This window comes from Delphinus delphis, chromosome 6 (genome assembly GCF_949987515.2).
Source record: "Delphinus delphis chromosome 6, mDelDel1.2, whole genome shotgun sequence".
NCBI lineage: Eukaryota > Metazoa > Chordata > Mammalia > Artiodactyla > Delphinidae > Delphinus > Delphinus delphis.
In genome coordinates this window covers 31,235,054-31,307,142 of record NC_082688.1, presented here as the reverse complement: position 1 = coordinate 31,307,142, position 72,089 = coordinate 31,235,054, and positions in this window count along the sequence as shown.

The following is a 72,089-nucleotide window of genomic DNA, read 5'->3' as shown; positions in this document are numbered from 1 at the left end:
CACCAGTTCATCTGTACCATATTTCTAGGTTTCACATATATGCGTTAATATACGATATTTGTTTTTCTCTTTCTGACTTACTTCTCTCTGTATGACAGTCTCCAGATCCATCCACGTCTCAACAAATGACCCAATTTCGTTCCTTTTATGGCTGAGTAATATTCCATTGTATAGATGTACCACATCTTCTTTATCCATTCGTCTGTCAATGGGCATTTAGGTTGCTTCCATGACTTGGCTATTGTAAATAGTGCTGCAGTGAACATTGGGGTGCGTGTGTCTTTTTCAATTATGGTTTTCTCTGGGTATATGCCCAGTAATGAGATTGCTGGATCATATGGTTATTCTATTTTTAGTTTTTTAAGGAACCTCCATACAGTTCTCCATAGTGGCTGGATCAATTTAAATTCCCACCAACAGTGCAAGAGGGTTCCCTTTTCTCCACACCCTCTCCAGCATTGGTTGTTCGTAGATTTTCTGATGATGCCCATTCTAACTGGTGTGAGGTGATAACCTCATTGTAGTTTTGATTTGCATTCCTCTAATAATTAGTGATGCTGAGCAGCTTTTCATGTGCTTCTTGGCCATCTGTATGTCTTCTTTGGAGAAATGTCTATTTAGGTCTTCTGCCCATTTTTGGATTGGGTTGTTTGATTTTTCTAATATTGAGCTGCATGAGCTGTTTACATATTTAGGAGATTAATCCTTTGTCAGTTGCCTCATTTGAAAATATTGTCTCCCATTCTGAGGGTTGTCATTTCGTCTCATTTATGGTTTCCTTTGCTGTGCAAAAGCTTTTAAGTTTCATTAGGTCCCATTTTTTAGTTTTTTTTTTTTTTTAATATTTTTGCGGTACGTGGGCCTCTCACTGTTGTGGCCTCTCCCGTTGCGGAGCACAGGCTCCAGACGTGCAGGCTCAGTGGCCATGGCTCACGGGCCTAGCCACTCCGCGGCATGTGAGATCTTCCCGGACTGGGGCACGAACCCGTGTCCCCTGCATTGGCAGGTGGACTCTCAACCACTGCGCCACCAGGGAAGCCCCCATTTGTTTATTATTATTTTTATTTCCATTACTCTAGGAGGTGGATCAAAAAAGATCTTGCTGTGATTTATGTCAAAGAGTCTTCTGCCTATGTTTTCCTCTAAGAATTTTATAGTGTCCGGCCTTACATTTAGGTCTCTAATCCATTTTGAGTTTATTTTTGTGTATGGTGTTAGGGAGTGTTTTAATTTCATTCTTTTACATGTAGCTATCCAATTTTCCCAGAACCACTTATTGAAAAGACTGTCTTTTCTCCATTGTATATCCTTGTATATCAGATTAGCTGACCATAGGTGCATGGGTTTATCTCTGGGCTTTCTATCTTGTTCCATTAATCTATATTTATGCTTTTGTGCCAGTACCATATTGTCTTGATTACTGTAGCTTTGTAGTATGGTCTGAAGTCAGGGAGTCTGATTCCTCCAGCTCCGCTTTTTTCCCTCAAGACTGCTTTGGCTATTCATGATCATTTGTGTCTCTGTACAATTTTTAAGATTTTTTGTTCTACTTATGTAAAAAATGCCATTGGTAATTTGATAGGGATTACATTGAATCTGTAGATTGCTTTGGGTAGTATAGTCATTTTCACAGTATTGATTCTTCCAATCCAAGAACATGATATATCTTCCATCTGTTGGTATCATCTTTAATTTCATTCATCAGTGTCTTATAGTTTTTTGCATACAGGTCTTTGTCTCCCTAGGTAGGTTTTTTTTTTTCCCTTAGGTAGGTTTATTCCTAGGTATTTTATTCTTTTGTTGCAGTGGTAAATGGGAGTGTTTCCTTAATTTCTCTTTCAGATTTTTCATCATTAGTATATAGGAATGCAAGAGATTTATGTGCATTAATTTTGTATCCTGCAACTTTACCAAATTAATTGATTAGCTCTAGTAGTTTTCTGGTAGCATCTTTAGGATTCTCTATGTATAGTATCATGTCATCTGCAAACAGTGACAGTTTTACTTCTTCTTCTCTAATTTGTATTCCTTTTATTTCTTTTTCTTCTCCGATTGCAGTGGCTAGGACTTCCAAAACTATGTTGAATGATAGTGGTGAGAGTGGACATCCTTCTCTTGTTCCTGATCTTAGAGGAAATGCTTTCAGTTTTTCACCATTGAGAATGATGTTGGCTGTGGGTTTGTCATATATGGCCTTTATTATGTTGAGGTAGGTTCCCTCTATGCCCACTTTCTGGAGCGTTTTTATCATAAATGGGTGTTGAATTTTGTCAGAAGCTTTTTCTGTAACTATTGAGATGATCATATGGTTTTTCTTTTTCAGCATGTTAATATGGTATATCACTTGATTGATTTGCATATATTGAAGAATCCTTGTATCCCTGGGATAAATCCCGCTTGATCATGGTGTATGATCCTTTTAATGTGTTGTTGGATTCTGTTTGCTATTATTTTCTTGAGGATTTTTGCATCTATATTCATCAGTGATATTGGTCTGTAATTTTCTTTTTTTGTAGCATCTTTGTCTGTTTTGGTATCAGCGTGGTGGTGGCCTCATAGAATGAGTTTGGGAGTGTTCCTTCCTCTGCAATTTTTTGGAAGAGTTTGAGAAGGATGGGTGTTAGCTCTTCTCTAAATGTTTGATAGAATTCGCCTGTGAAGCCATCTGGTCCTGGGCTTTTGTTTGTTGGAAGATTTTTAGTGACAGTTTCAATTTCATTATTTGTGATTGGTCTGTTGATATTTTCTATTTCTTCTTGGTTCAGTCTTAGAAGGTTATACCTTTCTGAAATTTGGCCATTTCTTCCAGGTTGTCCATTTTATTGGCATAGAGTTGCTTGTAGTAGTCTCTTAGGATGCTTTGTATTTCTGCAGTGTCTGTTGTAACTTCTCTTTTTTCATTTCTTATTTTATTGATTTGAGTCCTCTCCCTCTTTTTCTTGATGAGTCTGGCTTATGGTTTATCAATTTTCTTTATCTTGTCAAAGAACCAGCTTTTAGTTTTATTGTCTTTGCTATTGTTTTCTTTGTTTCTATTTCATTTATTTGTGCTCTGATCTTTATGATTTCTTTCCTTCTACTAACTTTGGGTTTTGTTCTTCTTTCTCTAGTTTCTTTAGGTGTAAGGTTAGATTTTTTTATTTGAGAGTTTTCTTGTTTCTTGAGGTAGGCTTGTATAGCTATAAACTTCCCTCTTAGAACTGCTTTTGCTGCATCCTATAGGTTTTGGATCATTGTGTTTTCATTGTCATTTATCTCTAGGTATTTTTTGATTTCCTCTTTGATTTCTTCAGTGATCTCTTGGTTACTTAGTAATGTATTGTTTAGCCTCCATGTGTTTGTGTTTTTTACGTTTTCTTCCCTGTAATTCATTTCTAATCTCACAGCGTTGTGGTCAGAAAAGATGCTTGATATGATTTCAATTTTCTTAAATTTACCGTGGCTTGATTTGTGACCCAAGATGTGATCTATCCAGGAGAATGTTCCATGCGCACTTGAGAAGAAAGTGTAATCTGCTGTTTTTGGATGGAAAGTCCTATAAATATCAATTAAATCTATCTGGTCTATTGTGTCATTTAAAGCTTCTGTTTCCTTATTTATTTTCATTTTGGATGATCTGTCCACTGGTGTAAGTGAGGTGTTAACGTCCCCAACTATTATTTTCTTACTGTTGATTTCCTCTTTTATAGCTGTTAGCAGTTGCCTTATGTATTGAGGTGCTCCTATGTTGGGTGCATATATATTTATAATTGTCATATCTTCTTCTTTGGTTGATCATTTGATCATTATGTAGTGTCTTTCCTTGTCTCTTGTAACATTCTTTATTTTAAAGTGTATTTTATCTGTTATGTGTATTGCTATTCCAGCTTTCTTTTGATTTCCATTTGCATGGAATATCTTTTTCCACCCCCTCACTTTCAGTCTGTATGTGTTCCTAGGTCTGAAGTGGGTCTCTTGTAGACAGCATATATATGGGTCTTGTTTTTGTATCCATTCAGCAAGCCTCTGTCTTTTGGTTGGAGCATTTAATCCATTCATGTTTAAGGTAATTATCAATATGTATGTTCATATTACCATTTTCTTAATTGTTTTGGGTTTGTTTTTGCAGGTCCTTTTCTTCTCTTGTGTTTCCTGCTTAGAGACGTTCCTTTAGCATTTGTTGTAAAGCTGATTTTGGTGGTGCTGAATTCTCTTAGCTTTTGCTTGTCTGTAAAGCTTTTGATTTCTCCATCGAATCTGAATGAGATCCTTGCTGGGTAGAGTAATCTTGGTTGTAGTTTCTTCCCTTTCATCACTTTAAGTATATCATGCCACTCCCTTCTGGTTTGTAGAGTTTCTGCTGAGAAATCAGCTGTTAACCTTATGAGAGTTCCCTTGTATGTTGTTTGTTGTTTTTCCCTTATTGCTTTCAATAATTTTTGTTTGTGTTTAATTTTTGCCAATTTGATTATTATGTGTCTTGGAGTATTTCTCCTTGGGTTTATCCTGTATGGGACTCTCTGTGCTTCCTGGACTTGGGTGGTTATTTCCTTTCCCATATTAGGGAAATTTTTGACTGTAATCTCTTCAAATATTTCCTCGGGTTCTTTCTCTCTCTCTTCTCCTTCTGGGACACCTATTATGCGAATGTTGTTGTGTTTAATGTTTTCCCAGAGGCCTCTTAGGCTGTCTTCATTTCTTTTCATTCCTTTTTCTTTATTCTGTTCCGCAGCAGTGAATTCCACCATTCTGTCTTCCAGGTCACTTATCCATTCTTCTGTCTCAGTTATTATGCTGTTGATTCCTTCTAGTGTATTTTTCATTTCAGTTATTATATTGTTCATCTCTGTTTGTTTGTTCTTTAATTCTTCTAGGTTTTTGTTAAACATTTCTTGCATCTTCTTGATCTTTGCCTCCATTGTTTTTCCGAAGTGCTGGATCATCTTCACTATCATTATTCTGAGGTCTTTTTCTGGAAGATTGCCTATCTCCATTTAATTTAGTTGTTTTTCTGGGGTTTTATCTTGTTTCTTCATCTGGGACGTAGCCCTCTGCCTTTTCATCTTGTCTATCTTTCTGTGAATGTGGTTTTTGTTCCACAGGCTGCAGGATTGTAGTTCTTCTTGCTTCTGCTGTCTGCCCTCTGGTGGATGAGGCTATCTAAGAGGCTTGTGCAAGTTTCCTGATGGGTGGGACTGGAGCTGGCTGTTACTCTGGTGGGCAGAGCTCAGTAAAACTTTAATCTGCTTGTCTGCTGATGAGTGGAGCTGGGTTCCCTCCATTTTGATTGTTTGGCCTGAGGTGACCCAACACTGGAGCCTGCAGGCTCTTTGGTGGGGCTATTGGCGGAGTCTTGGAGGGCTCACACCGAGGAGTGCTTCCCAGAACTTCTGCTGCCAGTGTCCTTGTCCTCATGGTGAGCCACAGCTGCTCCCCGCCTCTGCAGGAGACGCTCCAACACTAGCAGATAGGTCTGGTTCAGTCTCCCCTCAGGTCACTGCTCCTTCCCCTGGGTCCCAATGCGCACACTACTTTGTGTGTGCCCTCCAAGAGTGGAGTCTCTGTTTCCCCCAGTCCTGTCAGAGTCCTGCAATCAAATCCTGCTAGCCTTCAAAGTCTGATTCTCTAGGAATTCCTCCTCCCATTGCCGGACCCCTAAATTTGGAAGCCTGACGTGGGGCTGAGAACCTTCACTCCAGTGGGTGGACTTCTGTGGTATAAGTGTTCTCCAGTTTGTGAGTCACCCACCCAGCAGTTATGGGATTTGATTTTATTGTGGTTATGCCCCTCCTACCATCTCCTTGTGGCTTCTCCTTTGTCTTTGCATGTGGGGTATCTTTTTTGGTGAGTTCCAGTGTCTTCCTGTCAATGATTGTTCAGCAGTTGTGATTCTGTTGTTCTCGCAAGAAGGAGAGAGAGCATGTCCTTCTACTTCGCCATCTTGGTTCAGGCTCACCCAAATCTTCTCTTATTTCTTTGTCTTCATCTCACTTATCCACTACCATCTCATTTATCCTCAGTTGCTTAAGTTAGGAACCTCAGTGTTTCTCTTCCTCCATGTAAAATAGGTTATTAAGTTGTGTTGATTCTGCCCCTCAAAGACTCCTGAAGCTGTCTTTTCCTCTCCCTCCCCATAACCACTGCCCTGCTTTAGCCACTCATCATCTGCATGGATTGTCATAACTGACCTTTGATGAACCTGGTCTCTGTGCTGTGGTTCTCTCCTTCCAATCCATCCTTTGCATTCTTTTTTTTATGTTTTAGTATTTCTTTCTTTATTTGGCTGCGTCAGGTCTTAGTTGCGGCATGTGGGATCTTCGTTGCAGCATTCAGCCTCTTCGTTGTGGTGCATGGGCTTCTCTCTCTAGTTGTGGCATGTGGGCTACAGAGCGTGTGGACTGCAGAGTGTGCAGGCTCAGTAGTTGTGGCGTGCAGGCTTAGTTGCCTTGCCGCATGTGGGATCTTAGTTCCCTGACCAGGGATCAAACTCACGTCCCCTGCATTGGAAGGCAGACTCCCAACCACTGGACCACCAGGGAAGTCCCCATCCTTTGCATTCTTATCACTGATTTTACAAAACTGTTTGTGCCTCTCTGCTTGATTAAAATCTTTAAATGGGTTTCCTTAAGGTCAAGTTCAGTTCCCTAAGGGTTATAGTCAAAGACCTTCACAATCTAAAGTTTAACAACAACTGTATATGTGTATGAGTGTGAGTGTGTGTGTGTATGTGTGTATTGCTATTTCCTACCATGTTGCCTATATGCTAATCACACTGGACAACCCACAAGTCCTAAAGTACAATGTATATTTTTAAGCCTCCTTGCCTTTGTTTTGCTGTAATGCCTGCTTGGAATGCCTTTCTTCCTATATGGTCAGTAATCAAGCTCAAATGTCATCTCTTTTCTGTTGACTTTTCCTTCTCAATTCCGTGTGCAGCCTTCTGCTCCCAGGTGGAACTAATCTCTGAGCATACCCCTCCCCCATATAATGGACTTGAGTGTTGCATCTAGAATGGATTTGGTCATAGCAGTCCTCCCTATACGATAAATATGCCCTCTCCCAAAGGAGGGGAATAATCGAGCTTTGTTCATGAACTTGGTCAGTGGTCTTCTTAACCTTAGCCCCTCAGATGCTGTCCAGTTACTCCTTCTTTGAATGTCACATCCCTTTCATTCTCAGACTCATGTGGTTAACCACACCTGGACAAAACTGTGCCAACTTTGGCGAGGGACATTGTTCAGCAATCCAGGCCCTTCAGGTAAAATTATTCAGTTTTTAATTAATTCCTTATTTCTCAGACTTAATATTACTTGTTTTCTGACCCTGTGCCTGACCTAACTTAAAATAGCTGAGCCTGTGCCATAAGCCACCTGCCTGGTTATTTTCTCCTGTCAGTTAACTGCTATCTGAATCCCTAGGTACTGGACTGCTGCCATCTGTACCTGCCATACCTTTTGGCCATCTGCCAAGCTGTCCAACCTTCTGTGCTTTTGAGGTCATCTGAAATCCTTTATCCTAACTCTCCTTGTTCTGACCAGTGACCTCTAGCTTCCAATCTTGGGAGCCAAAATGATAATTGTTACCTTTGAAGGGAGATATGCTAAGGCACTTATAATTAGACTATTTTGTGGATTATTTTTTTGTTGGAAATAAAAAATATGAGAAAATGAGAACCTGGACAGATAATTTTGATAGGGACAAAAATGAGAATGGGAAAGGTCTGGAGTTTAGGGGTTTCTGTATGGGCATGTCTGGGTGATACATGACAGTAATAGGGTATCTAGAGAGAGGTACCACAGAAGAAGTGAAGAGATATCAAAGACAACTGCAACTATTTCAGGATTTGGCGTATGCCTGGATGAGTTCCAGCTGTATATGCCCTCATTATGCAATGCAAAACAGAACTCTCTTACAGCTGTGGTAGATATAAATTTACTAGACAATTTATTCAAACTTTTGAAATTGGGACTAGGTCTAATTATTTAAATACATAATAAAAGTTCCATGTATATCCTTGCACATACCATCACACCTTCCAGAATCTTGTACTTGAAAACCATTAAAAATAATAGTCTCATTGGAATTTTTAATTTCATAGAAAAAATTCAAATCTAATTGCATACATTAATATTATGCAATTTATTATTAAGGAGTTGTTTAAGGTGGGACAGTGTTCTTCCTTTTCATTGGTATGATTAAGCATTCAAAGATTTACAGTGAAATAACATGACTCAAGTAGGCATGGTTTGGGTATACTAGGTATTCAGAAATACTGGGCTGTCAGGGAGGGAGTGGGATCTGTTCCCCAGGATACAAGATAGGGGCTGGAGAAGTTGTCCAGTGATAGAGGTGTGGCCTGGAGCAAACACCTGGGCTGCTCAAACATGATAGTCTCAAGTTCATTCTGGAAGGAAAAGCTGGGCATAGCTCCAGATAATCCAAAATCAATGCAGAGTATCCACTACCATGTGTTTTGGGAAATCTTCCCATATCCATATGAAGAAATTGGAGATAAATTCAGACTCTAGGGGAAGAGACTGGAAAGAACTAGAATCCAGGAGGCAGTATGGTGCAATGCAAGGGTATCACCTTCTTACTAGTAGTGTGAACTTGAGTACATTTCTTCAGCTCCCTAAGCCTCAGTTTTGTTATCTATAAGATGATGATAATAGCACCTCATCTGTGGTGTTGCTAAGTTAAAGGAATAATATGACATATGTATTAAATATATGAAGAGCTTAGCATAGTACCTTACTAATAGTAGATTCTCTCAGTAAATCATTCACTATCCATACCACCTAACCATCCTCAAGTCTTTTTATTGAGCCTGGAAATCAAAGTCACCTTCATTTAATAGGACTCTAGCCAAAAATAATGGAAATATGGGCAGAGCTCCAGTCCTAGAAGCAGGTGTGCACCATGGAAAGGATAATAGGTCGGAATGAATGGGACAAAGGTGGGTGGCCCATAGCTGCCTGAGGCTTTCATAATGTGCTGGTTTCTGTTTCCGGCTAGCAAAATGAAGGAATCAGAAAATAGTTGATCATAAAAAGATAATTCATATGATTTATGGATGCCAAATGTGCATAGGAGATGATCTTTTTTTTTGGAATGGAAATTTTTAATACTTATCTAGACATTTTTATCCGCAAGTCCCCTTGAGATTTCTTTTTAAAAAATAGAATAATAATAATAATGACGATGACGTTGTTGAAATGTTTCCTTCGAGAATTTACCATGGTGAGGTGAGGCTGTGGAAAACGCTAGAAAGAAGGGGTTGAGAATCAGATGGTCTTGCCTTGGAAACTGGCTTGGTCACTTAACTGTGGAAGGATCTTAGTTTCTTCTTCTATACCGTGGGAATAATAGTAAGTACTGACTTCCTAGGAGTGTCATGGCATGAAATGAGATAACGTGTGCAGAGCATGTAGCACAGTGGCGGCTTCACAGTATCTACAGTAATGGAGATGGCTTTCTTACTACCATCCAACTTTTGAGATGGAAGAGCAAGCTGATGTAAATCTCCCTAGTGGTGGTGATGGTGGTGGCCCTGTGTGATGGTTCTGACCCAAGTGTGGGGGAAGGAGCATGTCTGCCACCCTTGGAGACAAGCAGAGCACCCATCTTGCTTTCTCCGAGGAACTGCACCTCACCCAAGAGCCTGGGGCAGGAGAGGCACAAGGCTGGCTGAGCTGTTTTCTGCTCATTTCCCATTAGCACACCTGGGATAGCTGCCTCCCCATGCCTAGAGATATTTCCACCTCACTGTAAAAAAAAGTGGAGAAATGCATATGAAGCCAGAAATCTGCAAGTACATACTGAGATTGAGGCAGCAACAGAGGAAGGGGGAGAAGTGCTTTCTCTTGGGCAGGAGATTCTTAGAACATGAGAGCAGCGAAAGGGACCTTTGACGTCAGTGTTATCAACTCCCTCCCTTAAGGAACAAGGAAACTGAGGCCAAGAGAGACGAGGTGGCTTCCCCCAAACCACACAGCAGGTTAGGCACCATGCTTTCCTATCAACCACACTGCTTCCATAGGAGATGATCTTAATAAAGACAATAATTGTCAAAAATGGCCACATCATTCTTTGGAGTTACATTTCTGAGCCTTAGAATGAAAAGAACCATCATTTTTTACACTCTCTATATAATGTTGTCTTGTTCTTTTTGCCAGGAATGATAAAACAATTTTTTCTATTTAATGCTATTATTATTACTATTATTAGCATTCTCGTGTCCCATTAACTTCTTTATGAAAGAGGACACTGTGTACATCTCTAGTGGCCAGACTAAACTCAGGGAAGACACTAGAGATGTCTAAAATTAGGTCAAAGAATGCCTTCCTTTATTACCCTGCCAGAGTGCTTATGTGACAGGAGAAGAACAGCCATGATGGGGTGATCTCTGGGGGAAGATAACAGGGATGAGCACAGAAATGAGTGGGGTGCTCCCCTGTGTTGTAGATGCAGTGTCCATGGGGATTATCAGTTTCACTGGAAGTGTGATTTCAGATCATAATGCATTCATGGTAATGCTGCCTATTGTTACGAAGAAGGCTGATTTTCCCCATATAAAGGAAAGCAGGGGTTAAGAAATTTAGAATCACTTATTTTTAAAGCAGTGCACATTGGAGATTCTGTTGAACACTTTGTTAGAAAGAACTACTCATGAAACATTAGTGAGGTTTTGAAAGTTTCTGTTTGCTTATCCTGTAAGATGGACTTAATCTGGTGACTGAAGCATGCAGGGTAAAACAACAGGTTTCATTTACTAATGGCTTGTGGGCCAAATCTGGCTTGCTGCTTGTTTTTGTATGACCCAAGGGCTAAGAATGGCTTTTACATTTTTATACGGTTGAGAAAAAAATCAGAAGAATATTTTGTGACATCTGAAAATTATATGATATGCAAGTTTCAGTGTCCATAAAGTTTTATTGCAACACAGTCACATTAATTAATTTTCACCTCATCTATGGCTATGTTTGTGCCACGATGGCAGAGCTGAGCAGTTGCAGCAGAGACCTTATAGCCTGTAAAACCTAAAATACTTGCTTTCTGGCCCTCTACAGAACAGGTTTGCTGATCCCTGATAGAGATTTCAGTATAGCTAAAATAACATAACAAATCATAACTGTTTTACTGTCTCCCAGGTATAAAAAATATAGATCCCTAGAGTTTGAAGTACATTGGATGACAATGATTGACAAGTATCTGCACTTATCAGTTGAAAATGTGAAATGACAGTATGTGACACATAGTGGGTCTTTTAACTATTATTATTGAATGAATGAAATGACCATGACTTTTGAGGCAGATAACATGCTTATGCTAAATACTAAAGTATGGTTTTGGTAATAGGAACGGGAATGGAACCTGGATCGTGATATATATATTCTTATGCTGTTTATCTGGGGAGATGATATTATGCTAATATTTCTTCCTTGGAATGGTGATGGAAACCAAGACAATGTGTAATAGCCCTGTTAAAAAATGGTGGTGTTCTTAATATTAAGAAATGACCTGGGACTTCCCTGGTGGTCCAGTGGTAAGACTCCGTGCTCCCAGTGCAGAGGGCCCGGGTTTGATCCCTGGTCAGGGAACTGGATCTCACATGCATGCCGCAACTAAGAAGTCCATATGCTGCAACTAAAAAGATCCTACGTGCCTCAACTAAGACTCAGCACAGCCAAAATAAATAAATTAATTTAAAAAATATTTAAAAAAAGAAACAATTAAGAATTACTTCCAGGGACTTCCCTGGTGGTGCAGTGGTTAAGAATCCACCTGCCAATACAGGGGATACGTGTTCGAGCCCTGGAACGGGAAGATCCCACATGCCGCGGAGCAACTGAGCCTGTGCGCCTCAACTACTGAGCCTGCGCTCTAGAGCCCACAAGCCACACTACTGAAGCCTGTGCGCCACAACTACCGAAGCCCACACGTGTCTAGAGCCCGTGCTCCGTAACAAGAGAAGCCCCAGCCATGAGAAGCCCGTGCACAGCAGCGAAGACCCAACACAACCAAAAATAAATAAATAAATTTATAAAAAAAAGAATTAATTTCATTTGTTTTGCAAGTGATGCATACACTCGCAAACCAAAAGGCAGCTAATCCTTTCCCCCAGACCTACTGTATCAATAAGGAATATGTTCTGCTGCAACTACTGACAGCCTGGGTAACAGAGGCTTAAACAATAGGTGTTTATTAGTTTGTTTATTCATCTTTTTTGACTCAACTATGTTATTAGGGACCTCAGCCTTTTCTATCTTTTCCCCCTTTGTTCTTGGTATGTTGACTGGTAATTTCATGGTTGCACTATAGCTATCGAAGGTTCAGACATAATATGTGTGTTCAGGAATGGAAGAAAGTGCTATGGGGTGTGTTGGGATGGGTTTGGGATAAGTCCTGGGGAATGTATAAATCTCATCAGAATAAGCAAAAGTTCCCAGAAGCCACTGTCTGACTTCTTTTTATGTCCCAGTGGCTAGAATTGTGTCATGTGGCCACTTCTAGCTTCAAGAATAAGCTGGGAATGTACTGAAACTTAAATGAAGGCAGGCAGGTGGAAGAGGAATGGCAGGTAAGAATGGCTGTTGGGCTTATCTGCTACACCCACCCATAAATGTAAGAAACATTTTTTTGAGAAAAATTGCTCCATTTTTTGTTTTGTATAAATACACTTGAAAAAGATACAAATATTCTTAAAGGCCAAAGCCAAAAGGGGAAATAGGCACAGCAAGATTCCACAAGCATCTGCTGACTTAGATACCAGTGGTAGCTATTTCAGAGAATATTGTCCATGTTCGTTTCCAGATTATCCAAAAACACCATGTTTTCTATATTGTACAAGCATAGTTAATAGTTGTATACATTTGGAGAGGAAAGAGGCATTGAATCATCTTCATGACTTCTGCAAGGCAATTAAACATTTTTGTGCAGAAACATTTCACAGGAAACTGGGACTGGGTGTGAAAAATGTTCATCTGTTTCCATTTTAATTCTCATTCTACAATAAAAATGTAAATCATAGAATGTTGGAGCAAGTGGGCGGGCCTTCACTAATTGTGAAAGCCCTCATTTGTGATTCAAAATGGGCCCCCTTGTGCCAGCCCTATGGGAAGATGTCTGTATCTTACCCAGGACAACAGGACAGAGATGCCTGCTCTTTTACTGTTGCCTTAATGACTTCCCTGAGTTGATACACAATATACAGATCAGTACTTTTCCTTTCCTGGGAACCTTCCAATGTACAGCAGCTGGAAACCTATGGAATACCAAGTATTTCTTTCTTCTGTTTTTGCTTCTCTGTATCCGTTTGAATTGTGCCCAGGTGCAAGCCCTACTGCTGCTCTGGAAATCACTTTTGAGGTGAGGAAACTTTTTTTGTTACCTCTAATCTGATTCACAGGAAATCATAGATGCTAAAGAAATTTAAGAGATAATCCAGTAAACCTCCTTATTTTGGGGGATGAAAAAAGAGAGTCCAAGGTTCGAGTAACAGATATTTTAGTACCAAATATCTAAGGGTGACACAGATATTTAGTACCAGAATACAAATTTCTGGTTTCTGACCCAGTGCTCTTCTCATTGTACCATGTTAGAGCAAAGACTGTATTATTTGAGGATGTACATAGAAGCAAAGGCAAAACCAAACAAAATGAAAAGGGATCTTGAGATATAAGACCAAGATGAAAATCTGTGCTTTTGTCTCAGCCGCCCTTTTAGAAACAGCTTTACTGAGGTATCACTCACGTACAATAAACAGCACATATTTCAGGTATACAGTTTGATAAGCTTTGAGTTGCGTGCCCAACCACACCACCACACCTAGCCATGTATATATAATACCGTGTGAGGTGATAGCTTGAAGCAAGACAGTGAACATATCTATAGCCCTCAAGAGTTGCCTAGTGCACCTTTGTAAATCTCTCTCTTTTAAATATAATATGTCTTTTTTTTACTGACTACTCTTAAACTTTGTCTTTTTCACTTTTTTTGCAATTTGATTCTGATGTACTTTGGTATAATTTTGTTCTCATTTCTTTTATCTGGAGTTCATTGAGTTTCTTGGATGTTTGAGTTGATAGTTGTTTTTTTAAATCAAACTTGGAAAAATTTCAGCTACAAGTTTTTCAAACATTTTTTTATCCTCTTTTTATTCTTCCTCTTTTCCAGGGCCCCTAGAAACACATATATTAAGGACACTCAAATTCATCCTTCAGTTCACTGATGCTATGTTATTTAAAAAATTCTTCTTTTCTCTTTGTTTTTCTTTTTGCATATTGGTATGTTTTCAAGTTCACTAATCTTTTATTCTGTAATTTCTTTTCTTCCATTAATCCCATCAGTGTATTTTCATTTTATGCATTGTAGTTATAATCTTTAGAAATTCAGTTTGGGTTTTAAAAAATATCTTCTATGTTTCTACTTAACTTTTTAAATTTATGGATTACAGTTGTAACTCTTTTAATGTCCTTGTCTACTAATGCTAACATTTGTGTCAACTCTGATAGATTTTTCTCCTCAGTTTAGATCATAGTTTCCTGTTTTTTGTAGACTTGGTAAACTTTGATTGGATCCTAGAACTTTTGAATTTTATTTCGTGGGTTCTGGGTATGCAGTATGTAATTTGTGGAGGTATACTGGCTAAAGAATCAGTGAAACCATCAAAGCTTAAATATCATTTACATGCAGGATTTAATAACATTTGCATTCATCAAGAATATGTGTAATTTGCACATGATGGTGATAAGAAGGAAAAATTAGCATATTTTTTCAGCTTAGTTGCCATCAAACATAGTGAACTCTAAAATGTACAAAACTGGATCATTGCACTGTCAAAAATATGGTTTGGAGTTAAAGTTTTTCATAGGAGTATCTTCTGAGGGTTCAACTACAATGACAAAAATATTCTGCAGTTGTTACTCAGATTGTATGAATTTATATATTATATGTATATTTATTTATTTTTCAGATAAACATGTTGACATCACACTGTACCTATAGTTTTTTAGTCTTTTTTTCCCACTACCAAGATAGTAGTAATTTACCAGTATTATATTGGCATCTTTCTTTGTCATCAGAATTTATTGTTGGAGGAGGTTATTGAGAGGATGTGACCACTAATTGACCCTCGAGCTAAATCTGGGCAATTGGAGGCTCCTTACCTCTTTCCTTGTCCTTGGAATGTACATCCCATCCACCATTCCCATAGCCAGAGCTGTTTCAAGGAGGTAACCTTGAGAGAATAAGGTGTCTTTGAGACCATCCACTGAACCCAGTTAAGGACTCTGTATAGACTTTTAAGATTCTGGTGGGCAGGTATGGAGATTACTGTCTTGCAGCTGCTCAAGGTAAGCCTCATAAGTTCCCTTGCTTATTAAAACTAACACCAGCCAATCTGGAATGGTCTGCCTCTTTCTTCAGTCTCTCCTTGCCCTTCACGTATGGAGGCCAGTTTATGAATCGGCATTTATAAAGGTTGTGTAGTAGTCCACTGTAGGTTTTCTCTTATTTATTTAAGCAGTCTTGCATTCCCAAACAAGTTTTGCCCTTTAAATTGTTTTTACTCTTTTAAACAGCCCTATAATGAACATCCTTATACATATGTTGTTATATTCTTATCCAATTTATTAGGCTAAATTCCCATAAGTTGGGGAATGAAGCCAAACGATAGGCTATATATTGCCAAGTGTGCCTGAACACCCTCTTAGACAATGGGAATTATTTAGTTTAAACTTAACCCACATCACAAGAAAAATCAATAGCTCATAATTGTAATATTGGTGGCCTTCATTAATTAGGATGTTGCTTGCTTTGCATGGTTATTAAGCATTTGTTTTCACTCTTTTGTGAGATGTCAGATCTTATGCTTTGCTCATTTAAAAAATGGAGTCATTGTCCTTTTAATTTTGATTTGTGTGAGTTCTTAAATTATCTCCTGATCATTTATATTGCACATATGTTTTACGTGTGTTATTTTACACTACCTTTCTTACATCTTTGCCAGTTTTTGATTAGCACTAAACCAGTATTTCCCTTTGTGATTTCTGACTTTGCCATCATGTTAGAAATATCTTTGCTATCAAAAATTGTCAAAATTTTGGATACATTTAGACAATTTTGTCAGTTTAGTTTTATATTTAAGTTTTAATAAATCTGGAATTCAAAACATGTAAAATGTAAGATCTGCTTATTTATTTTTAATTAGTGTCTGGCCAGTTTTCCTGATATCATTTATTGAATAATACATCATTTCTCCTCATAATTTGAAATGACATTTAATATATTCTCAACTAGGTTTTACAGTAAATGTGTGTTTAAGTATAACCATATACTTCCTAATATATTTTCTCAACACTTCTTCTCAGACTTTCTACCTGGGATTGTCTTCTTTATGATGAAGTACATCTTTTAGAGTTTTAAAAAACTTTCAGTCTTTGAAGGTAGTCTACTTATTTTGTTATATGTAGAACTTTGTTTTAGAAAGATAGTTCCACTGGTTTTATATTACTTGAATATGGCAGTTGTTTTCTCTTAGCATGTTGTAATTATGTTCTGTAACCCATTGTTGTTATTGAAAAGTCAGTTGTCAATCTGATTATCGTTCCTTTGTTGGTGCATTGTCCTTTCTTTCTGGCTGTGTTTAATTTATTTTCCCTCTTCATGCTCTGTAGTTTCACTGTGATGTATCTGGGAGTGTATTATTCTGGGAGTGTATGTGAACATGGAGTACACTAAGCTTTTTGGATCTGAGAAGTGGAGTCTTATTTGGAAAAATATTAGCCATTTCCAGTCCAAAATGGAACTTGCTTGGACATGTATTAGACCCTCCCACTGTATACCCCATGACTCAACCTTTTAAAATTTTTATTTTCTTGGAAAAATTCCTTTGTTATATTTTTCCTAACTTTATGAGATATTATATAATTGACATATAACATTGGGTATGTTTAAGATGTACAATGTGTTGATTTCACATACATATATATTGCAAAATGATTACCACAGTAAAGTTAGTTAACACATCTATCACCTCACATAGTTACCTTCTTTTTATTTTTTTGTGGAAAGAACTTTGAAGATTTACTCTCTTAGTAATTTCAAGTATACAATACAGTATTGTTAAGTATAGTCATCATGTTGTACATTAGCTCTCCAAAACTTATTCATCTTATAACTGGAAGTTTGTATTCTCTGACTACCTTCACCCATTTCACCAACCCCCTTGTCACTGGCAACTACCAATCTACTCTCTGTTTCTGTGAATTCAGATTTTTGGACTCCACATATTCAGTATTTCTTTCTCTGGTTTATTTCACTCTGCATAATGCCCTCAGGGTTCATCTATGTTGTCCCAAATGGCAGGATTTCCTTCTTTTTAATGGCTGAATAATATTCCATTGTATACGTGTTCATTTTCTTAATCCATTATCAATTGACAGATGCTTAGTTTATTTCCATGTCTTGGTTATTGTAATAATGGCGCAATAAACATGGGAGTGAAGATAATCTCTTAGAGATAGTGATTTCATTCCTTTGGATATATACCCAGAAGTGGAATTGCTGGATCAAATGGTAGTTCTTTTTTTAATTTTTTGAGGGACTTCCATACTGTTTTCCATAGCAGCTGTACTGGTTTACATTCCCACCAACAGTGAACTAGGGTTCCCTTTTCTTCACATACTTGCCAATACTTATCTCTTATCTTTTTGATAATGTGTTAGTTATTCTAAGAGGTGTGAGGTGATATCTCATTGTGGTTTTGATTTTCATTCCCTGATGATTAGTGATGTTGAGCACCTTTTTATGTACCTGTTGGCCATTTGTGTATCTTCTTTGGAAGAATATCTATGCAGGTCCTTTGCCCATTTTTAATTAGATTATTATTATTTTTAAATTTTTTTGCTATTGAGTTCTATGAGTTCCTTATATATTTTGGATAATAACCCCATTTCAGATATATGGTTTGCTAATATTTTCTCCCATTCCATAGGTTGTCTTTTCATTTTGTTGATGATTTCCTTTGCCGTGTAGAAGCTTTTTAGTTAGATGCAGTCTCACTTGTTTATTTTTGCTTTTGTCGCATGAGCATTTGGGTTAATTTCCAAAAATATCATTGCTAAGACTAACTTCAAGGAGCTTTTTCTGTATGTTTTCTCTAGGAGCTCTATGGTTTCAAGTCTTGCATTTAAGTCTTTAATCCATTTTGAGTAAGTTATTTTGAGTGTTATGAGATAGGGACCCAGTTTCATTCTTTTGCATATGGCTATCCAGTTTTCCCAACACCATTTATTGAAAATATCTTTTTTCCATTGAGTATTCTTGGCTCTCTTGTCAAATATCAATATTAGTTGACTGTATATACAGTGGTTTATTTCTGGGTTCCCAATTCTGTTCCACTGATCTGTGTGTGTGTTTTCATTCCATTGCCACATTGTTTTGGCTACTATAACTTTATAATATAGTTTAAAATCAGGAATTGTGGTGCCTACAGATTTGTTCTTCTTTCTCAAGTTTTCTTTAGACATTTTGAGGCTTTTCAGCTTCCATAAGAATTTTAGGATTGTTTTTCTATTTCTGTGAAAAATGCCATTGGAATTTTTTTTTATTAAGGAATTTTTAATGAACAATTTCAAATTTTCCATCCTTTTTTTTTTTTTTCCCGGTACGCGGGCCTCTCACTGTTGTGGCCTCTCCCATTGCGGAGCACAGGCTCCGGACGCGCAGGCTCAGTGACCATGACTCACGGGCCCAGCCGCTCTGTGGCATGTGGGATCTTCCCGGACTGGGGCACGAACCCATGTCCCCTGCATCGGCAGGCAGACTCTCAACCACTGCGCCACCAGGGAAGCCCGCCATTGGAATTTTGATAGGGGTTGCATTGAATCTATAGATGGCTTTAGATAGTATAGACACTTAAGCAATATGAATTCTTCCAATTCATGAGCATGGGATATCTTTCCATTTTTCTGGTGCTTTCTTCAGTTTCTTCCATTCATGTCTTACAGTTTTCAGTGTAGAGATCTTTCATCTCCTTGGTTAAATTTATTCCTAAGTAATTTATCGTTTTGATGCTATTGTAAATTGGATTGTTTTCTTTATTTTTTTCAGGTAATTCATTGCTAGTGTACAAAACACAGCTGATTTTTGTGTGTTGATATTGATTCCTGCAACTCTACCAAATTCATTTATTAGTTCTAATAGTTTTTTGGTGGAGTCTTTAGGGTTTTCTATATGTAAGATCATATTATCTGAGGACAGAGATAATTTTACATCTTTCTTTGTGATTTGGTTGCCTTTTATTTATTTTTCTCTCCTGGTTACTCTGGCTAGAACTTTGAGTATTATGTTGAATAGGAGTGGTGAGAGTGGGCACCCTTGTCTTGTTCCTGACCTTAGAGGAAAAGCTTTCAGCTTTCCACCATTTAGTATGATATTAGCTGTGGGCTTGTCATATATCTCCTTTATTACGTTGAGGTACATCCTTCTGTACCCAATTTGTTGAGAGTTTTATCGTGAAAGGATGTTGAATTGCATTAAATGCTCTTTCTGCATCTATTGAAATAATCATTTGATTTTTATCTTTCATTCTGTTAATGTGATGTAACACGTTTATTGATTTGTGTGTATTGAATCCTTGTGTCCCAAGGGTGAGCCCCACTTGATCATATTGTACGATCTTTTTAATGTGCTGTTGAATTCAGTTTGCTAGTATTTTCATGGGAATTTTTGTATTTGTATTCATCAGGGGTATTGGCCTGTAGTTTTCTTTTCTTGTAGTGTCCTTATCTGGCTTTGCGTTCAGGGTAATGCTGGCCTCGTAAAATGAATTTGACTGTATTCCCCACTTTATAGTTTTGAAAGAGTTTGAGAAGAATATTGGTATCTACTCTTCTTCAAATGTTTGGTGGAATTCATTAATGAAACGTCCTAGTCCGAGGCTTGTTGTTGTTGGGAGGTTTTTGATTACTGATTCAGCTCCTTACTCATTATTGGTCTGTTCAGATTTCCTGTTTCTTCATGATTGAGTCTTTGTATGATTGAGTAGGTTGTATGTTTCTAGGAAGTTTTCCGTTTCTTCTAGGTTGTCCAGTTTATTGGCATATAATTGTTCATAGTAGTGTCTTTGATTTTTTGTATTTTTGTAGTGTCAGATCTGAGCACTGGTTACTATAAACCCTGTCTTCTTCCATGTCTCTATCTGATCCCCAGTGCTTGGGTCCAGCAGGTTCCCCCTGCTTTGTGAGACCTGAGTGGGCCTCCTGGAAAGTGTCCTGCAAAGCTGGGGAAGTCACATATCCACTTTGGGATCTCTTTTAACAAGTGAAGAAAATGTAGGCCCTCTTAGTGTGATGCTGTGCCAGCCTGAGGGAGGGGCAATGTGTTCAAAGTGAAACCTCTCCTCTAACCCTTCTAAGGTGGTCTTTCTTGGTCTCTGTGGTCCAGGGGTGTGTTTCAGCCTTACCCTCAGGGTTCTGGGTTTTTCACAATGGCAAGCTATCTATGGATAGATGCTAGATGGTCTTCTTGCGTCAGGGACTGAGGTTAAGAACAACCTATGTCACCATCTTGATGATGTCATTAACCTGGTTTTCATTATTTTCATCTCTTATCTCTCTAGATTTCATTTTAGGTCATTTTAAGTATCTATTTTGTTGTCCACTAATTCTCTTTTTAGCTGTGTTTTATTTTATCCCTTCATTGAAGTTTTAATTTCATTTATTTTAATGTTTATTTCTAGAATTCTACTTGGTTCCAATTCTGTGTGCCTAATTACTCTTTCTGGGCTCTTGTTTCTCATAGTTTCAAGCCTCTCTTTTATTTATTTAAATTATATTCAATATGGTTATTTTATTTTTGGTACTTGAGAATACCATTTGCAGATCTTTTTTGGGTCTGTTATATGTTTCTCACTCATAATGCGTTATTTTCCTTGTGTGTTTAGTAACTTTTCTTTCTACTGTGGTCTCTTCGTTTTCTTTGGAATTTTATCTCTGGGAAATAGATGAGCTCTGGATTGACACTGGGTTCCTCTAGGAAGGATTAGCATTGGTTTCTGCCAGTTGCTTAGTGGAACTACCAAATTGGGACCACCTTGAGTTAAATTCTCTGCTTGAGGATTTTTGTTCTCAAAGGTGGTGTGAATTCGGACTGTATATAAACTCATGTGCAAACTAGCTTGTTATTATCAGGGGATTTTTTTTACCCCCTCTATCTAGTAATAAAGCAAAAACAGGCAAGATTTGGCCATCCCTTTTTGTGCAGTGGGGCTCATTTTGCTGAGACCGAGGTGTTCCAGCTTTATGTGTAGTTTTATTTGTTTACTCATTTTTAATAAGTTATAATTTATTTACAACGGAATGGGCATAGATTGCAGATCAATTGGGAAAACATGGTGTTTTCAATAAATGGTTGCTGCAACAATAGGTTTTCCATACGTTACGTTCCGTAATGTAATGAGATCTTATATCACAGCATAAACAGTAGACCCTAGGAATGAGCTTCTTTCCATTGAGATCTGTGTGGTCATCAAAGCAGATGCTTAAGGTCCCTACGGTTCAGCAGAAACCTCAAGATAAAAGCCAGTTTTTTTTTTTAACATCTTTATTGGAGTATAATTGCTTTACAATGGTGTGTTAGTTTCTGCTTTATAACAAAGTGAATCAGCTATACATATACATATAGCCCCCATATCTCCTCTCTCTTGCCAATCAAAATCCCAATAGAGAGTCTCATGAAATACCACAAGCTGATCTTAAAATTCTCACAGAAGAGCCAAAGATTAAGAAGAGTTATGGGGGTGAAATATACAGCATAAGAGATATGGTCAACGACATTGTAATAACTTTGTATGGGAACAGATTGTTACTATACTTATAGTGGTGATCATTTTGTAATGTATTTAAATGTTGAATCACTATGTTGTACACCTGAAACTAACATAATATTGTATGTCAACTATTATTTCAATAAAAGAAAAAGAAGAGCTAAGATAAGTTTGAAATACAAAAAAAAAAAGCCAGTTTTGGTGTCTGCTTATCTGCCTAAGCCTCTTTTCACTGCATTTTTGGGCTTTGTATCTTACTTTCTTACCTTCTCAGTTTTACATTGAATTGCATTTAAAAAATATTTCATAATTTTATCCAACACGTTACTGTTTCAACCCTGAGAGGGCTGTTCATCCACTCTCATCCACCATAGTGCCATAAATGGAAATTCTAGTTATCTTTATTTACTCTTTAATCTTTTCCCTGTATTTTTGACATTCACTTTGATAATAAGAAACTTCAATGCAACTATAAAGTGAGACTTTCTGGTGTTTAAATGCTAAATGGGAATATTTGAAACTTATGGAAATAACTTTATTTTTGAACCATGATAATATTTTAAAAATAGATGAGTTTCCAGCCCCTAGCTCTCTCGGTAAACTTAACATTGACTTCTAAATATTCATTTATTTCCATGTTTGGTGGAATTTCTTTTCTTTCTTTTTTAGTATTAAATGATTTTTTTTAAGTTTATCTATTTTATTTATTTATTTTTGGCTGCACTGGGTCTTCGTTGCTGCCTGCGGGCTTTCTCTAGTTGCAGTGAGCAGGGGCTACTCTTCATTGTGGCGCGTGGGCTTCTCATTGTGGTGCGTGGGCTTCTCACTGCGGTGGCTTCTCTTGTTGCGGAGCAGGGGCTCTAGGCGTGCGGGCTTCAGTAGTTGTGGCATGTGGGCTCTAGAGCACAGGCTCAGTAGTTGTGGCGCACGGGATTAGTTGGTCCGCAGCATGTGGGATCTTCCTGGACCAGGGCTTGAACCCATGTTCCCTGCATTGGGAGGTGGATTCTTAACCACTGTGCCACCAGGGAAGTCCCAACAAATGATTTTTAATTAAAGATAGAGAGCATCCATCTTCCACTAGCTCAATCCTTGATGAACTTTTGTTTTCCCTGCCACACAGTCATACTTTAATGGTAACGATTTTTATTATTTAGGCAGGAGCGTTAAAATCATCAGTTCCCTTCAAAAGACCTCATTTAATCAACTGCATTAGTAACCTACTTAATGCAATCATAGGCTAATTGAGTGAAAAAAAGAAAACCAATACATTATGCTGGTTAAGCTATTAAAATCTGTAGGGTTTGATGGGAAAACAGAATTAAATTATAAATTCTTTGTTATATACTCTACTTCAGTTCTTTCTTCCTCAGTGGGAGAGAATCTTAGCATTATTAGTATGTAAAATAGCATTATTAGTATGTAAAATACTTAATGGTGCCTGTAAGTGTGCACACCTACATTTACAGTATTTTTATTCATGCTATACTATCTATCTACATTTAAAAACATATTAAAGATAGTTTAAGACAGGAGATTAGAAAGACAGTAAGCTGATGAGATTCTTTTCCTCAAGAACTGTTTTTCAGGTCACACTGGGAGAAGGTATATTTGATCTTTTCCTCCAAACTATCAGGTTATTTTAAGATTAGGTTAGCTAATTTTTCATAGGAGTACATCTTTCTTAGGTGGTCAAAAGCATTGTTATATCACTAAGCACATTACTATAAAGTGAAGAGCATATTAAAGTTTGGGTATCTTACTGTTCTGATATATTGAGCTAGTTTAGCACAAACTTCCAGATAGATATGAAAGGCCAGAGGAGGGTTTTCTCTACCTGCCTATGGTTTTCACCCAAAGGTCTTCAACATTGGCTTTGGTATTGCTTGAGAAGGTATTTCAAATGCTACCCTTGCCTTGGAGAGCCATCTGAAATATTTGCAGAGTGGTCCTTTTGTTCTGCATGTAATCTGGTCCGGATGTGGTGCCCCAGCTGGGTTAGGTGATCTTTTGTGCTCTGTAGCTTCCTATAGGAAGCACGGGTCATGTAGTCCTGATTTCTAAGTGTCTCTCCCACTAGATTACAAGGTCCTTTGCTCTGCAAGGTTTCATGCACATAATAGGCATGCAATAAATGCCTATTAAGTAACTGAATATACGAATGCTTAGACTTTTTTGGGGAATGGGTTTCCTGTAGTCTTTCTTTTGTCTCTCTCTTGTCCTTATCTCAGAATGACCCCTAAAGAAAACTAAATCTAGAGAAGTGCTTTATCATTTTCAGTATGGATTTGCTGGCCAAAAGAGGGTTTCAAACTCAGATTTGTGCCTATTTCTTGGAAACTGGCATTTGACTCTGCATTAATACTCAGTTTTGGCTTTTGCAACATGTAAAACTGAAACCACATGCCAATTCTTCACTTACTTGGTGAAAAAGGAGCTGTGCTGTCATATTATTAAGGCCCTTTACAGTTAGGTTTTATAAGTTTGTTTTATGTGATGAATCTTGACTCTTGCTTTAACTTTTTTTAACTCGCACTTCGATTCTACACATATTTTGTCATGCATGGAACACTGAATATTCCATGTGAGACATGAAGAGGTAAGAATTAGACTCTCCTTATTCATATTTTAGAACTAATGGACAAGGAGGTGGTTGAAGTTTGAGGCAAGGTAGAGATGCTCTCTGGAAATGAAGGCATGTGTTTGTCATTAACCTGTTATAATTAAAGCACTAGGGAGGAGCCGGTACTCTTTCTCCACCTGTGAACACCTTTATCCCAGAAGGCAGGGCTAGGAATTTCCTAGGTTGTTTAGGTTCCTTTGTTCCCCTATTCAACAAATATTAATTGAACGTCTGGCACATGCTAGGACTGTGCTTGGGGCTTGGAATCGGTACTTCTGCAGTTGTTTTCTCACTGCTGGGCAAGGGCAGACATTGTTACCACAATGTCTGGCATATGGTAGAAACTTCATACATATTAGTTTTTGTGATTGTTATTATTCAAGTAGTCCCACATTGTGCACAGCCCAACAATGTCAGTTATACTGTGATTCCATCTCAGAGGCTTGGACAGAGGGTAACCAGATTTCAAGAAGAAAATGTGGGAACTCCACTGTATTTATTTATTTCAAATTATTTATTTCAAAGAGAACCCCTGCCCCAGGAAGAACAACCCACATTTGCTGAGTCATTGCAGCAACTTCAGGGGAAGTCCAGTAAAATTGGGGGCCCCTTGGGGGCCAGTCCACAGCAGGAAGTGTAGTAAGGATCTTTGTAGACAGTATCATCCAGCCCTCCTCACTGCTGCTCAGCTGTGCAGGGCCCCTGATCCATTCATTGCAGGCAATAGCAGTAGGTGCCCTGACTCTCTGTCCATTTCCCTGCTCCATGCTGCCTACGTCTCATAGTAGCCCACACTTCATCCAGGTGGTCTAATATGCTTTAGTATATTTTAGTATCTTTGTTTTGTTATTACTCATTTCTCTTTTAGGAGGTGCTCTTACTTCTTCTTTTGGGAGATCTTTTCTTTTATACCTTGATGGCAAATTGGAATTCCAAGACCTAATTCAAATTGTGATACTGGTGCCTTAATTTATGAGCCTCCCACGTTAATAGGAGCATTTGGATTCTGTATGGGGCTACCGTCTTAATATGAATATTTTGGTTCTGAGATTCTGCCCTGAAAATCATACCAGTGTGCTAAACTGTTAGTGATGTTTTAGGCATGCTAATCTTGGTTTATGAATTGATGTCACAGGAAAGGAGTGAGACAGATTCCAGTCACCACTTTTTCATGTCTGTAGTACCTCCTATGTAGTGTTCCCCCACACATGACTTTTCATTGTGAACTTTCAGAATAAAGTCATGTTCTGCTTTTTTTTTCTATTTGAAATAAACAACCAATTTAGCAGTAGGGAAAAAACTTTATTAATGAAATGACAACATATTTTTTAGAAGGCTCAAATTAAGAAAAACTGTTGGATACACACCAACCATAGTGATGTTCTATCAAAAAACAGAGTGAATTAAAATTATGATCATATTTTTAGCGCATTATCAGATACGTCACCTGTAGGGATTCCCATGTGCAGTGGTGATATTGGCCAATAAAATATGTCACTTTAATATGTTTTATATTGTTTTAAGTAAAAACTTGTTTAAAAGAAAACATGCATGTAATCTCAGCATTTTCCTGCACATTTTTAAGATTATCAAATTTTCAAGTCACTCCACCTGTCTTTATTTTCAGTATTAAATGCCCTTGTTCAATTTAATTCAATCAAACATTGATTACACATTTACTATGTGTCAGTTATATCTTTCTCCCTTTCCTAAGCTCCAATACAACGTGCTGTCTGATCCACTTATATGGCACTGATTGATGTATTTTGGTTTTTTGAGTGTAAGTCTTATCTGCTTGACTACATTTCAAGATCTTGAAGGTTAGGGAATTATATATTTTTTATTCCCTTTATAGTGTCTAATACTTATGTACACAGTAGGCAGTCAGTAAATATTAGGTGATTGGATTAAATGAGTTAATCTATGTAACAGCACTTAGAACAATTCCTGGGACGTGATAAACAATGTTTGTGACTGGTTAGTAAAATATGAAATTATTAACTAAATAAAAAATACTTCTAAGGTTGGTATATTTTGGGAAGTGTAGTTAGGGTCTGACATGATGTTGGGCACACAGAATGGACAATAAATTTTTGCTAAATTATTCAATTGAAGATTCATATAAATCTATATAGTAGTAAGTTCACTGAGAAATTAGATCTGTTAGGAGATCTGTTTGGAGTCAACCAGACAGGACTTCAGTCACTTGGTAGAAACATTTGGGCCAAGGAAAAAGCATAGTGGGGATTAATCAGAAGGTGATAGGAAAAAGGATAATTTATCCTTGGCTTTGATAAGAGTAAGGGATGTTGGAATGAACTAGAGAGGAGGACTGGGTTTCCTTCCTGGTTAGGACAGGTGGGTGGGTGGGTGGAGAATCAAGTGCTGGGAGGTAGTCAGTTCTACCTACCAATGTTCAATCTTAGATTCTATCCAGTAATGCCTCTCAGCTGGCATTGTGGAGGAGGGGGTAAGGAATCTAATGCAGAGCAGAGCAGGACCAGGTGCCCGAGGGTACCCCAAAATATAATCTCAGTTGCAAGGGTAGAGTCAGATCCGGATGGGGTCATTGTAGTTGGCATCTGCTGGGGAAGTTGGTCCCTGTGCTCACACCATCATCTTTTTTGGAAGAGCTCAGTTCTTATTATTTATCATAAGTTAACGTGTCCTGAGGCCTGAAGGCATCAATTGATGGACACCGCAAACTGAATCAGACTTTCATATTCAGAGTAGTTGGTTACCAGCAAAAACAGAATCTGATACAAATTTTAACGTCTAACAAAATTCTTTTCCATTTCCTTGGTGTTAATAGATGTGGATATATTGAAGGCTAATATGATTCTCTCTCTCTCTCTCTCTCTCACACACACACACACACACACACACACACACACACACACACACACGTGTGTGTGTGTACATGCACATCCAACAAATTTAATTTTTTTTTTTTTTTGCGGTACGCGGGCCTCTCACTGTTGTGGCCTCTCCCGTTGTGGAGCACAGGCTCCGGACGCGCAGGCTCAGCGGCCATGGCTCACGGGCCTAGCCGCTCCGCGGCATGTGGGGTCCTCCCGGGCTGGGGCACGAACCTGTGTCCCCTGCATCGGCAGGCAGACTCTCAACCACTGCGCCACCAGGGAAGCCCCAACAAATTTAATTTTTGTTGAGCTTTTTTGTTAGAGCTTCAGCTGCAGCACATTTGTCTTTGAAATTGAATGCACTGCTTTTTGGTTTTTTTTAATCCAAACTAAAATTAAAATTTCCTTTTATACTTTTAACTGGTTATGTGCCTCATCTGTTTGTGAGAACACATTTGCATGAATATCCTATATCCTATATTCAAAGTCTTTATTACTTCTACTCTGGCTTCCAGCAATAAATACAGTCTTCACCAGGTTCTTTGGAAACCCAGATGCTAAATCCCGTACTAAAAAATCTGTCCTCTTGTCAAGCCATCTGGCTTTGGAGTTTTGGCCTCTCTGTTGCTCTGTACATAAGCCTTTGCTCGCTCTGCTTTAGGTCACCGTAAGATTCCTGACTGGCAGCTTTTGTTTTACTTCTTTGCATGAGTATGGGCACAAGCCTTTCCTGGAGTATGTCGCTGTGAGACGGCTGAGGCCAGACCACAACACTGACAAAACTAATGATGTTTCAAAAACAGTGGAAGGGAAGTTTTCAACATGAAGTGTAACCTAAACAACTTCTAGATGAGGATTCTCTTATCTCCTGTAGGCCTGGCAGAGTGGTGGGTCCCTGATGGTGTCCTCAAGGCTGGTGACACTTTGAAGGCCAGATCTAATTTCCAGATAGATAAAGGATTTTATCTTTGCCTCACTTCTCAACCCTCATTTTCTGCCCCAGGATCTGCTCTTTCTGTGAACAATTGGCAGCTAAAATATTTACTCCTTTTAAGGAAATCCCAAAGGCAAGTGATCTTGACCAGTGGCTCTCACCAGGATAATTATACCAAATTACAATAGTCCAGCATCACCACACATAGGGGTTTTCAGGTTTAAGTAACATGGCATATCAGAGGAAGGTGTCCAGATTGAGCCGTGCTGAGTTCAGTTTAATTTGCTTTTAAAGCAGTTGAATATCATGCCTGCTGCCTTTCTGCTGTTGTGGGAGTCTCATATCCTTATCTACATGAGCAATTCTCAGTACACCTGCCTTTTCCTATCCCTGAACCCAGCCATTTCCCTGGGAAAAACAATGATATTATTTAAATCCATGTATAGGAAAGAAATAGTACTCTAAAAATAAATAGTAAAGCCTTAGACACATAATCCTGGCAAAGCCATTTTTACAATTAATCCATATCACCAATAGAAATTGTATCTTCTCAAACTAAATATCTACATTTGTGTTATTTCACCATTTCCCCCAAGCATTATGCGTGAGAGCATTTATTTAACCAAAGAGCTCATCTGAGATAATTTTTCCTTAAAAAAGATAGAATCAATCACAAAGGTGAATTCAAGTCATCTTTAGAGAGACCAAGATGACCTGCAGCTACTTGACCAGCTCTTCTGTTTTCCTTCCTCCTTTTCGCTTCTTTCTGCGTTCGCTTTGTCCACTTTCCCCCTGTGAACTTCCTGTCCATCCATGGATTATGTTAATGGGGACTAAACTAAGGGACCAACTTGCCACAGCAATTCACTCTCTCTTTTGGATCTTTTTATTATGGAATATTTCAGACATCCATCATCGAATAGTAAAATGCACCTTCATGTACTCATTAACCTTTGCTCATCTTATTTCATCTGTTCTCCCCACATCTTTAATTTTTGGTAGCATATTTAAAGCAAATCCATATTATTTCACCCATAAATACACCAGTATGTTTACAATAGATAAGGACTTAAAAACACTGCTACACAGTAGCAAAATTTTATATTATCTGAAACAATACCTCTGAAAAATTTCATATTTGTCTCCAAAGTGCCTTTTTACAGTTATTTTATTTGAATTAGGATCCAAACAAGGTTCATAAGTTACATTTGTTTGCCATCTTTCTGAAGTCTCTTGATCTCTAAAAGCTGCTACTCCACTTTTTCATGCTGTTTATTTCTTAAAGAAACCAGGACATTTTTTTTTTAACATCTTTATTGGGGTATAATTGCTTTACAATGGTGTGTTAGTTTCTGCTTTATAACAAAGTGAATCAGTTATACATATACATATGTTCCCATATGTCTTCCCTCTTGCGTCTCCCTCCCTCCCACCCTCCCTATCCCACCCCTCCAGGCTGTCTCAACGCACCAAGCCACTATCCCTGTGCCATGTGGCTGCTTCCCACTAGCTATCTACCTTACTACGTTTGTTAGTGTGTATATGTCCATGACTCTCTCTCTCCCTGTCACAGCTCACCCTTCCCCCTCCCCATATCCTCAAGTCCGTTCTCCAGTAGGTCTGCGTCTTTATTCCTGTCTTACCCCTAGGTTCTTCATGACATTTTTCTTCTTAAATTCCATATATATGTGTTAGCATACGGTATTTGTCTTTTTCTTTCTGACTTACTTCACTCTGTATGACAGACTCTAGGTCTATCCACCTCATTACAAATAGCTCAATTTCGTTTCTTTTTATGGCTGAGTAATATTCCATTGTATATATGTGCCACATCTTCTTTATCCATTCATCCAATGATGGGCACTTAGGTTGTTTCCATCTCTGGGCTATTGTAAATAGAGCTGCAATGAACATTTTGGTACATGACTCTTTTTGAATTTTGGTTTTCTCAGGGTATATGCCCAGTAGTGGGATTGCTGGGTCATATGGTAGTTCTATTTGTAGTTTTTTAAGGAACCTCTATACTGTTCTCCATAGTGGCTGAACCAATTCACATTCCCACCAATAGTGCAAGAGTGTTCCCTTTTCTCCACACCCTAGAAACCAGGACATTTTTACTGGGACATTTTTCCTGTACAGTTTTTCTTATTTTGAAGTTGGCTGATTGCATCCTCATGCCGTCATTTAACATCATCCTCAATCTTGTTTTTTGTAGACTGGTAACTTGATCTAGAGGCAACTAGATTTAGATTCAATTATTGGGCAAGAATAATTCACAGATGGTGAAGCACAGAATGACTGTTTTTTCTACTTTTCATAGTATTTTAAGGTTGGTTACTGGGTTCAGATGATTTAAACCAGAGTGTGTATTGTAAAGTTCACCATCAACCTGTCACTTAATGGTCTTAGCTTCCATTGGTAATTGAGGTTCAGACCCTTTATTCATTATTATTTACATAAAGGGTGATTTTTCTAGTTCTGTTATTTCTTTTGCATTATTAGCAGGTATTCTTCTGTGATGAAGAACTTTCCTTCATCATCTCTTTGGTTTATAAAAACATTTACTGATCTAGATGGAGCATATAATGCCTTTGCTATTGGCAGGCTGCCTCTCCCAGAATCTTCTCTGAAGGCCCTTCCCAGCTCAATGAGCCTGATGGAACACACCGGCTGCTACCTCACATCTCACCACTGATCAGTGGCTTCCCTCCTACCACCATATTCTATTCCTTGGCAGTCTATTTTTATAACCAACTGGTGCTCAGAGGGAAGCATAGACCCTTTTGACAGAAGAGGCTTTCCTAGCCAAAACTATAGGGTGGGACTTCTCAAAACACTCTCACACCTGTGAAGATTGCCTGCATTCGTTTCGTTGCCTGCACGTTCTTGACACGTGTGTTGCAGTCCCCAGCATTGGGTGTTTTGTGACTTTTCAGGGAGTTGCTGGAGTAGACAGGCATGACATGAACTTTGCATCATTGTTTAATACTGTCTGGAAAGCTCCCTGCTCAGGAACCCGGAGCCGAGCCTGTCAGCCTTCTGCTTTGTGATTTCTCTATGTGGGAGGACTCCATTTGCTGTGGGCTTATAAAAGGTACCTCGATCTGCAGCTAAAGAGAAAATTCATTGCTCTATTAACAAGTAAATGTGACTCATAAACTCATATTCTGTATTGGTGCAAGTAAAAAAGAGGACAAAAATCTGTATCTTCAAATTCAGCTGCTATTGCATAAAGTCCTTAAGAATATTTTTTTTCCCTCCAGAATGGAGCAATTAACAAGGAACTCTCTGAAAAACAACTGTTAAGTTTTTATCCAGATTCTTCCCCAGTACACTGAAAAGCCACAGCATATTTCATTACAATTCCAGATATTCTGACATTAAACTCCTCTCTTCAGATTCTCCCTTTGAAAGAGTGGTTGAAAGACTTGCTGTACAGAGATGAAATCCTCTCTCATATCCCTGAATCAGTTTTATAGAGTTTGCTCCATGTGCAAATTGAGTTCCACCTTTTTATGCTCTAGGATCGCTTTTAAAACACGAGCCCCAGGGTTTTCAGTGCACTTATCCATTGCTATATTTGAATGAAACTGAAAAAAAATTCCAAGAATTTTGATTTCTATGTGTTTTTAAATATTTTTCTATGAATTTCTTTAGGTTAACACTTAGTATGAGTTGAGAAGGATTGATGGCTCTGCCATTGCTTGACCAATAATTATATATGTTGAAAGCCTTTGAGCAAGGTAAATGTCTTCTTTTCCAGTTGCCTTTTTCCCAGAGTCTCCCCATCTGAGACAGTTGGAAAAGGCATGAAAAATGAATGTGACAGGAAGTGGCTTAGCTCCCTGACATGCCGGTATTCTGGAACTGCTTGGGATTTATTGAAGCAGAATCAGTGGCAAGAAGTATCCAGTACTGCCAACATGTCCAGTGGGCTAAGGTCCTATAAATCTATGGAATAAATAGCTGCATGGTGGTATTTTTTCACCTATTTATTAACTGGTAGATAAGTCTCTTTGTTGCCATGGCAACATGAGAGTGGAGAAAAGAAATAGTTGGCAGGTTGTTACAAAGTATCAAACTTCTTTTACTCCTTCCTACATTCAATTTTTTTCTGTTTTGTGGGCCTGGGGATCTACTGGCAATAGTGTATTTTTGAAAAAGGCATTATTTAGGAATTCTCAGTGTCACCTATGGCATCTGAGGGGCTCTACAGAATGCCCCTAAATACTGAAGCTCTTACCCTATAGGAGCTCACATTAAGAGCTGTGAGAATTGACATCTCACAAGACAGAGAGGGACCTGGGAGGATTACTTAGGGATAAAAGAAATTTTCCTTTGGAAATTGTCCTTTGATTAAGAAAAGAGAAATGGATTTTCTGTAGCAGAGTCTTAATACCTAAAATTGGATTTTCCTAAATACAGTAGTATTAGGACTCTAATTTATAATAAGAGTGTTCATGTATCCTTCTCAAATAACTTTCCCATCCTCTTCCATACTAAGCTTTTCTAAATCCACTCTGATAAAGGTAAGCCTTATCTCTAAGTTTCAGACAGAGATGCTGAAGCAGTAAGTGTAGATGAGTAGATACAGAGCTACAAGCATGATTAGTGTTTTCTGTATCTTAAACCTGGGCCCAGTCTGTTAGGATTTTCTTGTTCCCTTCTTCCCAACCAGGATACACTGAGTATAACTATTCATTGGTGATGCTGAATAAATTTTGAATGGTTTACACAGGGTGTAACTTTCGGTTATGTTTCAATATCCAGTCACACTCTATGTTCAGTTTCCTCTGACTCACTGTAAGAGATTGGATGCACTTGTAACCTCATAATTTTTTGTTTGGTTTGTTTAAATCAAGGTTCAACAATTCAGATGCTTACAAGGGCTGAGGCTGTGTAATTGAGTGTAATAGAGTGGTTGTGTGGCTTGTGGCTAATTGGCATCTCTACTTAGTATTCAAATTAAAAAAAAATTAGAGCAAGGTTCAACCCTTTGTCTGGGTTGAATTCAACCAGCAGTTTCAAGACTGGCATCTCCAGAAACATTTAAATGCTTGAAAAATGATTTGCTTAACAAAAAAATATGACTCAACTATTTATATTACTTTCTTAAACATTGACAATTATACTTGAATTGAAATTATTGGAATATTTGAAATATATAATTTACTTAAATCTTGAGAGCACACAATTAATTATGCACTTTAAAAGTCACACATTTCTTGCAAATCAAAACTACAATGCGATATCATCCCACACCGGTCAGAATGGCCATCATCAAAAAATCTACAAACAATAAATGCTGGAGAGGGTGTGGAGAAAAGGGAACCCTCATACACTGTTGGTGGGAATGTAAATGGATACAGCCACTGTGGAGAACAGTATGGAGGTTCCTTGAAATACTAAAAATAGAACCCAGCAATCCCACTACTGGGCATATACTCTGAGAAAACCATAATTCAAAAAGAGTCATGTACCACAATGTTCATTGCAGCTCTATTTACAATGCCCAGGATGTGGAAGCAACCTAAGTGCCCATCATTGGATGAATGGATAAAGAAGATGTGGCACATAGATACAATGGAATATTACTCAGCCATAAAAAGAAATGAAATTGAGTTATTTGTATTGAGGTGGATGGACCTAGAGACTGTCATACAGAGTGAAGTAAGTCAGAAAGAGAAAAACAAATACCATATGCTAACACATATATATGGAGTCTAAAAAAAAAAAAAAGGTCATGAAGAACCTAGGGGCAAGACAGGAATAAAGATGCAGACCTGCCAGAGAATGGACTTGAGGATACGGGGAGGGGGAAGGGTAAGCTGGGACAAAGTGAGAGAGTGGTAGTGTATATATGGACATATATACACTATCAAATGTAAAATAGATAGCTGGTGGGAAGCAGTCGCATATCACAGGGAGATCAGCTTGGTGCTTTGTGACCAGCTAGAAGAGTGGGATAGGGAGGGTGGGAGGGAGGGAGATGCATGAGGGAAGAGATATGGGGATATATGTATATGTATAACTGATTCGCTTTGTTATAAAGCAGAAACTAACACACCATTGTAAAGCAATTATACTCTAATAAAAATGTTAAAAAAAAGAAAGTCACACATTTCAGAGGGAAATACATGACATGCCTGAGTATTGGGTATAATAAGGCCAAGTGCCTCAGTCTTTAAAATTATCCTAAGAAAATTACTTAAGAAAATACTGGTTATTATTGCCTTGAATTTCCAAAATTTTCCTAGTCTTATACTCCTCTGTCCCTCCTTCCCTTCTTTTCTTTTTTCCTTCTCTCTCCCCTCCTTTTTCTCTGTCTTTCCTTCCCTTTTCCTTTCCTTTTCCCTCCCCTCCCCTCCCCTTCCTTCCTTCCTCTCTCCCTCCCTCCCTTCCTGTAGTAAAACTACTTTTAGTACTATTTTTCATAAACACACATCAGATATTCTAAGATGTCTTTGCTGGAGCAATCCATATAACTTGGAGACCCCAATAATCCTGCAGTAAGCTTTAGGCAGTAGACAAATGTCATCCTGGGACATTTCCTTGTTGCTCTCATGTTGGAGTCCTTATATTCTGTATCCTGTGTTTTCCTATTTTGGGGCTAACTTCCTTGTTTTGCTGGAATACATTTTCCAGTAACTTCCTGAGAAAAAGTGTGTAGAAGGTAACTTTATATTTTTGTATATTTATAAATGCTTATATTCTAGCATCACACTTAACTGGTAATTTGGCTAGTATAGAATTTACATTTGGAAATAATTTTCCCTCAGAATTTGGAAGGCACTGTAACATCTAGTTTACAGTATTGGTATGGAGAACAAATCTGATTTCTGAGGTTTTGCATGTGACCTGTTTTTTCTCTATTCAGTGTTCTAAACTTTTGGAATGGTGTGCCTTGGTGTGGTTCTTTTTCATTTACTGTGTTGAGAACTTGGGTGGGCTCATTCACTATTAGAAATATTCTTATTTATTCGATAACTTCCTCTCCTTAATTTTCTGTTTTTATTTTCCTGGAAAAACGTTAGAGGTTGTACTTCCTAGAAAAATCCTTTTCTTAATTATTCTTTTGTGTTACCTGCCCACCCATCCCTCCTACCCCCCACTCTCTGGGAGAGCTCATTGACTCCATCTTCCAAAATTTCCATTGCATTTTTCACTTCTGCTTCGTATTTTAAAGTTTTTAGAATTCTTTCTTGTTCTCTGCTTGTTCCTTTTCTTGGGTTACATCTCCTCTTTATTCATGGATGTAATAATTTAACCTTTCTAATATATTTGAGGATATTAGTTATACTTTTTTCCCAAAGTTTTTCTGATGCATGACATTTTTCTGTTGCTTCCATGCTCCTTTTATCTGTTTGTTTATGATCTTCCTTTTGTGTTAGAACAGCATTTTTCAATTTTGTTTTCTCTGAAAAAATCCTTGAAATAATTTTCAGGTCTCAGGGAACTTCTGCATAAAATTATTAAATCTTCAGCTCAAGATATATAACATGACCACTAAATTTTGGATATAATAATTCAATAATAATTTCCAATGCTCTTTTGAGTAGAGGATAATATTTTTCCTGCAAATTTGCTTATTTTGTTCAATATATTAGCTAATTCTTTTTGTGTAGTGCCCTTTCCCATATAGGATGTCGACTTTATGTAAGTCAGTAACATAGATAGTGGTAACTTCAGATTTTTTTCTTTAAACATTTCCTACTAGATTTTTAAAACTTTATCCAAGTAGCCTAAAGTCTTATTCAAATTTCTGCTATATAAAATCCTAATGAGTTATGATATGTGGTATAACATGTATGGAAGAATAGTTTTCCTCCTATTTTAAACTAGAAATGGCTATTTATCCAATATTTTTTTGAAACAACTAGGTAGTAAAGATGAGCTTATCTTTCTTGAAATTAATATTTTTCTCTTTTTAAAATAAATTAAAAAATCGCATGAAGCAGAGATAAATTCTATTCAATAACTGGTTTAAGCCAATGTGGGATTTGATTTTTCTAAATATGGGTTTGTAGATTTAAGAAGAGGTTATGTATATGTATAGCTGATTCACTCTCTTATACAGCAGAAACTAACACACCATTGTAAAGCAATTATACCCCAATAAAGATGTTTAAAAAAAAAAAAGAGGTTATGAATTGATTTTAAATAATGGTATTTACAACATGAAAATTTATTGACAGTGTTGAATACTGATGCTATTACAACCATAAGCAAAAGCAATATGAATGAAATGCATTGTAAGAAACAACTGTATATAAGACTTTGAAAAAATATTTTCATATTGCATTCATGACCAGGATTAATTTTAATTTTAGCAATTACAAATTATTATAAATATGTGTTGGTTTCTGTTTCTCTCTTATGGAGTATATAGGCATAAAATAGTATTATTTTTGAAACTGAAAATAAAGAATAAAATTTACCTAATTACTTTGAAGCCTGTGCTTCTTTCTTCCCACACGAATACTGAAGTCTGGGTCAAATTTAAGATAAGCACACATGTATTTCATTTTCACTCAAAATGAAATGATCTCTTGGTGATAGCTAAATAAGAAAAGTTTGCTCAGACATGTTGAAAGTTGAAAAGTAGAGCAACATATTCATTGTCTTTCTCTGAGTGACTGGACTTTTTTTCAATCACCTATTGCACCATTGCAGTGAAATGAATCTTGAGATTATAATTCTTTATCCCTAATTTATTGGAATTGCCCATTGACAGGCTAAAATTCTTCTTTTCTAAATCATACCTCATCTTCAAAAATAACCATTTTGAGCCATCAGATATGTTTGTTAAATATAATGCTAATAAAGTATAGGATAAAGACAACAAATAACTATACAAAGTATCACGAAAAATGGAAGCTTCACAGTACAATTTATTTCTAACCTCTACAACCCACGTTTTGCATGTTTAAAATAATAGCAAAATGACAGGGAGGCAATTGAATCACAGTACATAAAAATTTGTTCTTTAGAATGAAAATTTTTCTATAATTATTTTATTCACAAGCAGAACTTATTTATTCACATAAGCAGCCCATAAATAAAGATGGTTGAAGTAATTTGATGTCATCAGCCTACCATAGTCACCTCCATGCAGTGTAGTACTCACCAGTTATCAACAGCCTTCTCTATTTCATGTCAAATACTGAGAAGGGGCTTAAAGCAATAAACATGATCCTATACTGCACTGCTGAAAGATCTCTTACTAAATTGCTAATGGAGCTGTTGGGTCACTGTCCATCATTTTTTCATAAGGCATGTGAAGTTCAAAACTGCTGTTTATTACTACTTTTTGAATCATGATCTTTCACAGAGCCCCTAGAGACACTTTGTAGAACCCTACGGTTCCTTGAGAAACACTGTGTTGGAGATATTTATCTTCTCTTTGAGGTTAATTCACATAAACTTTCTGTGAAGTATTATTGGTTGGGACCTTTCTTTTGTTGGGGATCCCCATGTGTCAGTACCTATGTCTTTTCTTGGGGCTATTCAGGACCCTCAACATTTCTGCCTGGAGATTAGTGGTTATATGCTTGGCTTCCAGTACTCTTGGATCTCAGCCATGCAAGGAGGCTGGATGAGAACCTCACTATTCAGAATGTAGACTTTGCACTTACTACCCTTGTTTTTAGCATGGTACCTCTTCCCTACCTTCCACTGTATCTAGTGTATAGATTTGGAGAATCTCTTGTTTAATTTCTTCACAGATTTAATTCCCAGTCTGACCACTCCTTGTGTAGATGTTCAGCCAATGCTATTTTCAGTCCCAAACTTCGTCTGCAATTCTGTATACTTGGTGCCACCAATCCCTAAGTTTTTATGGGGCTTATGGTAAGAATTGGTTTATTTCTCTTCTCCTTATCACCCTCCATTGCAGGTTTTTTTGTTTTTTTGTTTTTTGAGGTCTTTTTTGTATTCAGCTTTCTCAGCTATGATAAATCCTCCATTCATTTTCCATCTGCCAAAGGTTTGTTGGCACCTGTCATCTGTGTTGTCTCCTTTCCTGTTGTCTTTATTAATGTGTTTTTCTCTACTGTTCTCTTAGTCCTTATGGGATTATACCTCTTTATTTCTTTATTCTCATCAGTGGAGTTCCAGGAAGGAATAGAGGTAAGAACATGTATTCAATATGCCTTGATTAACCAGATGTCCTTCATTGAAAGTCTTAATCCCTTTCTTGTGGAGGAACAATTCAGCAAGGCAAAGGATGCTCATGAAAAGTTTTGGAACTCAAGTGAAAGAAGTTCAGGCTTAGGCTCAACCCAGAAGTAGAAAACCGTCAGCCTGCAGGTCCAGAACAGTCCCCAGATGTCTTTTGTTTAAATATACAAAGTTTGTTCTTTATTTGATTAGTACTATTTTTTAAATGGGGGAGAGTTCACATTATAACCAAGAATTCAGACATCTTTGAAACAAATCAGAAGATCTGGTTGTACATTATTGCGTGGTAACAGTTGACTAGGTGTGAGGAGTAAATGCATTCGCTCACTGGCTTGCTACATTTGTACCCAAGTCGGCTCCAGTCATAACTCTGAAGTGCTTGATTTTGACCTGCCCCCACTGCAGAAGAGTATTTCTTGGATTTAGGAAATTTACCACAGATTATACATTTGTTGTGTTATCTTCTATCTACTGAAAAATGTCATCAGTAACCCTTTTCTCTGAAAATATATCATTTCCTCCCTCATTTTTCCCCCAATATAATATCTTTTCTTTTCCTTTTTTAATTAATTTTTTATTGGAGTATAGTTGATTTACAATGTTGTTAGTTTCTGCTATACAGCAAAATAAATCAGTTATACATATATTCACTCTTTTTTAGATTCTTTTCCCATATCACCCTCATTCACTTTATTTTTTTAGTTTAAAAAAATTTTAACATCTTTATTGGAGTATAATTGCTTTACAATGGTGTGTTAGTTTTTGCTGTATAACAAAGTGAATCAGCTATACGTATACATATATCCCCATATGCCCTCCCTCTCGCGTCTCCCTCCCACCCTCCCTATCCCACCCCTCTAGGTGGTCAAAAAGCACCGAGCTGATCTCCCTGTGATATGTGGCTGTTTCCCACTAGCTATCGATTTTGCATTTCATAGTGTATATATGTCCATGCCACTGTCTCACTTTGTCTCAGCTTACCCTTCCCCCTCCGCGTGTCCTCAAGTCCATTCTCTACGGCTGAATCTTTATTCTTGTCCTGCCCCTAGGTTCTTCAGAACCATTTCTTTTTACATTCCATATGTATACGCATATGGTATTTGTTTTTCTCTTTCTGACTTACTTCACTCTGTATGACAGAATCTAGGTCCATTCATCTCACTACAAATAATTCAATTTTGTTTCCTTTTTTGGCTGAGTAATATTCCATTGTATATATAAGCCACATCTTCTTTATCCATTCATCTGTCAGTGGACATTTAGGTTGCTTCCATGTCCTGCCTATTGTAAATAGAGCTACAATGAACATTGTAGTACATGACTCTTTTTGAGTTATGGTTTTCTCAGGGTATATGCCCAGTAGTGGGATTGCTGGGTTATATGGTAGTTCTATTTTTAGTTTTTTAAGGAACCTCTGTACTGTTCTCCATAATGGCTGTATCAATTTACATTCCCACTAACAGTGCAGGAGGGTTTCCTTTTTGCCACACCCTCTCCAGCATTTATTGTTTCTAGATTTTTTGATGATGGCCATTCTGACTGGTGTGAGGTAATACCTCATTGTAGTTTTGATTTGCATTTCTCTAATGATTAGTGATGTTGAGCATCCTTTCATGTGTTTATTGGCAATCTGTTTATCTTCTTTGGAGAAGGGCTTCTGCCCATTTTTGGATTGGGTTGTTTGCTTCTTTGATATTGAGCTGCATGAGCTGCTTGTAAATTTTGAAGATTAATCCTTTGTCAGTTGCTTCATATGAAAATATTTTCTCCCATTATGAAGGTTGTCTTTCTGTCTTGCTTATGGTTTCCTTTGCTGTGCAAAAGCTTTGAAGTTGCATTAGGTCCCATTTGTTTATTTTTGTTTTTATTTCCATTTCCATTTCTTTTTTGAGGTGGGTCAAAAAGGATCTTGCTGTGATTTATGTCATAGAGTGTTCTGCCCATATTTTCCTCTAAGAGTTTTATGGTGTCTGGCTTTACATTTCGGTCTTTAATCCATTTTGAGTTTATTTTTGTGTATGGTGTTAGGGAGTGTTTTAATTTCATTCTTTTACATGTAGCTGTCCGGTTTTCCCAGCACCACTTATTGATGAGGCTGTCTTTTCTCCACTGTATATTCTTGCCTCCTTTATCAAAAATAAGGTGCCCATATGTGCGTGGGTTTCTCTCTGTGCTTTCTATCCTGTTCCATTGATCTGTATTTCTGTTTTTGTGCCAGTACCATACTGTCTTGATTACTGTAGCTTTGTAGTATAGTCTGAAGTCTGGGAGCCTGATTTCTCCAGCTCCGTTTTTCTTTCTCAAGATTGCTTTGGCTATTCGGGGTCTTTTGTGTTTCCATACAAATTTTTTGTTCTAGTTCTGTGAAAAATGCCATTGATGGCTTAATAGAGATTGCATTGAATCTGTAGATTGCTTTGGGTAGTATCATCGTTTTCACAGTGTTCACTCTTCCAATTTAAGAACATGGTATATCTCTCCATCTGTTGGTATCATCTTTAATTTCTTTCATCAGTGTCTTATAGTTTTCTGCATACAGGTCTTTTGTCTCCTTAGGTAGGTTTATTCCTAGGTACTTTATTCTTTTTGTTGCAGTGGTAAATGGGATTGTTTCCTTAATTTCTCTTTCTGATCTTTCATTGTTAGTGTGTAGGAATGCAAGAGATTCCTGTGCATTAACTTTGCATCCTGCTACTTTACCAAATACATTGATTAGCTCTAGTAGTTTTCTGGTAGCATCTTTAGGATTCTCTATGTATAGTATCATGTCATCTGCAAACAGTGACATTTTTACTTCTTTTCCAATTTGTATTCTTTTTCTTTTCTTCTCTGATTGCTGTGGCCAGTATTTCAAAACTATGTTGAATAATAGTGGTGAGAGGGAACATCCTTCTCTTGTTCCTGACCTTAGAGGAAATGCTTTCAGTTTTTCACCATTGAGAATGATGTCTGTTGTGGGTTTGTTGTATAAGGCCTTTATTATGTTGAGGTAGGTTCCCTCTATGCCCACTTTCTGGAGAGGTTTTATCATACATGGGTGTTGAATTTTGGCAAAAGCTTTTTCTGCATCTATTAAAATGGTCATATGGTTTTTATTCTTCAATTTGTTAATATGGTTTATCACATTGATTGATTTGCATATATTGAAGGATCCTTGCATCCCTGGGATAAATCCCACTTGATCATGGTGTATGATCCTTTTAATGTGTTGTTGGATTCTGTTTGCTATTATTTTCTTAAGGATTTTTGCATCTATATTCATCAGTGATATTAGTCAGTTATTTTCTTTATTTTGTAGTATCTTCATCTGGTTTTGTTATAAGGGTGATGGTGGCCTCATAGAATGAGTTTGGGAGTGTCCCTTTCTCTGAAAATTTTTGGAAGAGTTTGAGAAGGATAGGTGTTAGCTCTTCTCTAAATGTTTGATAGAATTCACCTGTGAAGCCATCTGGACCAGGACTTTTGTTTGTTGGAAGATTTTTAATCACAGTTTCAATTTCATTACTTGTGATTGGTCTGTTCATATTTTCTATTTCTTCCTGGTTCAGTTTTGGAACGTTATACCTTTCTAAGTATTTGTCCATTTCTTCTAGGTTTTCCATTTATTGGCATAGGGTTGCTTGTAGTAGTCTCTTAGGATGCTTTGTATTTCTGCGGTGTCTCTTCTCCGTTTTCATTTCTAATTTTATTGATTTGAGTCCTCTCCCTCTTTTTCTTGATGAGTTTGGCTAATGGTTTATCAATTTTGTTTATCTTCTCAAAGGACCAGCTTTTAGTTTTATTGATCTTTGCTATTGTTTTCTTTTTTCTATTTCATTCATTTCTGATCTGATCTTTATGATTTCTTTCCTTCTACTAACTTTGGGTTTTGTTCTTCTTTCTCTAGTTCCTTTAGGTGTAAGGTTAGATTGTTTATTTGAGATTTTTTTTGTTTCTTGAGGTAGGCTTGTATTGCTATAAACGTCCCCCTTAGAACTGCTTTTGCTGCATCCTGTAGGTTTTGGATCATTGTGTTTTTGTTGTCATTTGTCTCTAGGTATTTTTTGATTTTCTCTTTGATTTCTTCAGTTATCTCTTGGTTATTTCATAACATATTGTTTAGCCTCCATGTGTTTGTGTTTTTTACGTTTTTTCCCCTGTAATTCATTTCTAATCTCATAGAGTTGTGGTCAGAAAAGAGGCTTGATATGATTTCAGTTTTCTTAAATTTGCCTGATTTGTGACCCAAGATGTGATCTCTCCTGAAGAATGTTCTGTGCGCACTTGAGAAGAAAGCATAATCTGCTGTTTTTGGATGGAATATCCTATAAATATCAATTAAAACTATCCGGTCTATTGTGTCATATAAAGCTTCTGTTTCCTTATTTATTTTCATTTTGGATGATGTGTCCACTGGTGTAAGTGAGGTGTTAAAGCCCCCCACTATTACTGTGTTACTGTCGATTTCCTCTTTTATAGCAGTTAGCAGTTACCTTATGTATTGATGTGTTCCTATGTTGGTTGCATATATATTTATAATTGTTATATCTTCTTCTTGGAATGATCCCTTGATCATTATGTAGTGTCCTTCCTTGTCTCTTATAACACTCTTTATTTTAAAGTCTATTTTCTGTGATATGAGTATTGCTACTCCAGCTTTCTTTTGATTTCCATTTGCATGGAATATCTTTTTCCATCCCCTCACTTTCAGTCTGTATGTGTCCCTAGGTCTGAAGTGGGTCTCTTGTAGACAACATATATATGGTTCTTGTTTTTGTATCCATTCAGTGAGTCTGTTTCTTTTGGTTGGAGCATTTAATCCATTCACGTTTAAGGCAATTATTGATATGTATGTTCCTATTAGTATTTTCTTAATTGTTATGGGTTTGTTTTTATATTACGTTTTCTTGTATTTCCCACTTAGAGAAGTTCCTTTAGCATTTGTTTAGAGCTAGTTTGGTGGTGCTGAATTCTCTTAGCTTTTGCTTGTCTGTGAAGCATTTGATTTCTCCGTTGAATCTGAATGAGATCCTTGCTGGGTAGTATAATCTTGTTTGTAGGTTTTTCCGTTCATCACTTTAAATATATCGTGCCACTCCCTTCTGGTTTGTAGAGTTTCTGCTGAGAAATCAGCTGTTAACCTTATGGGAGTTCCCTTGTATGTTATTTGTCGTTTTTCCCTTCTTGCTTTCAATAATTTTTCTTTGTGTTTCTTTGTGTTTAATTTTGTCAGTTTGATTACTATGTGTTTTGGCATGTTTCTCCTTGGGTTTATCCTGCCTGGGACTCTTTGTGCTCCCTGGACTTGGATCTCTATTTCCTTTCCCATGTTAATGAAGTTTTTGAGTATCATATCTTCAGATATTTTCTCGGGTTCTTTCTCTTTCTCTTTCTCTTCTCCTTTTGGGACCCCTATAATGTGAATGTTGTTTCGTTTAATGTTGTCCCAGAAGTCTCTTAGGCTGTGTTCATTTCTTTTCATTCTTTGTTCTTTATTCTGTTCCATGACAGCGAATTCCACCATTTTGTCTTCCAGGTCACTTATCCATTCTTCTGCCTCAGTCATTCTGATATTGATTCCTTATAGTGTATTTTTCATTTCAGTTATTGTATTGTCATCTCTGTTTGTTTGTTCTTTACTTCTTCTAGGTGTTTGTTCTTTAGTTCTTCTTGGTCTTTGTTAAACATTTGTTGGATCTTCTCGATCTTTGCCTCCATTCTTTTTCCTAGGTCCTGGATCATCTTCACACTCATTATTCTGATTGTTTTTGTGGATGGTTGCCTATCCCTACTTCATTTAGGTTTTTTTCTGGGGTTTTATCTTGTTCCTTCATCTGGTACATAGCCCTCTGCCTTTTCATCTTGTCTGTCTTTCTGTGAATGTGTTTTTTGTTTGGCAGGCTTCAGGATTGTTGTTCTTGCTTCTGCTGTCTGCCCTCTGGTGGATGAGGCTGTCTCATAACATGTATTTTTTTTTTTTTTTTTTTTTTGCGGTATGCGGGCCTCTCACTGTTGTGGCCTCTCCCATTGCGGAGCAACAGGCTCTGTACGCGCAGGCTCAGTGGCCATGGCTCATGGGCACAGTCGCTCCGCAGCATGTGGGATCTTCCTGGGCTGGGGCACGAACCCGTGTCCCCTGCATCGGCAGGCGGACTCTCAACCACTGCGCCACCAGGAAAGCCCTCATAACATGTATTTTTAAAGAGTTTGTAAGTTATGTGCATGAAGGTAATTTTTAAAGTTAACTATAATAGCAAGAGGGAAAGAAAAGGAGGGGAGAGTAAACACCTAATGAAAGAGAATGATTAGGTACCTTGTGATGTAGTAATACAAAGGGAATATTATGGGTTTATTTAAAAATATAACCAAAATATCTGTTTTATGTTAGAAAGATTATAACACTGTGCTTGATGGAAAAAACCAGAGTATTCAATTGTATATTTATATATTTTACAAATTATGCAAATTAAAAGCATACAGGTCAAGAGCAGAAAGTTATTATTTTTTTAATATAATATAAAGTAAGTAGAAAAAGTTACTATTTATTTGATTTTAAATGTGATATATTTATTTATAAAAGTTGTGAAATAAAGTGAAGTATATAGAATAAAATAAAAACCAGTCTTAATTCTACCACCCCATAATAACCACTGTCAGCACTTTGATACATATGTTTATATATATTCTTCTGTTACAGCTTTATTGAGGTATAATTAATATAATAATGTGTACATATTTTTAACATCTTTATTGGAGTATAATTGCTTTACAGTGGTGTTAGTTTCTGCTGTATAACAAAGTGAATCAGCTATACATATATTCCCATATCTCCTGCCTCTTGCATCTCCCTCCCAACCTCCCTATCCTATCCCTCTAGGTGGTCACAAAGCACCAAGCTGTCCTCCCTGTGCTCTGAGGCTGCTTCTCACTAGCTATCTATTTTATGTTTGGTAGTATATATAAGTCCATTTACATATTTTTAAAGTGTATAGTCTCATAAACTTTGATTTTTTTATATCATGATGTATACACATATATATCCACAAATGATATGTATATCAACACAATCAAGATAACATATCCATCAGTCCCAAAACTTTCCTTGTCCCTCTATTATTCTTTTCTCCTGTCTCATCTTTTAAAGGGAATCATTCATTTCTGTCTCAATAGATTGGTTTGAATTTTATAGAATTTTATATAAGTGAAATCAAACATGAAGCCTCTTTTTGGTCTGACTTATTTCAACCAACATGAATATTTTGGGATTCATCCATGTTGTGTCCTATATCAATTGTTCATTCCTTTTAATTGCCAAATAGTATTCCATTGTATAGATTTACCACTATTTATCCATTTACCTGTTGATGGACATTTGGATTACTTGCAGTCTGGGTATTACAAATAAAGGTGCTGTCAACATTTGTGCAGAAGTCTTTGTGTGGACATATACTTTTACTTTCTTGACTAAATATCTAGGAAAGAAATGGCTGGATCATGTAGTAGGTGTATGTTTAACTTTTTAAGAAATTGCCAAAATATTTTGCAAAGTGGTTATACCATTTACATTCCTACCAGCAGTGTTTCAGCGTTCTAAATCTTCCACATCTTTTCCAAAACGAAATATGTTGTTTTAAAAATTTTAGTCATTCAGAAAGGTATGTAGTACTTATTTCATTGTGGTTTTAATTTGCATTTCCCACATGACTAATGATGTTGAACATCTTTTCATGAAGATGTGTCTGCTCAAATCTTTTGCTGATTTATTGTTGTTGTTTTCCCAAGTTTTGAGTTCTTTATATACTCTAGAAACAAGTCCTTTATTAGCTATGTGACTTATAATTATTTTCTCCCAGCCTGTGGCTTGTCTTTTCATTCTCTTTACAGTGTCTTTTGAAGAGCCAAAGCCTTAACTTTGATGAAGTTCAGTTTATCAGTTTTTGCTTGTATGGGTCATGCTTTTGGCACTGTATCAAAATTATTTTTACTTAACCTAAAGCTTTTGTTGTACAAATTTTACAATGTTAGGTTTTACATTTATGTCTGTTTTGAGTTAGTGTTTGTATGTGGTTTAGTTATGGATTGAAGGAAGGTCCTTTTTTTCATATATTCTTTTCAGGATTGCATTTGCATCTTTGTCAAAAATCTACTAACCATATATGTGTGCATTTATTACTGGATTCTGTTCTTTTTTACCTATGTGTTTCTCTTCATGCCCACACCACACTGTCTTGATCACTGTAGTTTTATAATAAGTCTCGGAATCAGGTAGTGTTAGTCTTCTTTGTTCTTTTTAAAAAGTTGTTTTGGCTATTCTAGGCCATATGCATTTCCATATAAATTACATGATTTGGCTTTTCAAGTATTGATATTACAAAAGAGTCCTGGAATTTTGATTTGGATTGCCTTAAATCTATGGATCAATTTGGATAGAATTAATGTTTTAACAATGTTGATTCTTCTGATCCATAGACACAGCATATCTGTCTATTTACTTATGTCTTTTTACGTTTCCAGTAACAGTGTTCTGTAGTTTTCAGTATCCAAGTATTCATTACCTATCTTTGATCAGATTTATCATTTCATATATATACAAATACTGTTGGTTTTTGTATTGATCTTGATAAATTCACTTAGTAGTACCTCCCTCTTCTTCCCTCCCTCCCTCTTCCTATCTCCCTCCCTCCTCCTTTCCTTCCCTCCTTCTTTCTCTCTCTCCTTTCTTTCAATGCATTATGATTTCCTACATAGACAATCATGTTATCTTTGGATGAAGACAGTTTTACTTTAGTTAGAACATCTAGTACAATATTAATAGATGGGGGTGAGAGCAGACATCCTCATTTTATTCCTGGTTTTAGGAAGAAAGTAATGATGTTTCCTTTTCATGGAATTTACAAAAGTTGCTTATTTTGGAGAACCTCTTGGAATTCCTGGACGTAAAACCCGTGAAAATGTGGTGGCTTTTCTAAGATTGGGCCCCAAGGGTGTTTAACACTAAAGTTAGTCCACATTTGGCCTCCAGCAGTTCACCAGCATCATCATTCGTGTGTGTTCCTACCAGTTACAGGCTCCAGAGGTGTCTGTTCCAGTCTTTTGTGGAGTCCTCTCCTATGTTGACTCCTGAAAATCATCTTGGGCTATTGGGAGCTCTTCTTCCACCATATGAAGAAGACTTGCTAGCTTGTTGAAGACATGGGGATCAACCCAGAGCCAACAGCAACCAGCAGACACAAAATAAAATTAAGAGAGGGCAGACAGCAGAAGCAAGAAGAACTACAATCCTGCAGCCTGTTGAACAAAAACCACATTCACAGAAAGATAGACAAGATGAAAATGCAGAGGGCTATGTACCAGATGAAGGAACAAGATAAAACCCAAGAAAAACAAGTAAATGAAGTGGAGATAGGCAACCTTCCAGAAAAAGAATTAAGAATGAAGATGATCCAGAACCTCGGAAAAAGAATGGAGGTAAAGATCGATAAGATGCAAGAAATATTTAACAAAGATCTAGAAGAATTAAAGAACAAACAAGCAGAGATGAACAATACAATAACTGAAATGAAAACTACACTAGAAAGAATCAATAGCAGAATAACTGAGGGAAAAGAACGGATAAGTGACCTGGAAGACAGAATTGTGGAAGTCGCTGCTGCAGAACAGAATAAAGAAAAAAGAATGAAAAGAAATGAAGACAGCCTAAGAGACCTCTGGGACAACATTAAATGCAACAACATTCGCATTATATGGGTCCCAGAAGGAGAAGAGAGAGAGAAAGGACCTGAGAAAATATTTGAAGAGATTATAGTTGAAAACTTCCCTAACATGGGAAAGGAAATAGCCACCCAAATCCAGGAAGCTCAGAGAGTCCCATAGAAGATAAACCCAAGGAGAAACACAAAGAGACACATAGTAATCAAATTGGCAAAAATTAAAGACAAAGAAAACTTATTGAAAGCAGCAAGGGAAAAACGCAAATAACATACAAGGGAACTCCCATAAGGTTAACAGCTGATTTCTCAGCAGAAACTCTACAAGCCAGAAGGTTGTGGCATGATATACTTAAAGTGATGAAAGGGAAGAACCTACAACCAAGATTACTCTACCCGAAAAGGATCTCATTCAGATTCGATGGAGAAATGAAAAGCTTTAGAGACAAGCAAAAGCTAAGAGAATTCAGCACCACCAAACCAGCTCTACAACAAATGCTAAAGGAACCTCTCTAAGTGGGAAACACAAGAGAAGAAAAGGACCTACAAAACAAACCCAAAACAATTAAGAAAATGGTCATAGGAACATACATATCGATAATTACCTTAAATGTGAATGGATTAAATGCTCCAACCAAAAGACACAGGCTTGCTGAATGTATACAAAAACAAGACCCATATATATGCTGTCTACAAGAGACCCACTTCAGACCTAGGGACACATACAGACTGAAAGTGAGGAGATGGAAAAGCATATTCCATGCAGATGGAAATCAAAAGAGGCTGGAATACAAATACTCATATCAGATAAAATAGACTTAAAAATAAAGAATGTTACAAGACACAAGGAAGGACACTACATAATGATCAAGGGATCATTCCAAGAAGAAGATATAATAATTATAAATATATATGCACCCAACATAGGGACACCTCAATACATAAGGTAACTGCTAACTGCTATAAAAGAGGAAATCGACAGTAACACAGTAATAGAGGGGGGCTTTAACACCTCACTTACACCAGTGGACACATCATCCAAAATGAAAATAAATAAGGAAACAGAAGCTTTATATGACACAATAGACCAGATAGTTTTAATTGATATTTATAGAATATTCCATCCAAAAACAGCAGATTACACTTTCTTCTCAAGTGCGCACAGAACATTCTCCAGGAGAGATCACATCTTGGGTCACAAATCAAGCAAATTTAAGAAAACTGAAATCATATCAAGCATCTTTTCTGACCACAACTCTTATGAGATTAGAAATGAATTGCAGGGAAAAAAACGTAAAAAACACAAACACATGGAGGCTAAACAATATGTTATGAAATAACCAAGAGATAACTGAAGAAATCAAAGAGAAAATCAAAACATACCTAGAGACAAATGACAACAAAAACACAATGATCCAAAACCTACAGGATGCAGCAAAAGCAGTTCTAAGGGGGACGTTTATAGCAATACAAGCCTACCTCAAGAAACAAGAAAAATCTCAAATAAACAATCTAACCTTACACCTAAAGGAACTAGAGAAAGAAGAACAAAACCCAAAGTTAGTAGAAGGAAAGAAATCATAAAGATCAGATCAGAAATGATTGAAATAGAAAAAAGAAAACAATAGCAAAGATCAATAAAACTAAAAGCTGGTCCTTTGAGAAGATAAACAAAATTGATAAACCATTAGCCAGACTCATCAAGAAAAAGAGGGAGAGGACCCAAATCAATAAAATTAGAAATGCAAAAGGAGAAGAGACACCGTAGAAATACAAAGCATCCTAAGAGACAACTACAAGCAACCCTATGCCAATAAATGGAAAACCTAGAAGAAATGGACAAATACTTAGAAAGGTATAACGTTCCAAAACTGAACCAGGAAGAAATAGAAAATATGAACAGACCAATCACAAGTAATGAAATTGAAACTGTGATTAAAAATCTTCCAACAAACAAAAGTCCTGGTCCAGATGGCTTCACAGGTGAATTCTATCAAACATTTAGAGAAGAGCTAACACCTGTCCTTCTCAAACTGTTCCAAAAAATTGCAGAGGAAGGGACACTCCCAAACTCATTCTATGAGGCCACCATCACCCTTATAACAAAACCAGATGAAGAAACTACAAAAAAAGAAAATTACAGACCAATATGACTGATGAATATAGATGCAAAAATCCTTAAGAAAAAAATAGCAAACAGAATCCAACAACACATTAAAAGGATCATACACCATGATCAAGTGGGATTTATCCCAGGGATGCTAGGATTCTTCAGTATACTCAAATCAATCAATGTGATACATCATATTAACAAATTGAGCGATAAAAACCATATGATCATCTCAATAGATGCAGAAAAAGCTTTTGCCAAAATTCAACATCCGTGTATGATAAAACCTCTCCAATAAGTGGGCATAGAGGGAACCTACCTCAACATAATAAAGGCCATATATGACAAACCCACAGCACTTATCATTCTCAATGGTGGAAACTGAAAGCGTTTCCTCTAAGGTCAGGAACAAGAGAAGGATGTCCCCTCTTACCACTATTATTCAACATAGTTTTGGAAGTTGTAGCCACATCAATCAGAGAAGAAAAGAAATAAAAAGAATACAAATTGGAAAAGAAGAAGTAAAGCTGTCACTGTTTGCAGATGACATGATACTATACATAGAGAATCCTAAAGATGCCACCAGAAAACTGCTAGAGCTAATCAATGAATTTGGTAAAGTAGCAGGATACAAAATTAATGTGCAGAAATCTCTTGCATTCCTTTAAACTAATGATGAAAAATCTGAAAGAGAAATTAAGGAAACACTCCCATTTACCACTGCAACAAAAAGAAGAAAATACCTAGGAATAAACCTACCTATGGAGACAAAAGACCTGTATGCAGAAAACTATGACACTGATGAAAGAAATTAAAGATGATACCAACAGATGGAGAGATATACCACGTTCCTGGATTGGAAGAATCAATATTGTGAAAATGACTGTACTATCCAAAGCAATCTACAGATTCATTGCAATTCCTATCAAATTACCAATGGCATTTTTTACAGAAGTAGAACAAAAAATCTTAAAATTTGTATGGAGACCCAAAAGACCCTGAATAGCCAAAGCAGTCTTGAGGGAAAAAAAGGAGCTGGAGGAATCAGACTCCCTGACTTCAGACTATACTACAAAGCTACAGTAATCAAGACAATATGGTACTGACACAAAAACAGAAATATAGATCAATGGAACAAGATAGAAAGCCCAGAGGTAAATCCACGCATCTATGGTCAACTAATCTATGACAAAGGAGGCAAGGATATACAATGGAGAAAAGACAGTCTCTTCAATAAGTGGTGCTGGGAAAACTGGACAGCTACATGGAAAAGAATGAAATTAGAACACTCCCTAACACCATACACAAAAATAAACTCTAAACGGATTAGAGACCTAAATGTAAGACCGGACACTCTAAAACTCTTAGAGGAAAATATAGGAAGAACACTCTTTGACACAAATCACAGCAAGATTTTTTTTGATCCACCTCCTAGAGTAATGGAAATAAAAACAAAAATAAACAAATGGGACCTAATGAAACTTCAAATCTTTTGCACAGCAAAGGAAATCATAAACAAGACGAAACGACAACCCTCAAAATGGGAGAAAATATTTGCAAACTAATCAACGGACAAAGGCTTAATCTACAAAATATATAAGCAGCTCATGCAGCTCAATATTAAAAAAACAAACAACCCAATCCAAAAATGGGCAGAAGACCTATATAGACATTTCTCCAAAGAAGACATACAGATGGCCAAGAATCACATGAAAAGCTCCTCAGCATCACTAATTATTAGAGAAATGCAAATCAAAACTACAATGAAGCATCACCTCACACCAGTTAGAATGGGCAACATCAGAAAATCTACAAACAACAAATGTTGGAAAGGGTGTGGAGAAAAGGGAACCCTCTTGCACTGTCAGTGGGAATGTAAATTGATACAGCCACTATGGAGAACAGTATGGAGGTTCCCTAAAAAATTAAAAATAGGCTTCCCTGGTGGCGCAGTGGTTGAGAGTCCGCCTGCCGATGCAGGAGACACGGGTTCGTGCCGTGGTCCGGGAAGATCCCACATGCCGCGGAGCGGCTAGACCCGTGAGCCATGGCTGCTGAGCCTGCGTGTCTGGAGCCTCTGCTCTGCAACGGGAGAGGCCACAACAGTGAGAGGCCCGCATACTGCAAAAAAACCCCAAAAAACAAAAACCAGAAATAGAATTACCTTATGATCTAGCAATCCCACTACTGGGCATATACCCAGAGAAAACCATAATTCAAAAAGACACATGCACCCCAATGTTCATTGCAGCACTATTTACAATAGCCAGGTCATGTAAGCAAACTAAATGCCCATTGACAGACAAATAGATAAAGAAGATGTGGTACATATATACAATGGAATATTACTCTGCCATAAAAAGGAACGAAATTGGGTCATTTGTTGAGACGTGGATGGATCTAGAGACTGTCATACAGAGTGAAGTACATCAGAAAGAGAAAAACAAATATCGTATATTAATGCATATATGTGGAACCTAGAAAATGGTACAGATGAACCGGTTTGCAGGGCAGAAGTTGCGACACAGATGTAGAGAACAAATGTGTGGACACTAAGGGGGGAAAGCCACGGGTGTTGGTGTTGGTGGTGTGCTGAATTTGGCGATTGGGATTGACATGTATACACTGATGTGTATAAAATTGATGACTAATAAGAACATGCTGTATATAAAAAAAAGTTGCTTATTTCTAGAGATCAATAATTAGGTCACACTTTAAGCAACAAATATATTGTTTAATAAAAAATTAGCTTTCAAACCAATTTTACTATAATTTATATGAGTGTATTTTGGAGTTTCTTCCCTTTCAGGATCTAACAGAATACATGTAAATATTTAAGATTAGGAAGGTGTCATAGTAACTACTTTCCAGTAATAAACATGTCTTTCCTATTTAAAATTTAAACAATGTTTGAAGGGACCAGTAGCAACATCTTAATAAAGTGGTGTTTGTAGTAGCTGAGGAACAGCTAGAGTTGGATAAGCAGTGCTGGTTCTTAGGAGATTAGCAGAAAGTTTTGCTTTGTAACATTCAGGCTGTACTGGACAAAAGATTGTAAGATTTTCCAAATCTTTAAAGCCGTTCTTTTCTATGCTACATACTTCAAATGCTGACCATGGTAGCAGAGCCTGATTTGAGCCTAAAAAAAACTTAGTTAATCATGAGCCTTGATGGGAAAAGCCTACAATCATAAAATTCATCTTTGTCCTTGGGATTTTGCTGTCAGACTCAGCAGAGTTCAAACATTTACTGAAGACCAAAAGAGTCTTCATCCTTGGTAACCATGGGGGTTGTCGTCTAACAAGTAGAATTGCTTGAGCAGCCCTTGAAAGGGGTTTCAGTCCCAGAGGATAAAGAGGCTCTTAAAAACACTCTGCCCAGAATTCATCATATTTACTTGAAACTTCTGTTAGTTCCAAGGATTATTTAGAGTGCTGTCAGAGATCTCCAAGGAGCTATAAAACACCTTGTGTAATATAGTATCTGTACCAGCTAAAATGGTTACAACTCTTAGAAGCTCACCTGTTGGGTCTGAGAATGTTAGTTGAAGGTGTGGCTGTCTTTTATGCCAGAAACAAATAAAACGAGCCATGCTGTTTCCTCTCCCCATCCCACCCTATACTTTGCCTTTCAACTCTTACTCATCCTTCAGGTCTCTCTGCACCCTGCTCCTCACCCTGGGTTAGATGTCCCTACTTTCTGTTCTGTTAGCACTGTGTACTTCCCTTAGCACACATTTATTGACTGTGTTGTGATTGCTTCTCAACTTGTTTGAATGTTCCACTAGGTTATAACCTCTGAGAGGGCCCCTACTGTATCCAGCTTATTCATTATTATGTCACCCGCAGCAGTGCTTAGCCCATAGTTGGGACTCCTAGACATTTGTTTGATGAATGTATGAATGAATAACTGCATAGAGCAGACCCTGAGTGGGTAGGAGTATTTCAGTGCCCAAGTAAAAATAATAAGACAAAGGTTTCCTTGTTAATGGATTGAATTGATGAAAGACCAGGGTTTGAAAAGTAAATGAAGGAATAAACCCAGAGTTTTAGGAAGAGAGGAAGACAACCATTGCTATATAGATTAGAGGAGCCTAACATAGGAACCTGTGAAGGTCTGGTAGTGAGGTTACCCGCTTGTGACTAGGGGTCTGGAGCATGATGTAGGCACGGTGTCTATGAATTTGATGTTTAGATAGAAGTGTGCTCTTATAAGGCAGGTTGATGCATGGATGTGGGTCACGATGGTAAAGACTCAATCTGTTATGAAAATTTAGAATACTCTGACAAAGGGGAAGGGGATGCTGCTTGCTCTTACTTGTATGCGACCATTTGTATTGATCCTTGAAATGTTTCTCACTTTTTCTGAACGCTGCCATTGTAGTGGGGAGTCATAAGATACATAACTGGTGCTCTTTTGATATCTTTATGTTTCCTGAAATGTTTATGTGTCTAGTTTTCTTTTACCCTCGTTTTCCTTTAGGTTTTCTCAACATGATTGGGTTCTAGCTGGGGAGAAAATGGATATAACTGGCATATACAAAATTTATCATTTAATATAGATACTGTTTTTAAAATAGCTGTATTACTGAACTCTCCTTTTAATTCCAATATTTATTTCAATTGATTGTCTTGGATTTTTTTTCAGGTAGATATATTGTTATGTGCAAATAAGGATAATGTTTCCTTCTCTTTCCTAATATTTTACTTCTTTTTAATTCTAGTGTTTTTGTTTTTGTTTTTTTTGCAGTACGTGGGCCTCTCACTGCTGTGGCCTCTCCCGTTGCGGAGCACAGGCTCCGGACGCGCAGGCTCAGCGGCCATGGCTCACGGGCCCAGCCACTCCGCGGCATGTGGGATCTTCCTGGACCAGGGCGTGAACCCGTGTCCCCTGCATCCGCAGGCGTACTCTCAACCACTGTGCCACAGGGAAGCCCCCTAGTGGTCTTATTCAATTGCTTAGGACTACCAGAAGGATGTTCAAATACTAGTTGCGATGGTGAGCATTTTTGTCTCGCTTTTTATATTAATACAAATGTCCATAGTGTTTTTCTTTTAAGTATTACATTGCCAATTTATCTGACTACAGATATTCCATATCACATGAAAGAATACCCTTCTATTTCTAGGTCATAGATTTAAAAGTTTATCACTTGCTTTATAAGAAACATCTATTGAGGTACTCAGGTGGCTTTTCTCCTTTGACTTATTAATATGATGAATTATAGATTTCCTAATATTGGCCATAATTGCATTCATTCCTGGAATAAATCCTACTTTATCATGGTGTATTATTCTTTTAATATCCTGACAGATTTGATTTTCTAATGTTTTATTAATGATAAATGTATTTATAGTTAACAGTTGAGATTGCCTAGGAGACTGTGAGTTTGCCTCACAGTTACTACTCCCTGGCCAATTCTTGCTTCCAACCCCTGCAGTTCTGAGCTGGGGTGGGGAGGCTGTTTATGACTTTTCCCTTGGGTTCTGGTCACTTTCTTCTCAGCTAGATTATGTTCTTATCCTTCCTTTATTTTGTCTTTGTCTATTGTCTTTGTAGTAGAATTTTCTTGAATCTTCTCTCCTGATTTCCTCTAATTTAGATTGCTTCTCTTTTTCCTTTCTTTTCTGTTTTCCTCTGGATTTTATTCATCAGACACTGCGAAAGTGAGGGGTAGGCAAAACACATTTTATTAATCCAAAAGCCCCGATCTTGTGCTTCAAATCTCAGAGCAATATGCAAAACAGAATTACACAGTATTTTCATTCAATTCACATTTGAGACTGTAGCATTTCTAAAAATCTGGTATTAGCTTTCAAAATTTCGTAATAGTAAAGTGTCTGCCTCAGGGATGGGACGGTATCACTCAACTACTTCCCTAGGATTTGCGAGTGTCTCAGTGGTTGGCTCAAGATTGAAGCTGAGGATGTTGGCGTTATAAATCTTGTACGCTAAGCCTTATGCCTTGAGGAGTATCTTTAATTGTGAAGGCTTTTGTGTAGGTGCAATAGAACATTTGGTTAACTCTGGTAATTGGAATAAGATGCATACTTTTGCTTAAGACCAATAGACTTCTTTTTGCTTCAGTTGTGCTTTGGGAGACACATTCTGAATCTTGTGTATATTTGCTATTAAGCCCTGAGATATCTGGAAGAACATATAAGCACAGTCCTCAAAAAACCACTCTCACACCAGCAGCCAAGTGCAAACACCAAGGGTGTACAGATGTTGTGCTAAACAGCACTTTACCCATCTGTGTGGTTCACCTGGGGGATGGTCCATACAGTGGATGCTACACTCGAGAGTCCCTTCTCAGCAGGGTCTTTCTCCCTTTTCCTTTTCTTTCTCCAAATCCTCCCCTGGGGTCATACTTTCTTCAGCTGGTGCTCCTTGTAGTCAAGGTCAGAAACTCTAATTCTAAACTCCATCCTGGGAAAAGATTGAGGCTCTTCCTGGCTCAGGAATTTGAGATTCTGTGGGGTAGACCATACTTTTGACAAACAAACCCTTCTCTGGTCAAGACTGATTCTTTTTCAGTAATGCAAATCTGCTGTTTAGCCAAAAAAAGATCCCCTCTCCACCAGAAGTGAATATCTGGAGAGATGAAGGATACAGAGGCCCTTCCTGTTACATGTTTTAAGTAGTATGGGCCATTTTGACAGCAATTTTACAGAGCGTGGCTAGGCTGACTAAATGGATGTTTCACCCATGGGTCTTTGAGCCCAGGGTGTTGAATTTGTTTTTGCAGATCCAGTAGTGGGTAAGCAGTCTGGGCAAGAGTTCCAGGGCTATGGTCTCTCCAAGCCTCTGTGTCCCTGAATGACCTTAGGCAAATGCATTAACTTCTCCCTCTGTAAAAGAAAGGTGATTGTGCTGTCTCCTCCATTCTAGAGCTGATGGGAAGAAGAATGTGAATGTGACAGTAAAAACCTCTGCGCTTCCCTGAGAAGGGTGCCACGTAATCACAAGGTGTTACTATCACCATTTCTGTTAGGTGAGTTGAGATTGTATGGCTGGAACTAAATCAGTTGCACTTGCCTATCTTTATCTGCAGCTTTAATGCTTCTGGTCTCCCACACAGCCTATAAGCACATAAATATTATTTTCCTAGTCAGACTGCCTTCCAAGGAGCCAGGGCTGACTCTCGCCTTATACCCTCGAGCCTGGTCTCTTTGGTTGGGTATATAGTGAAGTGGATTCTTTTCTTGGCCAGATAGCCCCTGTCTCACTGCTGTTGAGCAGGGTGACCTTGGACCTTTACTAAACCTCTCTAAGGCTCTGTGTCTTCACCAGTAAAACTGGGTTACTTAAAACTATTTTATGGATTAAATGAGATTAGTTCTCTAAAACTCCTGGCAAACAGAAGATGCTCAATAATCGTAAGTGTTTTGAAATTTTATTTTCTGTTATTCTCTCCCATTTTGGCCCTGACATTCATGTGACATGTGCATTGCCATCCCAGCATCTTGTTTTGGGTAGCAGTAGATAACTTTGTGTGCTTTGAGATATGACATCATTATTTCTGAAAGACTTCATTTTGAACCATGTGTCTTCATTCTCAATGTCTTCAAAGCAATTTAAACAAACCCAATGTATAAAAGCATTTACTTCGTGACATTTATTTTCTATAGCTTGTGAGCCCTGACCTGCTCTTAATAGAAAGTGAAAGCTGCAGAAGCTGTTCTGGCTGTTAGGAGGTGCTATTGAAAGCCTTAGTGGGCCAGAAACGACCCTTTTGAAATTGACTCTGGAGTGTGACGATGCCAAGTACTAGCAGACGCTCAGGAAACCTGTCACATTTGCCATGTGTTACCAGAAATCTCAAGAGTCTACAGAGGTTTTAGAAGAATTTTTGTCCTATGAAGCTTTTGCCATCTTAATCTCTAGATTTCCCTTTTGCTGTGGATGGAACATGCTGCAGCAAAGGAATCTCAGGCTGCAAACCGGGGTCTGTGGATAGGGAGGGTGTCCCCCATGCAGAGATATTTGTAGGCTTCCAGCTGAGCTTAGCTACATGACAGCTTTATGCCTGAGAATTAGTGATTTCATTGAAAAGTGGCTATTTCTGCTGCACCCGGTTGTTTTACAGTGGTTTAAAGGTCTGCTCTGCCTCTGACTGGCTAGGTGACCTTGTAGGGTTATTTAGCCCAGGAGTCTCAATTTCACTGTCTATAAAATTGTGATAGTGGTACCAACCTTGTGGTATTTTTATACAAATTTGTTGTATATAAAGCTTCTACGTTGGTATTTGACATTATAGAAGGAGCATCAATATATTTTAGCTATTATTTTTAATAAAACCAATGAAAAAGAATCATTGTGGTAGGCCGAATAATGACCTTACAAAGATATCCTCATCCTTGGAACCTGTGAATATGTTACCTTTCATGGCAAAAAGGACTTTGCAAATATGATTAAGGACCTTGAGATGAGGAGGTTATCCTGGGTCATCTGGGTGGGCCTAATCTAATCACTTGAACCCTTAAAAGGAAGCTTTTCTTTTTGTGGTCAGAGAAAAAGATGTGACAGCATAAGCAGGGTCAGCAGCATGCTACATTGCTGGATTTGAAGATGAAGAAAGGGGGCCGCAAGCCAAGGAATGCAAGCAGCCTCTAGAAGCTAGAAAAGGCAAGGAAACAGATTCTCCCCTAGAGACTCTAGAAGGAACCAGCCCTCCCAACACCTAACTTCAGTCCAGTGAGACCCATGTCAGACTTCTGACCTATAGAACTGTGAGAGAATAAGTTTGTGTAGCTTTCCGCCACTAAGTTTGTGATAATTTCTTATATAGCAACGATGGAACACTAACACATAATTGAAGAGAATGTCAAGGACTTGTGCAACTGTAGAAAGATGAGGCCCATGATGCTCTGTATTTGGATAAGCTATTAGAGTATATGTGCTAAATTCTAGTCTCCTTGAAATCCTACCAACTTCTCTTCTGGGCAGGAGACATGGCTTGCTTCACAAGGATTGAAGTGTTTTGTTATACCCCAAAAGATCTGAATCTAGTCTGAAAAAGTTGCATTAATTATATTTGAATTTTGGAACTACTGTAATTGCACAAATGCCTTGTTCCTCTGAATAAACAGCAAAAGAGTTTTGCTATACCTTATTCTGTGGAGGTAAGAACTTAGAAGTCAAAGTCAGAAGATATGGGTCTGAGTCCCGCTATCCTGGAAAAACAAATCATGTAACCTCCAAAATGGATCTGTAGAATGGAGATGATAATACTTGGTTTATTTACATGTCGTGTGGGTCAAGGAGATAATGTGAGTAAAGAGGCATTGAGAACTGGCCCACTATACAAATTTCAGGTGTAATTATCATTATATTTGTTGTTGTTATCATCATGTGACAGAATCATGGAATGTTAGATCAGGAAAAGGCACTAGAGATCATTTAGTCCACTAGCCTTGGAACTTGGGTCAGAAGAGGCTAAATAACTTGAAAATGTTCTCTTGGCTCCCTAATGTCCAGCCGCTGACATGGCCCGGATAATCACAGGTAGATGGTAATGAACTTTAGCTCATTTGAATGGTACAGGATAATCACAGGTAGATGGTAATGAACTTTATCTCATTTGAATGGTACAGGCCAGAGTGGGAAAGGATACACCTGTAAGAATTGAGAGGCAGAGGGATCTGGTCATAAGAACTGGTGATGAATTGGGAGGGATTGGCAATGGAAGAGAATATCCAGGTGGGCCCTGGGAATTTGGGGAAGTAACAGGGTGGCGTGGGGTGAAGTGGCACCATGCTGAGCTGGTGGTCAGAGATGGCCTTATAGTTAATGAAAGTAGGAATATAACTTCAAGCTTCTGACTGAAGTCTTGTGTTCTTTCCACTATACGTATTGGTTTTGGTCTGGGGGAGGAGAGGAAACTGCCTTGGGTCTTTGTGTGTGATTCATCGCCCGACTTTTGGAAGGAACCCAAGATGGACTTTGAATTCTGCTCAAAGATTAAGATATTGCAGTCAGGTCCATTCAGACCACTGAACAGTCTCCCTCACTATGTGATAGGCTCACATTCCCAGAACTTGGATCTGTAATTTTTGGTCCAGAAAGTTTGTTTAATATTCAGACTCATCATGGGTAGTCAGGTAAAACAAAACAAAACAAAATAGAACTCTTCATAAGGCAATAGCAATTCTAAATTCTTCTCTGGCTCCCAAGGTCTCCTGAATGTACACATACTCAACCAAACACATACTTCCACACATCATACATGTGGACATAACAGTCATACCACACTCACACAACTCACACCACACTCATTGCACATGTACACACACTCACACTCAAATACACACACATACCACACATGAATACACACTGTTAAAGAGAATTATACTACCACTGGTTTCAGGATCTTTTGTGTATTTTGTTTCCAAAGTAATACACTGAATTTTATCCCACTATGTGCTATATAGAAATGTGACCTATATACGATATATTTTCTTGGATTGTATTAAGTGACCATTTGCAAATGAAGAATGGATTGGAAGTGGAAGAATGAACTGACTACCACTAGATGCTAATCTAACAGTAACAGTTCTTTATGGTTTTATATGGAGGTAGAATTCAGAGGGCTTTCGTATTCTCCAGTGCATTGTATCCCCCAACAATCCTGTGAAAGAGTCAGGGAGGTGTCTTTATTCCTGTCCCACAGATGGCACTCAGAAAGGTGATCTGAATTGACTAAGGTCAGAGTCGGGTCTAGAAGAAAGGACAGGTGGCCACTTTTCTGTATCCATGAAGCTGTTTCCCTCATCTAGTTGCTGAAGAGCCACAGCAATAAAGAAATTTTAAATGAGGTTTAAAATTGATTTTAAAATATAGATTATTTAAAGATTTTCCCAATCTAAGTGTTAAACATGTTTGCTATGCAAAATTTCAAAAACTTAGAAAAATGGAGGGAGAAAATTACGTTTAGAGAAGACTATTGTTAAGATTTTTGGTATATTTCTTTTTCTTTTTGTTTTTTTTGTCTCTGCTACATGGCCTGCAGGATCTTAGTTCCCCAACCAAGGATTGAACCCAAGCCCTCAGCAGTAAAAGCTCGGAGTCCTAACCATTGGACTACTAGGGAATCCCCCTGGTGTATTTCTTTTAAAATATTTTCTGTTCAATAAACTTCTTTGTCATTTGATTTGTTTACTTAGTAGGGTAAGACTGAGTTATAACTTTTCTTATTTTTTTTCATAAAACATTTGTCATATATTTTCTTGTATGTATCTTATAATCATATGAGATATATATATATCTTATATATGTATCTTATAATCATATAATAGTTGCGAAGTACTCCATCAAGGGGCTGTACCATAGTTTATTTAGCAATCTCTGTCTTAGGATCTAGGTTGTTTCCAATTTTGGGCATTTCCACATTTGATTTAATTTTTCAGGGTAGATATCAAGAATTCGGATTATCAGGCTAAAACAAATTGGATATATATTTGCCAAATTACTTTCTAAAAGTGTTATGCCAATCTATCTTTTGTATTATAGAAATGAAATGAACTTAAGATGGAGTACTGTTCTTGAAAGACTTCCAGGCACAGGTAATTTCTAACTGGCCGCCTTGCCCACAGGAGCCAGCATCTGGCTGTGTTGTTCAGCTCCGTCGCTCCCTTCTTCAGTCCCATTTCCAACCTTTCACTACTCACCCCACCTCAACATTCCATTCATTTCTAAGGCACAACAGTTTGGTTTTGCTTTTTCTTTACACTATAAGCTCTCAGGAACCTCATCTTTCCCTCAGGACCTCATCTTTGTCATCCAAAATGGCTTATCAAAGTATTTTTCTAAACAAAGTTAGCTCCCTCCCTACAAAAGGCTCTGGAGTCAGCTGTAAAGATAAATTTTAAAAATTGAAGTATAGTTGATTTACAATATTATATTACTTTCGGGTGTACAACATAGTGATTCATTATTTTTATAGATTATAAGCCATTTAAAGTTATAATAAAATATTGGCTATATTCCCTGTGCTGTACAGTATATCCTTGTAGCTTATTTATTTTATACATAGTAGTTTGTAACCCTTAATTCCCTACCCCTATCTTGCTCCTCCCTGCTTCCCTCTCCCCACTGGTAACCACTAGTTTGTTCTGTATATCTGTTGTGTTGTATTCATTCATTTGTTTTATGTTTTAGATTCCATGTATAAGTGAAAACATACAGTATTTGTTTTTCTCTCTCTGACTTATTTCACTAAACGTAGTACCCTCAAGTTCCATTCATGTTGTTGTAAATGGCAGAATTTCGTTCTTTTTATGGCTGAATAATATTCCATTGTGTATATATACCACATCTTCTTTATCCATTTATGTGTTAATGGACACTTAGGTTGCTTCCATATATTGGCTATTTGTGAACAGTGCTGCTGTGAACATTGGGGTGCATGTATCTTTTCAAATTAGTGTTTTCGTGTTCTTCAAATGTATACCCAGCAGTGGAATTGCTGGATCATATGGTAGTTCTATTTTTAGTTTTTTGAGGAACCTCCATACTGTTTTCCATAGTGGCTGCACCAATTTGCATTCCAACCAACAGTGTAGGAGGGTTCCCTTTTCTCCACATCCTCTCCAATATACGTTATATGTAGACTTTTTGATGATAGCCATTCTGACAGGTATGAGGTGATCTCATTGTGGTTTTGATTTGCATTTCTCTGGTGATTAGCAATATTGAGTATGTTTTCATGTACCTGTTTGCCATCTGTTTATCTCTGGAAAAATGTCAAATCAGGTCTTCTGCCCATTTTTTAATCAGGTTGTTTGTTTTTTTGATATAATGTTTTCAACACTCTATATCACTTGTCAATGCTTGAAAAACATCTATTTATTTCTTTGAAAAACATCTATTTATTTGTTTGTTTGCTTATTTAGGCTGATGGATTTCAGGATCTCAATAAGGATGAACTTTGTAGTTATAACAGGTGTTCTAAGGAGAGAGCGGCTTGCAGGAAGTGACGAGTTCCCTGCTATGGGAGATGTCCAAGCAGAGGCTAATGATCACTTGTCAGGACAATTGTAAATGGAATTCAAGCAACAGCTGACTATTGGGTTAGAATAGATGACCTTGAAGACCTCTGTAATCTTGGGATTCTGTGAATCCACAATTTTCACCTTCTCTAAATATTAAAACTTTTATTAATGATCCATTTTAAGGCCTCTCCCTTTAATAACAGCGAGCATAAATTGTTGAGCTAATGGGTCAAACACCTATGTCATGTTGCTTCCTCACCTGTGATTCAATGTGATTAGCTCCCTCTGGCAAGGTTCCTCCCAGTGGAATCCTTTTTTAGGTAATTTTTCTGCCTCTGAGACATTTCAGCCCTTTCACTATTTTAGGAAAAGAGTGATATGGCTGACACAAAGGCCGTAACACCTTGCCAAGAGGAATTCTCCACGAAAGGAATAAATTAAGAGAGAAAGCCTGTGAAATGCGTGTCAGTGCAGCTGCTCTGACTTCCCCAAATTCAACACAGCTTGAGGTTGAGGATTCCTGATACTCAGGGCCAGATGATGCTTTTCATATCTGGAGTTAGTTATATCAGAAGAGCGCTGATACCTCAAGTAGCCTGTGCTTGGAGATGCTGGTGTGGTCGCCAGCCCTTGTCCACCAGCAAGTCACCTTTCATTTCAACATCATGTTGCTCTTCAGAGTGGCTAAGGAGCACATTACCCTCACTTGAGGTAATTATTCTGCTTTGCTAAGAAACAATCGCCTAGGCCACTTTCATAATAAGCCAAATGTTAAATATTGCAAAGAACTCTGAGTGATGTAAGTACTGAGATTTAAAATGTACCAAAAGGTTTAAGAGTGAATATACATCTTATCCCAACAACTTCATTTCTTTGTAAGGAAATAATGAGAGATATGTTCAAGCATGTCCAATTGCAACACTTTATAGTATCCATATCTGGAACTTTCCTAAATGTCCTCAAATATGTTAAATGAGGTACATCCGTACTATTCGGAATCGTGTTGTAGGAAAAGATTTAGAGGTGTGGAGATGTTTATGATACATTACTTAGTAAAAGAACCAGGTTAACAAATAATTGACTTTTTTCTTTTTGTTAAAAATATATATGTATTAAAAAAATATTTATTTATTTTGGCTGTGCCAGGTCTTAGTTGCGGCATGAGAGATCTTCGTTGTGGCATGCAGAATCTTTTAGGTGCAGCATGCGGACTTCTTAGTGCGGCATGCATGCAGGATCTTTCCCCAACCGGGGATGGGACCTGGGCCCCCTGCATTGGGAGCACAGAGCCTTACCCACTGAACCACCAGGGAAGTCCCCCAAAATATATATGTATTTTTAAAGAGTGTGTTTGATACAGATATAATAATAATAGTTAATATTTACTGAGTGCATATTGTATGTCAGGCACTGTCCAAATTGCTTTACATGTATTAACTTATTTAATCCTTAACAAAACTCTGTGAGGTACTATTATTCCGTCTGTTAACTAACTGCCTTGAAGGGACTGAACATTGTGATAATGATAATAATAACAGTAATAGTCACAACAACAATAGCTAACACATATAATACAGTGTTTTCTATATGCCAGACACTGTTCTAAATACCTTGCCTATGCTAACTTGTCTAGTCTTTACTGTAACCCTCTGAGGATGACTGTGGTAGGCTGAAAAGTGGCCCCCAAAGATGTCCATGTCCTAATCTCTGGAGCCTGTGAATATGGTACCTTACACTGTCAAAGGGGCTTTGCAGAAGTGATTAGATGAAGGACCTTGAGATGAGGAGATCATCCTGGATTATCTGGGAAGGCCCAACATAATCACATAGGTCCTTAAAAAGATAAAACCTTTCCCTGCTGTGGTCAGAGAAAAATATGTGAAGACAGAAGCAGGGTCAGAGAGAGATTATGCTACTGGCTTTGAAGATGAGGGGAGGGGAGCCATGAGCCAAGGGAATGCAAGGAGCTTCTAGAAGCTGACAAAGGCAAGGAAATTGATTCTCTCCTACATCTCCAGAGGCTCTAACCCTGCCTACCTCTTGATTTTAGCTCGGTGAGACCCACTTCAGACTTCTGACTTCCAGAATTGTAATATCATAAATTTGTGTTGTTTCAAGCCATTAAGTTTGTAGTAATTCATTACAGCAGCAATAGGAAACTAATACAGAGGATGACTGCCATGTTAACAGATGAGGAGACGAAGACTTGGCAAGGGGAAGAAGCTTGCCGAGGTTTGCACAGTAATAGCTGGGAGCCCAGCGCAGCTAATCTGATTCCAGAACCCATGCTTCTCACCACTCTGCTGTACTGCCTATGAGAAAAGGAGGCCTGGCAGTGACTGTCCCCACCACCTATGCTGATGTGACAAAATGGAACTTGTTGAGCTACTGGTAAACAGTGGCTCAAAAGGGAAATAAACACTCATATAAGCTCCTCGATCTTTGTCATCCCAAGTTTTAAACTCTTAAACTCTGCTGAGAACTTTGAGCCTGCGTTAAAAGTTGATCATCCTGACACTTTTGAACTTAAATTCCTATTTGCTTACTCTGCCAATGGGTATTTTTTAGTCATCCCTTTAAATTTTATAATCTCTTTATGGTTTACAAAACACATTGGTCTTTGTTACTTATTTAATTCTCATAATAATCCTGTGCGGTAGATAAAGTAGATGGCTCTGAAGCTCAGAAAGTTTATTTTGCACCAAAGCCAAACAACCAATAAGGGTCAAAGCAGGAATTCTGGAGAATTCATCAGAGCACATTTTTACCCCTGCCTTGCCATGTTCAGACCTCACATTCATCAAAATATTTTAATGGACTAGAAAGACTTCTTCACATTGTTACTAGCTGAATCTATTCTGAATCATCAATTTACTAACGTTCTCAGGTTAGTAAAGATCCTAATCTGTCCTCTGAAGAGTTATGGCTCACACCCAATTACCACTTTCCTTAGCATTTCTATCATTTTCTACAAAATGGGAAAGACTCTCCTTTGCCTCTTTTGTTAAAACAGAGAATATCTTGCTCCTTTATTCTTGTCACTCCTATTATTTCAGAGGCTGAGAATAGGCTGACTGCAGGAGATTATATAGACTTGCTCTTTTATGTCTGTTTGAAGGAGAGTGAGAAATGGAAGTAGAAAAAACTTATGTAGTATTATTTTATTACTTCTTTTTTATGTGCCTTGCATGTCCAGCTGCCTATGCCGCTTCCACTTGGATAGCTCATAGGATTTTCACATTCAATGTGTGCAAAACTCTGCTTATCTCCCTTATCCCCGAACCCAACCCAAAGCCTGCTCCCTCTTCAGTGGTCCTGAATTCAGGAAATACCACCACTGTTCACCACCCAGAAAACTAGCAATCATCCTTCACACCGTTTTCTCTCTCAAACCTCTCATTACCAAATTCTATTGAGTATATCTCTTAAATAAATCTCAAATTTGTCACATTTACCCACGTTTACTGCTACAACCACCACCTAAGAGATAACTCCATAAAGAATCTTTTGGTAGCACGTAATAGAAAACAGCCTAAACAGTAAAGGACTTTCATTGCCTTATATAATTGAAAAAGGCCAGAGTTAGGATTGGCTTTGGGCAAGCCTTGATTGAGAATGTCAGTAAGGTCACCCAAATCCTGGTTTCTTTCCATTTCTTCTTTCTACCTTCCACTGTGTTATCTCCCTGCTCAAACGGGATCACGCTGTCAAATAAGGGGGCTGCCAGGAGGTCCTAGGTCCTCATGCTTCTTTGTTCATGATCTTTGGGAAGGGAAAACATTTCCCCCAGTAGCTCTCATAGAAGAGTGACAAAACTTCTTTCCCAGTAGTCTTTAACCCCCTCCCCCCCAACTCATGGGTCACATGTCCTTCCCTGAATCAATCACCATAGTCAAAGGGTTGGATTTTGTTGATTGGAGGCTTACACTAAGGGTTAAGGGGAGATTAATCCCATTCAAACTCCAAGGCAAAGAATGTCACAGGGGAAATAACTTGAAGGAATTTGGGGGACTTGTTAACTGAGAAGGAAAGTAAAGTAAAGCACATATGAGTTATCCATGACACCACATTCACTTTTTCTTCCCTCTAATCTTTTACCACAGTGTAGGCAGTACAGTCTTTTAAAAAAAGAAATGGTGTTGTGCCACTTCATGATTTAAACCCACTTTGCTCCTTGGATAAAGATAAAAATAATCCTTAACATGCCTTACAAGTTCCATTTGGCCTTTCCTGCCCCTCCAGCCTCATCTGTTACCACTCTCTGCTCTTGATCACCATCCACTCGCACCTCTGGCTTTTGTTCATTTTGTTGGATTATCTGGCTTTTTCCTATCTCAGAGCCTTCAGATCTGCTGTGCTATCTACCTAGAATGATCTTACCCACACTCTTCACATGGACAACTCCTCTTCACTTATGCTTTTCTGTTGTAGTCCCTTTCACTGTTTAAAATAAATTGTAATGAGATTGTCTACCTAATGCTTATTTTTTCCAGCTAGTCTGTAAGCATCACAAAGGCAAAAGTAGGGCTTGTACTTGTAAAAAGCACTGTGTCCATGGCATCTAGCATAGCTCTTGGACCTTGTTCAGCAAAGACATATCTAACCTGGGAAAAAGATATTTACCTCTTAGGATGCTATAAAATTAAATTAAAGTGTGTATAAATACTTAGAGCACTCGGTATAGGCTGATGAATAATTGCGAACTTAAAGTTGAATATTTATTTGGAGCACTTTCTACCAGGTGGTGTCTGTCCTAGTATTAACTTCTGGAAAATAACTGAATGACCCTTGGAAAGTTATTTTGCCATTTATCTTCATAAATATGTGTTGAAATGTGTGGCGTTTTCCCAAGCTATTTAGGGACAAGTGAGAAAGGGAATCTGGAAGACAGAAGAGATACTCTCCAGAGCTGCTGGTCTTATTTGCACTTCATCCCAACTTGACATTAATATACACATTTTGCATTGAAATCGTTTTCTGTTATTGAAACCTGAGTTTCATTATATACCAATCTACAGGGTCTTTGTGAAGGATTTTAGTTCTTTGCTCTTGTTTTCGTTTTTCAGGTTGTATTTATGTTTGGCGGGATGTATTCTTCAGATGTGCTTTGTTAAAGGTGCTATCATAAAACATAATCATTTTTATATGAATTATAATTTCAAGAATGGATTTCTTAACCTATTCCTAAATACTCACTAAGGAGATTCCTAGGAAAGGAGTGACTAATATAGCTGGGCACCTTAGCATTCATTATGTCATTTCATCATTTTAAAAACTTACCTTTTATTATAAAAACAATTCACATTCAAAATAGAAAATTTGGAAAATATAGATATGGAAAAAAACAAGCATTTGAAATCTTACCACCCAAAGAGATAACCACTGTTGACATTTTGATGGTCTCATCCTACACATGCATGTGCATACACACACATGCACACATGCATGGACCCTATTTCAAATGATCAAAAAAAGTCAAAATATTCATCAAGTGTTTTAATGTTTTCCAGTTAACAATAAATTGTGATCTTAATTAACTCTTTTATCTCTTACCACTATACTTTCTAAGACAGTAGCAACTGGTAGAAATTCACTTATATGCCATTTTTGGAGGGGGAGGAATGGGTGAGTTGGGATATAGAAAGGGAACAAACCACCTAGACTCCCTTTTGCTGTCCTGGAGCAACAACGCTTGAAAGCAACCCCAGGAACCATGCAATAGCTAAATCAAGCACAAGGCTGGCAGCACGGCAGGGCTTTTGCACCCAGCAAAAGGTCCAGAAAGGAGGCCTTTGAGGGCCAAACCATGTAATTGGCTCAGAGGCCAGGCTAAGCATAAAGCTTTTAAAAGAAAGCTGGCCTCTGTCACAGATGTGTAAGCAAACACAAGGAAGAAAAGACACACGAAGTTTCCTTGCTACAGCTGCCATTCATTCACAGAACTGTTATGTAAAGCTGTGTAAAACAGAATTCATACTTAAGCTTGAAGAAATTCCAACCACAGCCAGATAGGCAGTAAGGGAAAACCTAGGCCTTGGCAGACCTCTTCTAATTCCAGTGTGAGCAGATAGAGGAAAACTAATATGGGATTCTTCAAAAAAAAATAGGATGGTAAAACAAAGATGTTATAAATTCAGAGGAAGCACAAACTTTTTGAAAAATATTTGCTATGGGATTTATAAAGTATTTTGATAGCATCTGTTTATGGGATTAACTAAATTTGTAGTGTTTCATCAAGTTTATGATGAAAGGTGAAAGAAAATATAATGAGACAGCCTATTCAGATGAACAAAGAGCTTCTTGAAAGGCATACAGAAATAAAGACCTGGCTTAGAGTTTAATTAAATTAAAAACATAATCTCAGATTTAAAATCAGAATTAGGAACACACAAGGCAAAAGAGATTTTTAGGAACTTACATAAGATATGCAGAAGACAATTTTGAAATGCTTTTTTGGAATATAGAGAAAAGGATATGGAAATGTGAAGATGACAGAAAAATCAGAGGAATGGAAAATAGAGCAGGTATTAAAATATGAATAAATGCCATAGAAAGAGATCAGAACAAATGAAAAATAAGTTGCTTTAAGAATTTTTTACGTACTGGAAAACCACCTGAGTTTGCAGGACTCACTGCGCCTAAAGTGACAATCCTGGTAAGATGAATAAATTTTATGGATAAAGGAAGACTCTCTAGTGAGGGCCATGCCACCTGGAGCTCCTTTTTTTCACTATAGATCAGTAACATTTGGAAGCGGCTCTGATGGGGCTCCAACAGTACTATTGTCATACCAAATAGGAAGACAGCAGGTATCAGGCCTTTGCTTGGCATGACTTCTCACTAATAAGATGGTCACCCCAAAAATGATGGGCAGTAATGTGAGGAAGAATGAGTACAAGGAGTAGAGAATCAAATACGGACAGGTGGCTATGGCTTCTCAACAAAGAAGTGATTACCAAAAGATAACTGCTGAGACTCCCCCACAGTCCCAGATCTCTTCCTCAGGCTACTAGATTATGGAACTTTCCTTCATTTTGGGATTTAAAAGGAATTTAATGGTGTCCAGGGAAGGGACTCAGGGAGAAATTAACAAGATCATCTTAGGGTAAAGGACAGTTCAGGTTAAAGTTGTCCTCATTCAAGGATGAAAATAAAGCAAAACAAAACAGTTGGAACCTGACAGAAATTATGAAATGATTATAAGAGATAAACAAAGAAAATAGAAAGCGATAGAGAAAAAAATACTTTTGAGAACAAGTTTTAGCAAGAAACAGAATGTACCTATACTAACTATGAGTTAAAGAAAACATGAGATTTTGAGACAAGAGTTAATTGATGAGATATTAGAACAAGGAACTGAATTAAAAATGGAGCCATCCCAGCAAAGCAAAGAGTATAGGGAAATGTTCCAAAACACCTGTTAAATTGTAATTAGAGAAGTACAAATTAAAACCACAATGAGATATCACCCTCTAGAATGGCTATAATCCAAAAGACCGACAATATCAATGGAAAATAAGTTAAAATTAAAATTTTTCTTTTTACTCACTGGAAAACCATTTGAATTTGTATGTCAAAAGGACTCACTGTGCCTAAAGTGAAAATCCTGGTAAGATGAGGGAATTAATTACTGGTGGGAATGAAACGTGGTGTAGCCATTCTGGAAAACAATTTCATGGATTTGTAAAAATTTAAACATATTTTCCAGATGTCCTAACAGTTCCACTCCTACAGACCTATCCAAGGAAATGCTTGCAGATGTTCATAGTGGCATTATTTGTAATAGTTCAAAAGTAGAAACAATACAAATGTCTGTTAACTGATGAATGGATAAACAAACTATAGTATATACATACAATGGAATAACACTCATAATAACAAAAGGAAACAAGCTACTGATACATGCCACAGAATAGTAGATGAACCTGAAGCACATTATACTCTCCTGTCCCTTGTCCTTAGAATGTATCTGTCAGGGGCAAAACCCCAACACTAGATGAGCCCACTGTCTGCCTTTGCCTTATTTGCACTCAGCTTTCTAGTCCTGTGAGTAAAAAAGGACTGATCTGATCAAATTGGTGTCAATATAAATTTGTGGTTACGAACCTCCACTGGTCTGTGCTTACTAGTTTCCTCAACAGCTCAAACTCTAGCCCTCCACAACTGTTTTATACTTTCCCTTCTCCTCAATTCTGACACCTTCTTTTCCCAATTCTCCTTAAATTTGCAGCAGATTAAATTACTGCCTACTTCACAGAGAAAGTAGATGTTTTCAAATAAGACTTCTGTAAACCTCCCTTCAGTGAGCTTGTTAACCTGTAATTTTCCTTTTCCTTTTATCTCTCATCCTTCCCATCTATTTGAAGAGTTGTCTTGCATCTACTTTTTCCACCCTTGTGCTAGGAATTGTAGTGAGCAGATCTTTGCCTATATGGAGCTTACCTTCCGGTGGGAGGAGAGAGTGTCAGTTCTTTGGGGAACCCTTTTCTAAATCATAGACTATATAAATCTTTGATTGACGCACCCAAAGTATCCAGAACCACCACGCTGGAACTATTGATCAAAGTTTCAACTGCTTGTTCAGTGTCGTTCTTTCCTATCGCACCGTTAGCTTCATGAGGGCAAGGGCTGGTCCCTGTTTACTGCTGTATTTATTAGCACTTAGCACAATATTGTGTATATGGTAAAGTCACAGTAGAATTTTACTGAATGACCAACCGAAATAAATGTCTTTGTTAACCATGATTATTTCTAAGTGATGGAAGTACTGCTGATAATTTATTCATAATTTTAAAATGTTTCTACATTTCCTTTAGTTTACATTATTAAATTAACATTTTATATTAAAAACAATAAACAAAACATAGTTAAAAACCAGTGGATTTGAATCCAAGTG